We start from the raw sequence: 72,089 nt of genomic DNA, 5'->3' as shown, positions 1-72,089 counted from the left end.
GTGCAACTAGTAATTGGGCCTAGGCCAAATTTTACATATTGGGCTTGTGTTTCTCCATATTTTCCAAGGAATTGATTTAGCTAGGTCTCACCACCATTTGGTGAACCTAACTAAACCAATTCCAAGATTTTTGGATTGGAGAACTTGTTGGAAACAAGCCTAGGCCACCCATGCTTCTCCTTTGGCCGAATTAGTAGCTTGCCTTGCACACTTGGGAAGCTTGTGCTACAAGCTTCTAACTTAAAAGCTTGCTCCACAAGCCTCCCAAACCATGGTGGACGGTCAAGTTAACCTAACCATGGTTCTCTTGAACCATAGTTAGCCTAACTTGCTCCACAAGTTTCCATACGTTATATAAATCTTTCCCTAACCTTTGTATTCACTTTTGACATATATGAGATAGAATTTTCAGAATTTCTCTCTCTCTCTCAAGAGGCCCTAAACCGTGGAGAACACTCTCCTCTTAAGAATCTTCACAAAGGAATCCTTCCTTTGTGCCTTGGTTCCCTAATTCTTCTTCTTCTTCAAGAAGGAGACCGCGCTATTGTTGCTTCTTCTCCAAGTTTTTGAAGCTTGGAACCTTGCTTCCAAATCCATTTTCAACCTTAAGAGAAGATGTGGACATGAGAATGGCACTTGGAAGAGTTCAACAATCACTCCTACAAGTGATTTCCATCAACTAAACTTTCAAGGATCCCTTGATCCTTAAAGTTTTAAGAATAACAACAAATACAATAATTCAACATTTAAAATATCACATATCATATTATTAAATAATAAGGCATATAAAGCATGTAGTGTTACACGGCTGGAAATGATTAGATCCAAGTAGGGCTTGGTATGTTATGGAGAAGTCTAGACTCCTTAGTTTGGCAAAATCACCAAGTGGACATTACATTTATCGTGGTGTGGTATTGTGGTGTGTAGAGTCTGTGCATTCATTCTTTGTTTACAAGGTAGTGTGAATCTATGTTGGAGGGTCTCTATGGTCATCTATTAGACCTTAGGGTGTTATAGTAGTGAGCCTTTAACAAGGATGTGAGCAAATCATGACTGACTATAACGCTTTGACTGGATCCTATTAGATATCCTTTAGTTGAGAGTGCATTAATTGAAAGGGTCACCTAGTGTGTGGTGATTTTATTTCATGGCTCCTAAGCTACCTTGAGTTTGTGACAATGAGGATATTAGTATCATATGCATGTAAAGTTAAGTACATTCTTTTGCACAAGTCTTTATATTATAATAGGGATTGATTGGATTACATGAATGGTTGATGTTGATGTTGAATGAAAGTAAAGTGATTGATGTTATTGAGATGAATGTTTCCTTGGATGTTGAATATGAATATAAGTACATGTATGAAGCTTAATTATGATTTATGTCTTGTTTAGTGCTATCTTTATACCTCATATGTCTTATACATGAATGAGATATATTTTCACTCCTTTACATTAGTGTTTGTTTATTGTTTTTGTTTGGGTCGATCACTATTGCAAGAGTATAATAGGTATATGAGTCCAAGCATGAGGGAGTGGATGCTTAAAGTTTCAGTGACTATTTTGGGTCCTTGCTTTGATAATGTGACATTAAGGCATTAAGACTTTATTTTTATATGTTTTTATTAGTTATAAAGAGTTTATTTTACCTTATGGTGTTTTATGATTTTATGTTGGAAGTTTGGTATAAAAGGCATTTTGTGTCTTGTTTTTAGATTTATACTAAAAATTAACTTTTATTTAAGGAGTTTTCATTTGGCGAACTTGTGAACCCTTTTACTATGGATTTATACCTACATGTTTTAAAACATCTTTTTTTATTATTTATCTGTTATTTATTTTAAAAACCTTTATTTATAATTTTTTGGGTTAGGAGAGTTTCATATCATCACTATTTCTAATTATATACATATCCTTGTTGAAGGACAAATCAAACCCATTATCACATAATTGACTTATGCTAAGCAGATTATATGTTTGAGTCCATCAATGAAAAACACATTATCAATTGATAGGGAAAATGGTATATCTATCTTAGCTATACTTCTCATTTTGCCTTTTTGATTTTTGATGAAAATGACCTAATCACCACTTTTTGGTCTCAAGCTTTGAAACATAGACTTTTCTCTCATTACGTCATGTGCATCCATTGTCTAGGTATCATGACTGGACTTTTCTTATTATCAAAGATATATGCAACAAGAATTATTTTTTTTAGATACCCAAATGGACTTGGGTCCTTTTACATTAGCTTTAGAAACATTAGGAAGTCTTTTTTTAGATAGGGGACAGCACTTGGACGTAACATGTCCAATTTTCCACAAAAGTAGCATACAAACACAAAAACATCATGAATGTACTTCTTGCCTTTGTATCCGTGACCAGATTTATCATGGATGCACCTTTTATACCTAAAATATTATCAATTTTTCAAATCCCTAGATGAGCTTAGATAAGTTGATCTTAAGGGAATCCACTTCTTTCATGAGTTTATCTATTTCATCTAGAGGTTCTTTTGAAACTACTTATTTATGAGAGTTTTCTAAAACTTTTTTTCTTCAAGTAAGTTTCCAGTCTCCCTTTTCAAATTTTCATTTTCTTTTGATAAGTTTGAAATTTGTTTCTATAAATTTTGTAATAAAAAAGGAGATTTTGGAGGAATCAACAAGAAGCTTATCAAATGCATTTTGAAAAAAGATGTTATTATGGTTTACCTTTTGCTTGTCTTCTTGTTCACTTCAGAACCAGACTTATTGTCTTTGGGGAAGGATTTTCACACTTTGCAAATGGACCAAGCTTCGTGTAGTAATTTAAGATATCGTCCTTAGGGATTTTGAGATATTATGTAATTTCCCTCCTAATTCAATTTGCATAAACAACCATATGCAATTATATTGAGTAGATAATGTAAATAAGATAACTTGCAAATGAGATATTTAACAAAATATTGATTCAAGAAGTGATTCCTATGTAAGAGAGAGATTGGGTTTAATGTACTTTCGTAACACTTATGTTTTCCAATGAATTTTCTATATGAATTGAAGTTTTCATATTCCCACATCCGTTTAGTCACTCAAACCAATTCCTCAAGCTTGAATCTCTAAGGATTAAACCTTGAAACATGATTCCTCAATGATCAAGATTAAGTCCTCGCATTAAGCATAAGGTTGTAAATGACTAACAAATCTAAGTATATTCATAGCACAAGTCATTGTTAAGTGAAATGATCCAGACCAAGTTTAGAAAATGTTTTCCAACAAGATTCAAAACTATAAATCAAAAGATGAGTGATCAAATCGATTTAAGCATTAAGATCGAAATCACAACATAAACATGGTAAACTAAATATGTGTGTGTGTGTGTGTGTGTGTGTGATTCAAAGGATTACACAAGTGTTGGTAATTACATTCAAACTCAATCCAAGAGAAATTAGCCACTCATGATGAAGGCTCTAGTTGATACAAAGATAAAGAATACAAACAGAAAGAAGAAGAAAATGGATATGGCAAAGACCCTTATTCCCATAGGATATCAATCTTCCAAAATCTCCTTCGAAGGTATTTTTCTTTATTTTGGATTTTCTCTCTCTTTCTCATGCTTCTCATCCTCTTCTTTACTCCTTTGTTTGCTATTTTTATGATCTTTAAAAGCAAGGAAAAGCTAAAAATCTTAACTCTACCGCTGCAACCATGGATCACAACTACAATTGTGAGGAGTCCTTCAAAGTAGAGAAAGGTCTTACAATTTGGGTGTTGGTTGAGTGCTACAACGCTGAGATCCCTTATTCTTGGCTTTCTCTAGCTTGTCACCGCTATAGTTGCAGACCAACACTATAGCCATTATTCTCCGACTTGATTATTCTTTCTCCATCATTCATAGTTGTAGCCATGAGTGAGCATCATGGTGTTGGATCTTTGACTTTGTTGCATTTTCTACACAAAAGAGAGAAAATTTAATTAAAACTTCACCACACATTATTTAACATTTTCCTTTACATTACTATAAAATTATAGGTGAATTGTAGTTAAATATACACAATAACTTTAGAAAAAGCGCTAAATATAAAATAAAATCACATGTTCCATGCACTCATTAGTCTCCATCTACCATGAGGCAAATGTTTTCTTCTTCATCTAATTTTTCTTTAGTAGACATTCAACTTGTCCTTGTGAACACTTAATGGACATAGACATTGGTCATAATGCGTTGGATGTTAGGAGCTGACACTGACTAGTCTATATTAATAAGTGTTTCACTTGCTCAATGTTTCACATTTGTAGAAGATGTGTATTAGAAAAACACTTTTACTTTTCGTTCCTTCTACATGGTTGGGCACATGATTCCTAAAATATTTTAGACAAATATTAGTCTATCAAGGTCATCACTTTGTTATTAGCAAAATTGGAGTATTAGATGTATATTATCATCTTTGGTTCAACGTGGTCTTTTTTCATATTATTGTTTGCACATCCTAACAAAAACATCAAAATCTTAAAGTTTTAAAAATTTAAAAGTCCAAATACACTTACTAAACATCAAAGTATTAAATCTTAATGTCTTAAAATTTTAAATGTCAAAATACACCAATCAAATATCAATTAATGTCTTAAAAACAAACATTATTAAGTCTATAATGTTAAACAGGTTTTTAACCCACAAGCACCACAAATTTACCCTACAAAGTTCACAAGCTTAATAGATTAGGCAAAAAAATTTGTTATAATCATACAAATTTATAAAAAGAAAAAGAAAAAAACATGGGCCCTATGAAGTCAAAAGACGATCATGAATCCTTTAAACTTAGAGTTTTAATACTAACAAAAATAACATTTTTTAACAAGAAAATGTCCTTAAAATCGTCCTTGAAAAATATCTTTGAAAAGCACTTATCAAATGAAGTATAAGACACGAATCGTCTATAAGATGTTGTAAATCAAATGAAGCATACATTCTTTCTCATATACATTAAATGCTTATTATTCATTGAGACTAATGACAAAGGCTTTTGAATGTTTCATTCCTCAACAAATCGAACTAGAAGATCATCTTGGAACTCAAAAATATATTAAAGAGAACAAAATCATACTTTTTGTCAGGACCAAAAACAAAGATCCCTAAAATCAAAGAGTAAAACAACTAAAGTCTCTACTGTTGTTGCACTGTGCTGACATTATCTCTACAAGCTCCATTTGGTATGAAATGATGATAAGTAGCCCCCTTGATCAAATAAGAAGTACCATTTGATGAAATATATAATTAATGCTCGCATTAAATGAGCCAAATGGTTACCTACCATAACAAGTTAAAATGATGAAGACAAATGAAGTAAACTTGTACGTTGGAGTCAAAGTGTTACAATGGTCATTTCTCCAAGCTATTATATAAAAAGATTCAAAGCTTAAGAAAGACAAAGATGCTAATTTTAAGTGATACATACATTTTTTACAACAACATACTCTTTGAAAATTTTTTCTTTCTTGTAAACACTTGGTACTCTATATTAGTTGTATAATGTCTAAGTGAGACGAACACAATACTTGTGTAACCTTCATAACCATTGTTATAAGGTTGAGTCTGGAGAGGTTTGTCTAAAAAAAAATATTTGTCTTGAGTCTGGCGAGGCTGATTGTAAAAGAGTACTTGGTTGTTAAGCTTAGAAAGGCTTATTGTTAAAAGAATACATAGGTAGTTGTTTGAAGAAACAAGTCAAAGAATATTTAGGGTTGAACCAAAAGTGGTTTTTTTGAAAAAATACTTGTATCTTTGGTTAAAGATAATGGAACTCAAATTAATTGGATTGAAAATTGGATGTAGTCTTGATAATTGAGACAAACTAGTATAAAAATACCCAGCGTTCCATCTAACTAGAGTTACTACTTTAATTATAAAAAAATAAAATTATTCATCATTAAAAACCAAATCTCCAACCACATAAGGGTAAAGTGTTCACATTCATAAACTTAATCCAAATAACATGTCAGTGGAATTACAAAAGAAATAAGACTAATGTAACACCCAAATCTTTATTATTATTATTTTTGTTAATGGCATTTTCGTAATTTTAATAAAGTTATAGGGATATTTTGGGTTTCGGAACGGGCCGTTCCAAAAGTGGAACGGGCCGTTCCAAATGTTGAAAATGTGAGGTTTTTGTAGTCCCAGAACGGGCCTGGAACGGGCCGTTCTGGTATGGAGAACGGGCCGTTCCGGATGGAGAACGAGTCGTTCTGCTGAGATTAAGAACGGGCCGTTCTGGTTTTAGAACGGGCCGTTCTGCTTTTTGGGAACGGGCCGTTCCGATTTTGGAACGGGCCGTTCCAGTTGAGAAATTTGCCCACGTTTGAAGGATCCGGAACGGGCCGTTCCGAATTCAATACGGGCCATTCCGGGTACACCAGTTTGCCTATAAATAGGGCAGGGGGGTGAAAATTTTTATACAGAGGAAGAAAGTGATAATCTTAGAGAGAGAAAGAGGAGAGAGAGAGAGAGAGAGAGAGAGAAAGAAAGAGAGAAAGAGAGGGAAGAAAGAGAGAATCCAGAGGAGGCCCTGCCCAAGTTCCAGCTCCTGCTTATCCAGGTAAAGGGGGGAGTGAGAACCTCGCTCAGGGGTGTGGGGATAATTGTTGGGTAGTTGTTTGTCGGATTGGCCCCCAATCCCTTGCCGTTGTTCTGTCTGATTTTCTATTTACTCTATTTTGTTCCTTGTTGAGGATGCCGTTGTTCTGTTTGATTTTCTATTTACTTTACTTTGTTGTTTGTTGAAGGTGCCGTTGTTCTGTTTGATTTTCTATTTACTCTACTCTGTTTTTGTTAAAGGTGCCGTTGTTCTGTCCGATTTTCTATTTATTATACTTTGTTCTTTGTTGAAAGTAATAAATGAGTATGAAATTAATGTTAATAATAAATGAGTTTTAATATGAACAAAAATGCTCTCTGTGAATACCTATGCGGACCTTATGAGGAGTATTGATGACATGACCATGTGAAATATGGACAAATGACATGAGACCTAAGAATGGACTATTGAGACAAACTATGATTATGATACTATGACAAATAATGATATGATGTACTAAATGAAATTATGTAATAAGTTAAATGTTGAGTCCATGAGATTATGAATGTATGACATGCATCATATGCATATATTACTCCAGGTGTGCCGCTGAGGCCGCATACCCACGACTAACAAGGTGTACCTTAGGGTCACCCACGATGTAACATGCTAACAAGGTGTACCTTAGGGTCACCAGTGATGTAACCAGGTGTACCTTAGGGTCACCAACGATGAATTGTGAATCTTCCGTATGGCGCCACATGCATGCATTTATGAGTTGAGTCCATGACATCATAAGCATGATAAATGAGTATATATATATGATATTGACTATTTATGTATTGTTTACATGTGACTTATATATGTTGTGTGTGTGTGTGCTATCTAGCAGTTATTTCTGCACCTGAAACTGAGTGAGATGTTTCTCACTCCCTTGTTGTTTTTGTATATGTTTTAAATTGTGTTGCAGATGATCAGCATCATGAGGATGTTGGTGATGAGGCTTAAAGGCTTCAATTGGGCATGCTCTGATAGGATGTGACATCGGGACATAGTTATTTTTAGTTTAATATGTTATTGTTTTTATAACTTTAGTTTCTCTTCTTTGTAATTTCTAACGAAGAGATAACGTAGATAAAGTTTATAATTCAAGGAAAATGTATGTTAAGAATTGTAATTTAAACGTTCTTGATAAAAGACCAGAATGAATATCCTTGTTATATTTTATTACATGATTTGGAAAATATAAATTGATTCCTAACTAGGAGGCACTGCCACCTTTACTGGAGTTAATTTATATTTCCTTTATTATTATTTGTATATATATGATTTCTTGTTTTACACTAAATTGTATTGAAAATCTTAAGTTCTTTTCTTTTATAATTTCTACACTGGAGTTATGATTTATGAGTTACGAATGTGAATCTTCTACCTTGTTATATTTGAAATATTTGTCAACTATGAAAGATTTTATTTACCCAAAAAGAAGAAAAGAAATATTTTATTGTTGTATTTGTTGTATATTAATAATGGGGTAGAGGGTGTCACATTTAGTGGTATCAGAGCCAGGTTGATCTAATCGACCGTGAGTTATGAGTTTACTATGCTTACTTGATTTATTATGTTTATTTGGTACATGAATGATGGACTAAACTGATTGTTAAACTTGTTATGCTAGTATGATGATTGATTATGTTTATTGATTGTATTATTTTCTTAGACTATGGCTGGTAGAAATGATCGTGCGATTGCCGATGCTCTTCAAGCATTAGCACAAGCTATGAATAATAACAATAGGACTGAAGTTACTCCTAACTGGTTGGAGCAATTTCAACGAAATCACCCACCTACCTTTAAAGGAGGATATGACCCAGATGCTGCTATGAATTGGCTACAGAAATAGAGAAAATTTTCAATGTTATGGATTGTCCCATCGCTCAGAAGGTGAAGTTGGCCACATTCATGTTGACTGCTGATGCTCACTTTTGGTGGGAATGAGCACTTCGGAGGATGATTGATGGAGGGGTGCACTTGAATTGGGACAACTTCAAGAAGGTCTTTCTTGAGAAGTATTTCCCGGATGATGTGAGAAGTCGGAAAGAAATGGAATTCCTTGAGCTGAATCAAGGGAACGACACAGTGGCTGTGTATGCTGCCAAATTTGATGCTTTGGTTCGTTATTGCACACACTACCATGGTGAGGGTGGTGAAAGAGCTAAATGCATAAAATTTGTAAATGGTCTGCGTCCTGAAGTGAAAACTGCAATTAACTATCAGGAGATATATCACTTTCCCACTCTGGTCAATAAGTGCAGCATTTATGATCATGACAACCGTGCTCGTGCTGCTTTTTATAAAGGAGTTGGAGGTCCTATCCGTGCTGTGAGTTCTAGTACTTCGGGAAGGAGTAAGCCTTACTTCGCTTCTAATAGATTTCAAGGGAGTAAAGCTGCTGCTAATAAAAGTAAGTTGTTTACTAGAGGATCCACTGTTAGTGCTACTGGAAGTGTTGGAGGGTCTGTGTCCACTCCTTCAGGAAGATGTGGGAAGTGTGGACGTGTTGGTCATAATCAGTCTGAGTGTCTTGACAAGGAGATTACCTGCTTCAATTGCAGTGGCAAGGGTCACATCAGCACCCAGTGTCCTGAACCACGAAGAACACGTGTTATTGGATCGGGTTCGCAAATTGAGCGTTCAAAGACTGTAGGGAGAGTATTTGCTCTTAGCGGTGCTGAAGCTTCTCGGTCAGAAAATTTGATACAAGGTACTTGTTTCATAGCTGAGACTCCTTTTGTTGTACTATTTGATTCTGGTGCAACTCATTCCTTTATTTCTGTCTCTTGTGTCCAAAAATTGAATTTGCCTGTGTCTTTGTTAGATTTTGATCTAGTTGTTGAAACCCCTACTAATGGTCCTGTGACTACATCCCTAGTGTGTTTGAAATGTCCTTTGACAGTTTCTGATAAGCAGTTTCTAGTTGACTTAATTTGTTTGCCTCATAGTCAATTAGATGTAATTCTTGGCATGGATTGGTTATCTTCTCACCATGTCCTTTTAAACTGCTTTGAGAAATCTATTTCCTTTGGTGAATGTAAGAGTACGAAATTTCTTAGTGCTGCTGACATTAAAACTTGTTTAAAAGACAATGAAAGAGTGTACATGATCTTAGCTTCTTTAACACTTGAGACTGATAGTAAGCTAGACGAGATTCCCTTAGTGAGAGAATTTCCAGAAGTATTTCCTAAGGATGTGTCTAGTTTACCACCTGAGAGAGAGATTGAGTTTAGCATAGACTTAGTACCAGGTACCCCACCTATATCTATAGCACCCTATAGGATGTCCCCAACAGAGTTAGTTGAGCTTAAGAAACAAATAGAGGAATTACAAGGAAAACAATTCATTAGGCCTAGTGTTTCGCCTTGGGGAGCGCCTGTTTTATTGGTTAAGAAGAAAGATGGGAGCATGAGGTTGTGCGTAGACTATAGGCAACTGAATAAAGTGACCATTAAGAATAAGTATCCTTTGCCTAGGATAGATGACCTTATGGATCAACTAGTTGGAGCTTGTGTGTTCAGTAAGATAGATTTAAGGTCAGGATACCATCAGATTAGAGTGAGAGCTGAGGATGTTCCTAAGACTGCCTTTAGAACCCGCTATGGGCACTATGAGTATTTAGTTATGCCTTTTGGTGTGACTAATGCACCTGGTGTTTTTATGGACTACATGAATAGGATCTTTCACCCTTACTTGGATAGATTTGTAGTGGTCTTCATAGATGATATCCTAGTGTATTCCAAGACTAGGGAAGAGCATGTTGAGCACCTTAGGATCGTTCTTCAAACCCTTAAGGAGAAACAGTTGTATGCTAAATTGTCAAAATGTGAATTTTGGTTGGATAGTGTGAACTTTCTAGGACATGTGATATCCAAGGGTGGAATAGCTGTAGATCCTGCTAAGGTAGAAGCTGTGTTAGAGTGGAGAACACCTAAATCAGTATTAGAGATTAGGAGTTTCCTAGGACTAGCTGGTTATTACAGAAGGTTCATAGAGAATTTCTCTAGGCTAGCTCTTCCTTTGACTAAGCTGACGAAGAAAGACCAACCTTTTGTGTGGGATTCTAGGTGTCAGGAGAGTTTTCAAGAGCTTAAGAGGAGATTAACTAGTGCTCCTGTGTTAGTATTACCTGATCCTAGTAAGACTTTTGAGGTATTTTGTGATGCTTCTAAATTGGGTTTAGGAGGAGTACTTATGCAGGAGGGTAAGGTAGTAGCCTATGCTTCAAGACAACTTAAAATTCATGAGCAAAACTATCCTACCCATGACCTTGAGTTAGCTGCAATAGTTTTTGTGCTCAAGTTGTGGAGACATTACTTGTTTGGGTCAAGATTTGAGGTTTTTAGTGACCATAAAAGCCTTAAGTACTTGTTTGACCAAAAGGAATTGAATATGAGGCAGAGGAGATGGTTAGAGTTTCTTAAGGATTATGACTTTCAATTAAATTATCACCCTGGCAAGACTAATGTTGTAGCTGATGCTTTGAGTAGAAAATCTTTGAGAATGTCTTCCTTGATGATTAGGGAAATGCAAATGATTGAGGAGTTTAGGGATATGAGCTTAGGGTGTGAGTTGACCTGTAAGAGTATTAAGTTGGGAGCTTTAAGAGTGACTAATAGCTTGATAGATGAGATTAGAGAAGGTCAGAAGATGGATCCTTTCTTATTGAGTCGGGTAGAGAAGTTGAATCAAGGTGTGAAAAGTGAGTTTAGAATTGGAGTGGATGGAGTTTTGAGACTTAAGGATAGGTTGTGTATTCCTAATGTGTCAGAACTTAAGAGAGCAATCCTGGAAGAAGGTCATAAGAGTATCCTTAGTATCCATCCAGGAGCCACTAAGATGTACCAAGACCTTAAGAAGATGTTTTGGTGGCCTAAGATGAAGAGGGAAGTGGAGGAATTTGTGTATGCTTGCTTAGTATGTCAGAAAGCTAAGGTAGAACACCAAAAACCTTCAGGTTTGATGCAACCTCTAGATGTGCCTGTGTGGAAGTGGGATAGCATCTCTATGGATTTTGTAGTTGGGTTACCTAAGACTGTGAAGAACTTGGATGCTATATGGGTCATTGTGGATAGATTGACTAAGTCTGCCCATTTTATTCCCATTAATATTAGGTACTCTTTGGAGAGGTTAACCAAGTTGTACATCAGTGAGATCGTGAGGTTGCATGGAGTTCCTACTAGTATTGTGTCTGATAGAGATCCTAGGTTCACCTCTAGATTTTGGGAGAGTTTGCATAAGGCTTTAGGCACTAAGCTTAGATTGAGTTCAGCTTACCATCCCCAAACAGATGGCCAAACTGAGAGAACCATACAATCTTTGGAAGACTTGTTGAGGGCTTGCATCTTAGAACGTGGGGGTAGTTGGGATAGTTTCCTACCTTTGATAGAATTTACCTACAATAATAGCTACCATTCTAGTATTGGGATGGCACCATATGAGGCTCTGTATGGTAGGAGATGTAGAACACCTTTATGTTGGGTAGAACCTGGAGAGAATGTCATGTTAGGACCTGAGATAGTTCAACAAACTACTGAACAGGTTAAGATGATCCAAGAGAAGATGAGAGCAACTCAGAGTAGGCAAAAGAGTTATAATGATAAGAGGAGAAAAGACCTTAAGTTTAAAGAAGGTGATCATGTATTCCTTAAAGTCACTCCTTGGACAGGAGTAGGCAGAGCACTGAAATCCCGTAAGCTTACTCCACGTTTCATTGGTCCTTATCAAATTCTTAAAAGAATCGGTGAAGTGGCCTATCAAATTGTTTTGCCTCCATCTCTTTCAAATCTCCATAGTGTCTTTCATGTTTCCCAACTCAGAAAGTATGTCCATGATCCTTCCCATATCATTGAGTCTGACAACATTCAGTTGAAGGATAATCTTACTTATGAAACGGTTCCTCTAAGGATTGATGACACGAGAGTGAAACAACTAAGAGGAAAGGAAATCCCTTTGGTTAAGGTCGTTTGGGGAGGAAATATTGAAGAAAGTGCTACATGGGAATTAGAAAGCAAGATGCGAGAAGCTCATCCATTTGTTTTCAGGTAAATTTCGGGGACGAAATTTCTAAAAGGAGGGGAGAATTGTAACACCCAAATCTTTATTATTATTATTTTTGTTAATGGCATTTTCGTAATTTTAATAAAGTTATAGGGATATTTTGGGTTTCGGCACGGGCCGTTCCAAAAGTGGAACGGGCCGTTCCAAATGTTGAAAATGTGAGGTTTTTGTAGTCCCAGAACGGGCCTGGAACGGGCCGTTCTGGTATGGAGAACGGGCCGTTCCGGATGGAGAACGAGTCGTTCTGCTGAGATTAAGAACGGGCCGTTCTGGTTTTAGAACGGGCCGTTCTGGTTTTAGAACGGGCCGTTCTGCTTTTTGGGAACGGGCCGTTCCGATTTTGGAACGGGCCGTTCCAGTTGAGAAATTTGCCCACGTTTGAAGGATCCGGAACGGGCCGTTCCGAATTCAATACGGGCCGTTCCGGGTACACCAGTTTGCCTATAAATAGGGCAGGGGGGTGAAAAGTTTTATACAGAGGAAGAAAGTGATAATCTTAGAGAGAGAAAGAGGAGAGAGAGAGAGAGAGAGAGAGAAAGAAAGAAAGAGAGAAAGAGAGGGAAGAAAGAGAGAATCCAGAGGAGGCCCTGCCCAAGTTCCAGCTCCTGCTTATCCAGGTAAGGGGGGAGTGAGAACCTCGCTCAGGGGTGTGGGGATAATTGTTGGGTAGTTGTTTGTCGGATTGGCCCCCAATCCCTTGCCGTTGTTCTGTCTGATTTTCTATTTACTCTATTTTGTTCCTTGTTGAGGATGCCGTTGTTCTGTTTGATTTTCTATTTACTTTACTTTGTTGTTTGTTGAAGGTGCCGTTGTTCTGTTTGATTTTCTATTTACTCTACTCTGTTTTTGTTAAAGGTGTCGTTGTTCTGTCCGATTTTCTATTTATTATACTTTGTTCTTTGTTGAAAGTAATAAATGAGTATGAAATTAATGTTAATAATAAATGAGTTTTAATATGAACAAAAATGCTCTCTGTGAATACCTATGCGGACCTTATGAGGAGTATTGATGACATGACCATGTGAAATATGGACAAATGACATGAGACCTAAGAATGGACTATTGAGACAAACTATGATTATGATACTATGACAAATAATGATATGATGTACTAAATGAAATTATGTAATAAGTTAAATGTTGAGTCCATGAGATTATGAATGTATGACATGCATCATATGCATATATTACTCCAGGTGTGCCGCTGAGGCCGCATACCCACGACTAACAAGGTGTACCTTAGGGTCACCCACGATGTAACATGCTAACAAGGTGTACCTTAGGGTCACCAGTGATGTAACCAGGTGTACCTTAGGGTCACCAACGATGAATTGTGAATCTTCCGTATGGCGCCACATGCATGCATTTATGAGTTGAGTCCATGACATCATAAGCATGATAAATGAGTATATATATATGATATTGACTATTTATGTATTGTTTACATGTGACTTATATATGTTGTGTGTGTGTGTGCTATCTAGCAGTTATTTCTGCACCTGAAACTGAGTGAGATGTTTCTCACTCCCTTGTTGTTTTTGTATATGTTTTAAATTGTGTTGCAGATGATCAGCATCATGAGGATGTTGGTGATGAGGCTTAAAGGCTTCAATTGGGCATGCTCTGATAGGTTGTGACATCGGGACATAGTTATTTTTAGTTTAATATGTTATTGTTTTTATAACTTTAGTTTCTCTTCTTTGTAATTTCTAACGAAGAGATAACGTAGATAAAGTTTATAATTCAAGGAAAATGTATGTTAAGAATTGTAATTTGAACGTTCTTGATAAAAGACCAGAATGAATATCCTTGTTATATTTTATTACATGATTTGGAAAATATAAATTGATTCCTAACTAGGAGGCACTGCCACCTTTACTGGAGTTAATTTATATTTCCTTTATTATTATTTGTATATATATGATTTCTTGTTTTACACTAAATTGTATTGAAAATCTTAACTTCTTTTCTTTTATAATTTCTACACTAGAGTTATGATTTATGAGTTACGAATGTGAATCTTCTACCTTGTTATATTTGAAATATTTGTCAACTATGAAAGATTTTATTTACCCAAAAAGAAGAAAAGAAATATTTTATTGTTGTATTTGTTGTATATTAATAATGGGGTAGAGGGTGTCACAACTAAGGTTTTCAAAATAATTTAATAAAAATAACATCCTAATCTAATCTTATCTACACCTCGATGTCACATAGCCTATCTTGTTTTGAAGTTTCAAAATGTGAAAATTATTTATAACATTTTCAGAACTAGATAATCGATTATTTTGTTCTTCATGATTTCTAGAAATCAACCAAGAACAGATTAATCGATTATTTTGCAGGATAATCGATTATTCCAGAGAGTGATTCCTAGGATAATCGATTATTTCACAAATAATCGATTATTACAGCAAGGCATCATTTTCACTTGTTGCTGGAATAATCGATTATATTTAATGATAATCGATTATTTTGAGTAGGTTTTCAAAAACTCTGTTTTATGTCTCAAAATAACTTCTCAAGTTTCTAACTCATCATCATACTCACTCTTAGTCAGATCAGATAAAGATTAACGCATGCACAAAACACACACATCCAAAATAAGCTCAACAAAACAATACAACTTATGAGCTACTCCTATTACACATCATAATAGCCATATTTTCTTCTTGACTTTATTTTTGACTTGTTGATGTCCTTGGTCAGCTTTGATTCTCAGAATCCATACTTTGTTATCATCAAAACCTTCATTCTCCAGGTTTGAGTTGATTCACCACTCCATGAATCTCAACAAGTTATACTTTTTTCACAGCCCCTCCCTCCTATTTATAGGCATTCAGGGGTACCCGGAATGGCCTATTCTGAATCCGGAACGGACCGTTCTGGAGCCATTCGTTATATGCAAAATTTACAACCGGAACGACCCATTCTCAAAATGGGAACGACCCATTTTAAAAATCTGAACGGCTCATTCTCAAAAGCAGAACGGCCCGTTCTAGGGTTGATTTAAACACACATTGACCATAATTAGAACGACTCGTTTCCAACTAAGGTTTTTAGGCATTTTAAGAATCTTGGAAAGGCTCATTTCACTTTGGGAACGACTCATTCTGGAATAACCAAAATTGGCCTCTTTACTACTTTGGAACGGGCCGTTCCACATTTGGAACGACCCATTCTGGTCCTTCAAAAATAGTTTACTTTCATCGTTTGAAATGGCATGTTCCACTTTTTGGAACGGCCCGTTCTGGTCCTCCAAAACACAAAAAATAATATTTATTATTTAATTATAAACCCCTTTAATAATCTATAGAAATAAATAATAATCAATTATTAAAATCTCTAAAATGTACTATAAAAACCCTTTTATTAATTAATAACTATAAGAAAATAATTTTCATAAATATAAAAATAATAATTAACTATTGTATAAAATTTGGGATGTTACAATTCTCCCATATTTTTAGAAATTTCGTCCCCGAAATTTTCCTGAATGGGTAAGCTCCCCGCATCTTGCTTTCTAATTCCCATGTAACCTCACTACCTTATTGATGTACAACTCTATCAATCTCTCCAAGAAATGTCTAATGTTAATAAGTACAAGGTATGAAAACTTGGTAAGCCTATCCATTAACCAAATAAGATCAAATTTCTTAAGTATATCAGACATAACTACAACTAAGTTCATAGATACAGAATCTTACTTCCAAATTAGGACGTCTAAAGGTTGTAAAAAACTTAAAGACTTCTAGTGTTTCACCTTAGACTTTTGGCATACTATATATGAGTACACAAATTCCTCTACTTCTCTTTTAACCTTAGACCACCACGTTTTCGCTGTGTCACTCTGATACATTTTAGTAACTCCTAAATGAATGCTAAGAGTACTCTTATGTCCTTTCTCTAAGATCATCTTCCTTAATTCGGGTTTACTAGGCACATAGATTCTATCCTTGAACCCCAAAATACCATCAACTTCCACTTGTAAAGGGCTATTTATATCCCTACCAATCTTTTTTTCACTTGGATCACTAAGAAAGGATCTAACTCCTGGGTCCTCTAATCTCATCCATTAATCTATTAGTCCTTTCAACATCTTCAATTCAATGTTCCTAAGGGTGAGCTCACACATCACGCTTAAGTTTCTAATCTCCTCAATCAAATACAACCCTTACATCATCAAAAATGATAAATGAATGATCATCCTACTTAAGGCATTATCACCATATTAGCTTTAATTTTATAACCCTCTCCAAGGATTAGGCGCCTAAGTGTAAGTTCACTATGTACTCATACTCGGTCTTCAAATCTTACCATTTCATTAATACCCCAGGCAAACTCTTATTCACTACCTTGTCCTATAGCCTCATGCTTTGCCACCAAAATGAATCGACTAATTATGCTTATTCAATACCCTTCAATAATCGACTCGTTACTCGAGTCATACCTAGTCTTCCACTACTAGGAGTAATTTCACAAGTTAAACTTAAATTCCTAATTTGAGCCAAAAGATACATCTCTTTAACCATAAAGAAAGATAAATATAGAGGTTTCCTACTCAAAGCATCGACCACTACACTAGATTTACCCATATAACAACTAAGATTAAAATCCTAATCCTTAAAAATTTCCAACTATCTCTTCTGTCTCATATTCAACTCCCTCGGATCAAACAGATATTTAAGATCCTTATGATCACTAAATACCTCAAACTTAGAATTATACCAGTAATGTCTCCAAAATCTCAAGCGTAAATATTACAACCTCTAATTCAAGGTCATGGGTAAGGTAATTTCTCTCATGAATTTTCCATTACCTAGATGATTAAAAACATAAGTTACTACCTTTTTTTTCTTGCATCAATAATCCACCCAAACCTGTCTTTGAAGCATCACTATATACCACATAAGACTTACTAGAGTCCGGTAATATTAACACTAGTCAATTTTTTCTTAAGAGTTTGGAAACTACTCTCACACTTACTATTCCAAAAAGGCAATTATCTATTCCTGGTCAATCCAGTCAAAGGTAATGTTATCTTAGAAATTTCCTCAATAAATCTCCTATAATAAGAAGTTAATTCAAGAAAACATATCCACACTAACTGACTTTGGTATCTCCCATTTAAGCACAACTTCTACCATAGATAGATCTACATTATATCTTCACTAAAAGTTACAAGACCTAGAAAATTCACTTCATACAATAAAAATCCAAACTTAGATAACTTGGCGTAAAGCTGTCTTGGATATATCTTCACCCTTAACTCTAATATGATGATATCAAATCCTAAGGTCAATCTCACTAAACACACAACATTCATTAATTGATCCCTAAGGTTATCTATCCACATATCAACATACATGCATATCAAGTCATATTAGAATATAAAATGTAATTTATATGTTAAAAAGTATCTATTTATACAATTTTAAGTATGATTTATATATTCAAATATAATATATATATATATATATAATTTATTATAAATTATAAATCATATATAATTTAGTTACATATAGTTTATTATAAATTATAATTTATTTATAAATTTTATTATAATCATAAACATAATATTTATATATAATTTATTATAAAGTTTAGTTACATATAATAAATATTAAATTTGTACATTGTGCATGCTAAAATATTAATTATATATAGAATAAGAAATGAAAAATATTTTTTAAAATCAATTGCGCCTCAATTTACACCATAATTTTCTTAGAACATTATATTATTCATATAATAAATTTTTACAACATTTTTTAAAATATTATTTCTCTCGATCTCTCTATGTAACAAGTACTCATCTGTATTTTTCTCTCCCTCTTTCTGTATTAAAAGTATTATATAAAAATGTTTTCTCTCAAAATTTTCCTTGGTTCTACGTACCTCAATTGAAGAAATTGTTAGAGGCGTGTTGTGTTGGCTGATGCAACTTGCAAGGTATGGTTCAAGGTTTGAAGTTATCCCCAAAAAAATAAATAATAATGGATATTCCATACTTATATGAGGCTGGTTCTATCTTTGCTTGACAAAATACTTATATATATATATATATATATATATATATATATATATATTTATTTATTTATTTAGGGAGATTATACTGAATATTTAATTGTTGTAAAATGACTACAAAAATGTCAGCTTGAGATACATGTGTATGAACTGTTTATAAAGATTTTTTCTAGAAGATTTATAAAGATTTATTCACCTTTAATTTTGCAAAAGTCTCTTAAAATATGAGAATTCTTCATTTTGACATTAACTCAAACACATTTCTCTCAAAAAAAAAAAAAACAATCAAACATATCAAACTATGTAACAGGTAAATAATTTATAATCTACTTTTTTTAATTACTTTTATTTTATTTTTTACAAGGAAAAAGAGCCATAAACATATAACTTGTTGAACCCTTCTTAAAAATGCTGTATATATAGAATTTTTTAAGCAAATAATATTATTTTAAAAAAAATTAGCAACTGTGCAAATTTATTTCTCCAACTAGCATCATTTACTGTTCACGTTTGGAAAGGACCGTTCTGGATTAAAAAATAACATATGAAAAATGGATCAGAACGGACTGTTCCAAAATCAAAATTAGCACATAAAAAATGGAACCAGGCCGTTCTACAAGCAAAACGAGCCGTTCTGACCTACAAATAATTTTTTTTTCGATTTTCACATATCAAATACCAAAACTCAGAAACTAACATCAAATAATTAAATTTATTGAATATTAACATTATAAATATATCTAAATAAATTTATTAAAATTCAATACAACAACAAAAATCAATGGTGGCAAAAACTGATTATGTTGTTCTCTAATGTCCATCGCTGTTTTAATCCTGCTGGACTTTGGTCGACCCTTGAAAGTTCTCTTGAGTTCTGGATTTGGCCACAAAGCTAAAAGAAACGTAACATTCGAAAAAAGTTTGACCCGCTGGGAGATTTATAGTAAGGCTAAATGAAATGTGGTATGATTGCGGCAAGTTCCAGAAAGGTATATGAAGGACAGTTTGGAGAGCTCCGACATGAAGATTATTGACCTACTTATATTGGTCCAACTTTGTGGCCAAATCCAGAACTCAAGAGAACTTTCAAGGGTTGGCCAAAGTCCAGCAGGATTAAAACAGAGATGGACATTAAAGAACAACATAATCGTGTAAAAAATTGTTCCTATTGTCACACCCCTGGTTACACTAGGAAGACATATCCAAATATTGGTCATGAATTCAATTTCCGCCACCATTGATCTTTATTGTTGTAATGAATTTTAATAAATTTATTTAGCTATATTTATAATGTTAATATTCAATAAATTTAATCACTTGATGGTATTCTCTGAGTTTTGATATTTGATAAGTGAAAATCAAACTAAAAAAATTTTATTTGTAGGCCAGAACGGCTCGTTTTGGATGCAGAACGGCCCATTCTGGATGTAGAATGGTCCGTTCTGGTTCTACTTTTTATGTTCTAATTTTGATTTTGGAACAACCTTCTAATCCATTTTTCATGTATTATTTTTTAATCCAGAACGGTATGTTCTAAACATGAACAATAAATGATGCTAGTTGAGAAAATAAATTTGCACAATTACTATTTAGGTAAAAAAAATTTAAAATAGTATTATTTGTGTAAAAAATTCGTATATATAAGCTCCTTTTTTTTTTTAATAGAATATAAGCTCCTTTTTAAAAACGTGAGATGATGCTGCCGGGTCCAATAAAAATTTAAATGCAGTGCAGCTCCTTAAATTAATTAGTTGAAAACGTGCACGCAGAATATTATTAACAATAAAGAAATAATCATGGGAAACAAATATATAATAGTTAATTAGAATTTTTTTGAGTAAGAGATGTTTATAGTTTAAATATGACATTTAATCTCCTTTTTATTTTAAATGTGTGACATTACACTTCAAGTTAATTAATTAATTCCTTTCCATGTCAAGAAATAGACATGACTTTTTGTTTTTTCAATTAGTGTAAAAATACAATAAAGTAAAAAAAATTACCATATATAAAGCACAATTTAAAATACTAAGTTATAAATATATCATAATATATTGGACTCATTTAATATTTTATATATATATATATATATATATATATATATATATATATATATATATATATATATATATATATATATATATATATATATATATATATATCGTTTTAATGCTAAGGCTAATTAAAAAGAGAATGGCCACGTGAGAATTGGGTGAGGCACAAAGATAAAAAAAAAAAAAAAAAAAGACAAAGCAAATGTTAAAGAATGAGGGAGAATATAATAACTAAAATTAAATTAAAAAATGTCGATACATAATAAAATATGAGTTCTATCATATTCCTTCCACATAAAAAAATAAATTGTGAATAATGAAATAGGTCCACCATTTTTAATACACTATCTTAATGAATTTTAAAAAAAGAATCATTTAAAATTCCCCTCGATTCCATTCCAATTTCCATCTATCATCTTACCGTGAATCCGAACATACCTTGAATTGTCCAAATTCACTTAATCCTTTCAAGCTGGTAAATCAAGCCATACGTGATGTGACTTTGAATACTTTTTAAATACGATAATATCACAACAATTTGAACTTTCATATTAAATTAAATGAAATTTATTGTTACCAAATTTCTAATTATTTAATTGAAAAGAATCACTTTTATTAGTTTCTTTAAATAATGCTTAAATTTATTCAATCAATGTTTAAAATAATAAGATCTTTGTATTTTTTTCTCTATTATTTAGATTAATGTTCGTCATTTTCAAAAAGTAAAAATTTTAAACATCAATACTTTTATATTTAATCTTTTATTATTAAAATAAATTTTATCAATTGAATTAATTCTCTTAAAAAATTCAATTTAGTTAGTTACATTTTATACAAATAACCATATAAAGCACCAAAAACATACTAGTATGCTTTATTAATTATTGACTTATTAGTCGGTTATTGGTTTTATTATTATGTATTCGAATAATTTATAATTTAAAATAATACTCCTACAACTCAAAACTGCCATAAAAGTAAGAAACTTTTTGCTAACAACTCAAGCTTTATAATAGGTGTTGTACTCATATACATTTTCTCAAATTTTTTTAAAAAATAATTAATTGACTATACAGCAATGCAAGAGCTGGAACTTGTGTGCTTTTGAGTGGCATGACATTTACGTAAGACTATAACAACCCAATTACTTTCTGTATGTACGCCCATGATTTAAAGGGACAACTGATTATTTTCTTTAGAAGTTTATATTTTTTGGCTAACCATATTCTCATGAAAGTTTAATTAATAATTATATATTAATGAATAAATATGAAGGTACGTAAAGTCTCTATATATTCCCATATTGCTTCTGAACGAAGTCGAAATGATGTGGTTTGTCATGGACGATAATATTGATAAGTCAATGGCGTATTGGCATGGCAATGCAATTATGGGTCATAGTCGACTCATGCATGGCGTTTTATGCATGTCCATGTTTCCCATAACCCCATTAAACACAAGCTTACATCATCATCCTTTGTATATATATACATCACATGCATATGTATAACTTGCCAATTAATAATAATAATAATAATCATATAGACCTTGATGTGCTAAGAGTCTTAACTTAGATATGGGTTCTCTATTTTTAATTTTCCTTCTTCTTCTTCTTCTTCATCTTACCGACGGTGTCCTTGTTCGAGGAAGCATGAACACAGAAACAAGCTTCGATCAAAACTATGAGGTTACATGGGGTGGTGATCATGTTTTGTCCTTAAATCAAGGGAAAGAAATTCAGCTCACAATGGATAATTCTTCAGGTTTGTAGCATTTCCTCTTCTTTTATATCATGTGCAACTACTTTTTATTTGTAATTTTTCTCAATTAATTTTACTTTATAACGTAGATTTCTTCCCCCAAATCACACATATTTTTGTCTTTAATTACTATTCCATTATGTTTGGATTGGTACTAGAGGGTGAATTGTAAAGATTATAGAGATACAAAGTATATTTGAATATAAATTAGAAACACCTTTTAGAGTTTTTTTTTTTTTTTTTTTTACTGAGAATAAAGAGTATATTTTATAAAAAAAGATTAAAAAAAAACCTTTTAAATTTATCTCCACACAAACTCATAATAGAGTGTGAGGTTGTTTCATTATTTAGTTTATACATTTAATAATATGAAAGAAAAGAGATTATAATCTTTTAATATTACCTAATCCCAATTTGGGTGCACTTTCTTCTCTACGAATATTATTAGGTGCACTTTATGGAAAAAATTAATTTTTATATTATAATTAAAATTATTATTTCATCATCATAAATTTTATGTTATTTTTTAATATCTAAAAATAATATATTTAGAATAAAAATAATATGTTATTTTTCATTTTGTTTGATATTTGTTTTCTAAACAAGATGATACTGGTATAATTTTTATTAATTATTATACTACTCAACAACTTTATACCATATGTAAATTTCATCGATCCAACCATTAAATTATAATTTCATATTATTTTGTATATTTATATTAAATTTTGTTAAAATTAAATATTAATTTAAATATAATTAAATTATTCATATATTTTTTTTATATTTTTAAAATACATATTTATGTCAATTTTAATTTATATAAATGAAATTTTAAATTATCTTAAATTAATATAAAATTTTGTATATATAATTTAGAAATAAGAATCTTTCAATATTAAAAATTATTAATCGATATAATAATTGATAAAAAAAATTATATATATATATATATATATATATATATATATAATGTTTACTCTTTTCCTTTATAAAGAATTACATTTTTATTTCATTTCATTCTAGCTTGTTCATCTCATTCTATTCAAAAAAAAAAAAAATTTGTTACGGCTACATATATGAGGCAAGTATTTTTATAAACGTTTTTTGAATCTTGGACTTGTCCCTATTTTAGTAAGTCCAAGTAACCAAACTCACTTTATATATATATATATATATAAATTTTCTCTCACTTGATTAATTTAAGAATTATATTTTAACCCTCTCATCTCTCATAATAAATTCCCTCTCATTTGATATGCTCTATATATATATATATATATATATATATATATATATATATATATATATATATATATATATATATATATATATCACGTGTATGCATTTTACTTTGATGTTTATATTCGTCATTTGCACGTGTACACATGCACTTGCATAATTAATTTCAATCAATCAAATAAAAAATAAAGTTATTCAAAGTTTTCTCATGTGATCAATCTAATGAGAAGCAAATAATAAAAGAATGATGTTATTTCTTGAGAAAGTAATAGCTTCCTTCCAAAAGCATAAATAGTTAACACTTGTTAAACTTACCAACTAATACACTCGATCGGAAAAGGTTTCAGAGTCTTGCTTTTGGAGGATGTATCATTATTTTTCATAATATAAAAACAATGGTAGGGAAATAAAGCCGGTGGGATTTTTTGAACACGTTTGAAATAGGAAAAAAGTGTATGATAACTTTCCTTAAAGGTTATCAAAACATGTTTACATAAACTTCTATGTAAATATTTATAGATGAAGAAAAAAATTATTCAAACTTAGCCATGGCAAAGAGAAACCTTGAAGAGTATTTGATTACATATTGATATAGCGATGCAAAGTTTCATTTCTTTCTGCCTCACGGTTTCAGTCTAGCTAGTGATGACACTTTCATTAGAAGTCCAGAACATGAAAAATCATCATTTGCCGTTAAAATTAGGTATAATATTGAACTATGGCTTCGAAACAATTGAAGTGCATATGATATAGTTGTGTTATCAAGATCCAATCCACCATTATGAATTTGTCTAAACAAGAAATGATGGGTTCACTATCATAAATTATTGTTTTTATTTGCCGAATTACAATAATTATTTGTCTTTCAACACAAAAGTTTAGTTCTAATGTATAATGAATAAAATAATATATTTATAACAATATATAAAGGAAATACATTTTTTGATGTCTATTTTTTTAAAGACATTTATATTCTTATGTTATATTTTATTTTATTTTTCTATTATTTATATTTAAGGATAAAATAATATATATATATATATATAATAATAATAATTATTATTATTATTATTATTATTCTCTTTAAAAATTAATTATTCACTTTTTTAAAAAAATTACTAATTTATTTTTATTTTTTTTACGGAAGCACAAAGTGTCGTTTCTTCTAGTAGTGATAAAAAAAAGATGTTTGATTCACGTAAGAATTGAGTGAAAGAATTGTTATATAAAAAATCTTAAATATTAGATTCTATTATAATTAAATAGTTAAAATTAAATAAATAATAACTTATTTAAATGGTCATTGACTTTAAATAGTTTTTTTTTTGGGGCAGTGGACTTTAAATAGTTTTTAATTTTGACATTTTATTACATTGTATTTTTGAATTCATATTTTATTATACTGGATGATCAAATTTTACATCTCGTATTTTTATTTAAAAATATTGATTAGTTGAGAATTTAAAGTGAAATAATAACAATTATTTAAAATATCAATGGCCAAGATTATAATTAACTTTAAATTTTGTTATATATATATATATATATATATATATATATATATATATATATCAATCATTAGATCGCAATTATCATCGGTTGATTTTTTAATTTTATTCTTTAATTTTATTCTCACACGTTTGTGTAACCAAATCCTTAAAATTATCTATTTGATGTGTACCTATATGCTTATATATATGTTACGATTTTTTTGTCTTTAAAAATGAATTAATTTTTATTTTGATATACTTTGTACCTTTCTTCATTTTTTGACAGCACCTTTTTCATGTTATATTCCTAATTTTATTTTACTTTTTTACACCAATCCCTAATTTTATTAAAAGGTCTATTTTTAGCCCTTGATGTTAATTTTATTATTCCATTAAGTGATGTGACAAATAGATCATGAACTCATGGATAACTTGATAATATCAATGCATCACTTAATAGAGTAAAAGTAACACTACAATAAAATAGATTTTTAGTAATATTTAATATGATTTTTAATGGTAATAAAAATCATTATAAAATCTTTTACTGTTATTTCACATATTAGTCATTATATGTATTGTTGCTAAAATATTTACTAACAATTATTCTATATGTTGGTAAAGACCCTCATAATGATTGGAAAAAATATATAACTTTTTGTGTCATTTGTTACTGGCATTTAAAATTGCCGCTAAAAGTTTAAGAAAAGATTTATAATACTCTTTAATTATCTTATTTATAGTTGATGTAAGACTTGTAAGATGAGTACAAATACTCTTTAGTTACCTTATTTCTAATTGATGTAGGATTTAGAAGATAACGGTTATCTTCTAAGTATATATTCTTTAATTTTTTTAATTATCTTATCTTCTAAATACCAATTTAGAATAGTAAGTTATAGGCTTAACTCAACCTTATAAAACATACTTGTAAAGTGAGAGTTATCATTCACTTATATACTCTTTAATTATTTTATTTCTAGTCAACGTGAGACTCAAGTTTTTTCTAACAAATAATTGTCGCTAATAATAAATTTTGATGTGATGTAAATACATTTTTAATGATCATTATATAATAATCATTAATATTTTATTAAATAATAAAATAGAAGCAATTAATTTATTGTCATTAAATAATTGTCAGTAATACTAAATTTTGTTGAAGTGTAATAATAAGGACCAAAAACTTTACGGATCAAATGAAAACAGTTTTTTAGAAAGCTAATTAAATCAAAATGGTTAATTTTAAGGAAGAAAGTGTATTTAAAGATAAGTGAGTTGATTTATTATGACTATACACAGGATCTGGTTTTGGATCCAAGATGGCATATGGCTCTGGACTATTCAATATGATGATCAAAGTACCGGGTAGGAATTCTGCTGGAGTTGTCACAGCTTACTATGTGAGTCCAATTTCAATTTTGGTTTTTAATTCCTAATGAAAACATCTTAGTGGTTAATTATCTCATCAATTCGATCTCAAATACTTTCTTTAGTGATTACACTACTAACTGTAACACTCTATTATTTTAATATTATTATTGAGTCTTTTCGAAAATTTATTAAGTTTTAGGGGTATTTTTGTAAATATTAATGGCATTTTTGCAGTTTTATTAAAGTTTGAGGGGTAAATGGGTAACTTGGAACGGGTTGTTCCAAAGTTGGAACGGGCCGTTCCAAGCAATAAAAGGATACTGAAATTTTAAGTTGGGAACGGGCCCAGAATGGGCCGTTCCAGAAGGAGAACGGGCCGTTCCGGAGGGAGGACGGGCCGTTCCGGAGGGAGGACGGGCCGTTCCGGAAGGAGGACGGACCGTTCCGGAGGGAGAACGGGCCGTTCTGCTGAGAGTGAGAACGGGCCGTTCTGGTTTTAGAACGGGCCGTTCTGCTTTTTGGAAACGGGCCGTTCCAATTTTAGAACGGGCCGTTCCGGTTATTGTTTAAAGAGAGAAGTGGAGGTTCTGCCCTAATTCCGGTTATTGTTTAAGGAGAGAAGTGGAGGTTCTGCCCTAGTTCCAGTTACTGTTTAAGGAAAGAGAGGAGGAGGTTCTGCCCAAGTTCCTATCTTTTCAGGTACGGGGGAAAAGGGGATTATTTATATGTATAGTACATGAGGGAATTGGGTAGAGGAAGAATTCCTTAGGATTATGATTGATTTTACAATTATTTGATTTGGAGAATTATTGGTTCTATTAAAATTATCTGTGTTGAGGTTTATAAATATGCCTAAGTGTAGGAATGATGATCTGTGAAGAAGAATGAATTGTAAGGAAAATGCGGTGAGCTAGATTTTGGAATAATGAGGGGTTTTACTGTTTATATTAATTATTCTATTGATTATTATATTAATGAAAGTTATTGTTATATTACTTGTTAAGAATTAATGATATTGATGTGAATTGCTTGAGGGGTATGTAAACCCTATTTTATTGAGCTTATCTGTCATCTATGTGATATGGAATTGCGTACGTGATATGAATTTGAGTTATAAGATGAAATGATGTATGAATGTGATTTTGATTGTGATTGTGGTGCCTCACATCGATGACCTGGGATGGCACGACCCCTGGGTATGTGGTGCTACAGGGAGGGCGTGACCCTAGCATGGTGTGGGATGAGTAAGACAATTAACACACACCACTTATGTCGTTTATGGCAGCCCTGACATGGGGTTAATTGCAAGAGATTGTATTGATTGTAATGTGATTGTGTTTCCTCACACCAAATGACTAGGGATGACATGGCCCCTGGGTAAGTGATGCTACAGGGAGGGCATGACCCTGGTCTGGTGTGGGTTGAGTGAGGCAATTAACCTGTATCACTTGTGTCAGATATGGCGAGGTCTTGGCATAGTGTTAATTGTGAAATTGGCATGAATTATAGATGTTGAGATAATTGTTATATTGATGTGAATGAGGAAAGGTAAAAATGATAATGTTAATTATAAAATCTAAATGGATTGTGATGGATTGATAAATTATGATACATGCTCGTAAATATTTTATTAAATAAAGAAAATATGATGAGATTTTAACATGGTGTGTTTGGATGTACTTTGCATATAGATATCTTCTTTTCTTACCGTATAAATTGTGGATATTTTAGGTGGAGAGGATCCGACTGCAAGTGGCATATAGGATGCCAACAGTTTTATTTTGGGAAATGCTCTGATATTGTGACATCGGGGCAAAGGATTTTTAGAACGAAATATTCGTGTGAATTTGGTACTGTAATATTATTTTGAAAACAATTTGTAAAAACTCTTGTGTGTTATGTTTTATATTTCTGCTAATGTGGTTGTTCGAAGTTTCTCATGTGAACCCTTTTACTGTAATTGAAAGATTTATTACAATATATGTGTTGGGGTAGTAAGGGTGTCACACTAACAATTAAAATAAACACAAATAAAATGTTTTTTCAATATTCAAAACTTACAATACAATATATAGAAATAAATGACCACCATGAAAACCTTTGTCATAGTACCTAATTTTATTATGTATTAATTTGATGGCAGTTAACTTCACAAGGAAAAATGCATGACGAGTTAGACTTTGAATTCTTGGGCAATAGAAAAGGGAAGCCATATAGATTACAAACCAATGTATTTGTGGATGGCCAAGGAAACAGAGAGCAAAGACATCGCCTTTGGTTTGACCCTACTGCAGATTTTCACAATTACAAAATTCTTTGGAATCAACATCAAATCGTGTAAGATGCATCTTTATCTCTCTCGCTAGAGAATGTTTGTTCTCTGTTCGTATAATCTACTTTGGATTTTTAATAATCTTTCAATGTCGTAGGTTAGGTAGGACTTAAGAACTTTTTTATATTTTTTTTTATTTCAATAAAAGAACTTACTTAACTTGATTTTTTTTTTCTAATTTACTTTAATTTATGAGTTTCACAAGTTTGGTTGTTTCATTGGAGGAAAAAATGAAATAAAAAACTCTTAAATTCTACATAGCAGTTTAAGATTCATAAAAAGTACATTAAGAATTAAAAATAGGTTCTGTTATTGTAGATGCCTTTTCTCATAAAAGAACTAAAATCAGTTGTACATGCGAAAATCATGTAAGTGTACTTCGATGATAAGAAAAATAAAAATAAAAATAAAAATGGGTTCTTAAGAAACTATATAATGCTTCACAAAAAAAAAAAAGAAACTATATAAGAGCATTTTATTAGAAATGAGTTATTATAAAAAAGAATTGTCATATAGTGATACATGATATAATATTTATTACTAAAAATTACTTTGATCTATTTTATAGATTTAATATATGTTAATATATTATTAAAAAGTATAAATATATGTTATAATACTACATAATATATGTTATTAAATTTCATTCAAAATCAATATTAAAATTGTATGTCATCTTTTATATTTATATATATTTGATCTATAATAGTTTTTTTTTATGTTATTATATGTAATATTTTTTTAGTGAGTTTATTTTGTGAAAAAAGTGGTTAATTATTTTTTTTATCATATTTACATGTGTCTTTCTCTCACTTATGCATGTTTTATTTATTTTTATACACAAATCTTAAAAAAAAGAAAAGAAAAAAAAAAAAAAGAGTAGAAGAAGAAGAAGAAAAGTGGCATTGTCCTTAAATTTAAATTGGAAAACCCGATAACTAACCAAATATTTGGATTATTGGCAGATTTTACGTGGATAACATCCCCATTAGGGTTTACAAGAACAAAAGCAATATTGGTGTGGGATACCCTTCAAGGGCAATGCAAATAGAAGCAAGTTTATGGGATGCAGAGTGGGCAACTAATGGAGGCAAAACCAAAACTGATTGGAGCTATGCACCATTCAAAGCAAATTTCAAAGGTTTTGATGTTAGTGGCTGTTATGTTCCAAACTCATCAAATAATAGCCAACATTGTTCTTCTGATAACTACTGGTGGAATAGGGAGAAGTTTTGGCAATTGGACCCTGTACGAGAAAGACAATATGAACATGTCAAACACAAGTATATGACCTATGACTATTGTGCTGATAGGAATCGATATCCAGAAACTCCCTTGGAGTGCCTTTAATTATCCAAATACTGTAATTAACTCGTATATATATGCTTCAAAAAATGAACCATTTAGGGTTATTGTTATGGAAATGAATTGCCACATATCCATCTTTCAGCAACTCAGGTGGGAAAAAATTTGATAACATTTATATTTATCAATTATCGTTGAGTATCGATTGTTGTTCTTCTTTATCCAAATTTGATATGTGGAGCAATCATTTTTCTGTTAATATATCGCTCTTTTATAGTGTATTGCTTGATTAATCTGAAATTGTTTTAGATGAACATTTTTTTTTACGGCAGTAGGTCAAGATTGATGAGCTATTTATCTAATTGTTTTTCCTTATAAATCTTTTAAAACTAACTTTTAATTTCAATTATTGCTACAAATGTGCGTATTGTGTTTTGTTTTAATAGCAAAAAGTAAGTTTATTAGGACGGCCCAATTGACCCACTTAACCATGTATGGATCGTTTGGATTAACTAATTTTAAGAAATAAAAATATAAAAAAAAGTGAAAATTAGTTTAAATATAAACTAATTTGTACACGCTTTTATATGTATAAATTCTTTATAATGTGCAATTTTTTAAAAGTATTCTTTTTATTTTGGAATATTTATCCAAAAGTGATAAACCATTAGTGTCTAGATATGAGACATTAATGACACGTTGGGGACATGCATATGTATGGAGGCAGAAATTATTTCATTTTTCTTTTAAATTTTTTTTTTTTCTGGAAAATTTATCCAAAAGGGCTAAACTATTAGTGTCTAGATAAGACACGTTGACACATTGGGGACATCCATAAGTATGGAGGCTATGATATATATTGAGATCCATAAGTAGAGGTTGCATGCAAATAGATCATTAAAATAGTTTAATCTTCTATCAACATTCTTTTAAGATATGAGTTGTTAGTCATATATGAAGACTACGTAGTGGCAGATTTAGTAACTTATAGTCAGTGGAGACAGTTTATTTAAAAAGTAAAAAAAGTATTTATTATTATTATTATTATTTATACATATATAAATTAAAAAATAAATATTAAAACACTTAAATGAAAAGTGAATTAAAAAGAGGCTCAAAAGATAATAAATAAACTAGCAAATAAAAGCTAAAAATTAAAAACTGGAACAATAGAGACAAAGGGTTCAATATAAAAATTTAGAAAGAGAAAAGATCATAACTCAACACATTCATGTATTATCTTTAAAGTTGAGAGATGCAAATACATCCCTCTATATAGATTTTCCATTGACATTACGGATAATATGCTACAACTTAAAAGTGTTCATAAAACTATTTTGAAAACTAAGCAAAACTATTAAAAAATTGAACTAATTTTTTTTTTATAAAATTAAACTAAATTATATTTTAAGTTCAGCTTAAAAACCTAAATTACTATAAAATGTAGTTTAGTGCACTATAATTATCTATCTATCTATCTATATATATATATATATATATATATATATATATATATATATATAGTTTGCATAAATTTGCACAAATAAGGATTTTTATTATAAATAAAATTATATATTTTTAAGATTCTTTTAAATCTTGTTGTCCAATTATATACATTAATATAAATAATTAAAATATTATCTTTTTAATAATTATTTGATAAATTATATTTATGATAATTTTAATTGATTTAACATTATAAACAATATATTAAAATTAAACTTTCTTTTAAAATACACCAACTATAAATCAAATTATTTAGCATTTTAGAAAATTCTAGGGGTAATTTTAAATTGTTTATTGTTTTTATTGTCTCGTCTATGAATGATTCACTTTTATTGTCGTCTTTACTATTTTTAGTTAAATATAAAGAGAAAAATGATATATTTCTAGAAGTAACATATTTTTTCCTCTAAATATTTCACATAATTACACATCTATATATAACTTAAACTCATAAAAAATATGATTAAGTTAAAAAAAATTCATTACTGGTTAATAGGACTATTCAAAAAAAAATTTGAGACTAAACTACTAGAAAATTAAATTGAACTATGTAACATCCCAAATTTTATTCAATGAAAAAGGGTTATTTTTATGTATTTTAAATATTTATGAAATTATTAAAGGGTTTAAAAATGTAATATCCCAAATTTTAATAAATAAAACAAGTTATTTTGATTTTAAATATTTATTGAGATTATTAGAAGGTTTGTCATATTTTTATTTAAGTATTTTACTATTTACGTATTTTACTATTCATGTATTTTACTATTCATGTATACGTTTTTCACTATTCATAAATACGTATTTACGTATTTGTAAATAGTATTTTACTGTGCATGTGCACAGTAACTGGCGGCTACAGAGGGGCTGCGGATCTGAAGTTTATAAATTTTAATAAATTTTATTATTTTAATGAATAGTGCATAGTGCATAGTAATTTATAATATTATTTTAATGAATAGTGCATAGTGCATAGTAATTTATAATATTATTTTAATGAATAGTGCATAGTGCATAGTATTTTCAAAATTTCTATAAATAGGGGCCTAAGGTTTTGAAAATTTAGAATTCTAGAGAGAAGGAAATTCTGGAGAAATAGAGAGAGAAAGTAAGAGAGAGAGAAGGAGAAAGAAAAGGAGGTTCTGCTCTAGTGCCTTGTTTAAGGAGAAAGAGGAAGAGATTCTGCCCTAATTCCGATTCCTTTTAAAGAAAGAAGAGAGGAGATTCTGCCCAAATTTCTGTAAACCCAGGTAAGGGGGGGAGTGGGAAACCTCGCTTGGGGGTGTGGGAATAATTGTTAAATAGTTTGTTTGTTGGATTGGCTCCCTATCCCTTACCTGTTGTTTATTTCTTTGAATATGTATTATTGATGTGTTTTGTTTTATATCTTATTTATTTACATATTAGAATCTGTTATTTGAATGGAAGGCTAAGCCTCCTAAGTATTTATAAATTTGTAATCTATTATTTAAATGGAAGGCTGAGCCTCCTTATTATCTTATATTACCTTTTAAGCTTCCTACTTTACTTAAAAGATCTTAATATATTATTATTGAAAAATATGATACCTAAGCAACCTCTGGACTGTTGGATTGTTGGATTGTTGGACTGTTGGACTGTTGGACTGTTTGGACTGTTGGACTGTTTGGACTGTTGGACTATTGGACTATTAAATTGGATTATTGAAATAATTCTTAATTATGAAATATGAATATGATATGTGTAACATGCTAAAGGTTGAGTCTGTGAATGTATGACATGCATCATATGCACATATTACTCCAGGTGTGCCGCTGAGGCCGCATACCCACGACTAACAAGGTGTACCTTTGGGTCACCCACGATATGCTAACGAGGTGTATGAACACCAATGATAGGTGTACCTTAGGGTCACCGACAATTGTATAGGTGTGCCTTCGGGTCACCAATGATGATATGTGAACTTCCGTATGGCGCCACATGCATACATTAGTGAGTCAAGTCAAGAAAATCATTATACATAAGCATATATGTGAGATTGATTATATATGTGAATTATATTGCGTGTGTGTGTGCTATTTAACTTTTATTTCTATATCTGCAACTGAGTGAGAAGTTTCTCACTCCCTTGTCATTTTTGTGTATATTTAAATTATGATGCAGATAATTAGCATGAGGCTAAGGATGTTGGTGGTAAAGCTTAGGCTTCTGTTTGGGTTTCGCTCTGATAAGATGTGACATCGGGATTAGCTAGACTTATTGTTAAATTATTATTATTTTTCTTTTGTAATTTTTATGTTATTTATGTTGAAAGTGTGTATTTTTGTCATATTATAATTTTACTAAAAGATTATAAGTTAATTCCTAACTAGGAGGCCCTGCCACCTTTACTGGGATTAATTTATAATCTTTGTTTTATAATAACTTCTTGAGTGTAATATTTATGTGTATGTATTATGAATGTGCATCTTCTACCTTATGATACTTATTGTTTTATATCATTCTATGAAAATCTTTTATAAATATAGTTTATGTTTATTAATGATATTGGGATAGAGGGTGTCACAGTTGGCTAACACTATCATGACTATCTTTCCTCTAATTACAAACTAACTTAACAATCTCAAACTCAACAATATCAACACAGGACGAACATCATCATCATAGTACACAACAAACAAGACATAGTCAGAGTACACAACAGAGTCATGATAAGCACATAACACACACGGTTGATAAAATCGACCATGCTCTGATACCACTAAATGTTGTTTGGTGTAGAAAATATTTTCGCTACAGTTTTGACAGTTTGAGTATCATATTGACATAATTAGATTTTTTTTTTTTTTTTTTTTTTTTTTTTTTTTTTTGCGGTCTTTATGAAGATTATGGCTTTGGATATTATTTTCTCAATGGAATTGGAAAAAGATAAAACAGAGGTTTGAAACTTTAGTTATGACTGCTTCGATGATCAGAAGTTTAGTTGTAAGCGCTGAATATACTTGAAGTGATTTTTGAATCTTTAGCTAAGGAGATGATCTTTTTGGAATCTTATGTCTTTCTAAGAGTTGTAGTTTAATCAATTAGTTTTCTTTGATGATAGGATAAGATCAAATGGAAGAATTGAACTCTCTATGTGTTGTTTTCTTTGATAGTTATTTAAAAAAAAGAAATTAGGCTGTATAATAATATTTTTGGGTTAGTAGGCAATGCAATGATAAGAATTGACTTTGTTAAGATATTTGGGATGTTATCATGTGGATTAAGAGGTTGTTTAAGGTTGTATGATGCTATGTGGTAAAGGTTGTTCATGTACATACTTATGAATGGTATATAAACAGGTTTAAAGTAGGTATTCTAATATGATTTAATATGCATGCATGTTGATTTGTGGATAGATGACCTTAGGGATCAATTGGTGAATGTCGTGTAGTTAGTGAAAGTGATTTTAGGGTGTGATATGATCATATTATAGTTGAAGATGAAGATATATCTAAGATGGGTATATGTTAAATTGTCTAAGTATTACTATTATATTTATTTTATTTTATTATATGAGGTAAGTTTTCTAGTTCCTGTAAATTCCAGTTGAGGTAAATATGGATCTGTTTAGGTAGAAGTTGTGTTTAAAATGAGGAAATATCTAAGCCAGTTAGGAAGGATAAGAGTTTTATTAGGTTAGCCTATTATTATTAAAGAATTATTAAAGGAATTTCTAGGATAGTATTGCCCTTAACTACATTCACTAGGAGGAAGTATTATCTTTATGTGGAATAGTAGGTTTGAGAGTAGTTTCAACTCTTATGGAAACATTGACTAGTGATAACGTTACCGGACTTTAGTGAGTTTTATGTGGTATAGAGTGATGTTTTGAAGACAAGTTTGATGAATTATTTCCATGACCTTGAGTTAGGGGTTGTAATGTTTACACTTGAGATTTTGGAGACATTACTGGTATAATACTAAGCTTGAGGTATTTAGTGATCATAAGAACCTTAAATATCTTTTGACCAAAGGGGTTGAATACGAGATAAAAGAAATAGTTGAAATTTCTTAAGGAGTAAAATTTTGATCTTATTATTTGGCTAAAGCCATTGTGGTGATTGATGTTTTGAGGAAATCTTTATCTTTCATTATGATTAGAGAGATGAATCTTTTTGGCTTAAATTAGAAATTTAAGTTTGGATTATAAGGTTACTTCTAGTATTGTGAGATTAAGTATGAATAGCGAATGGATTGTTGAAGAAAATTATAGGAGCATAATTAGTTGATTTATTTTGGTAACAAGTTATAAGGCTATAGGTTAAGGTGATGGATATGATTATGACTTGGGTGAAGATGAAATGGTGAAACTTGAGAACTGATATGGATACCGAGTGTACATTATGCTTAGGTACCTGATCTTTAGAATTGATCATAGAAGAGTTTGAATTGGTTGTAGATAGAGTAGTAAAATTAGTGATCTGATATGTGTATCTAATGCTTAGGTGTTGATGTTGTGGCAAATATCTGGATTACAATGATAACCAAATTATTATTTTGATGATTTAAGGATTGAATTTGATTGCAGAATTTAGAAACTTATGCTTGATGTGTAAGATTACCATAGTAGCATTGAATTATTTATGTTGGAAGTAACTAATAGATGAGATTAGAGGAACTAGGAGTTAGATCCTTTATTAGTGACCCAAATAAGCAAGAGATTAGAAAGGACACAGTTGGATGTTTAGTTATAAAACTTGAAAGGACATAAGAGTACTCTTAATATTTATTTAGGAGTTGCTAAAATGTATCAGAGTGGCGCAGCAGAAGCGTGATGGTCTAAGATGAAAGAGAAGTAGAGAAATTGAATCAAGGTGTGGAGAGTGAGTTTAAATTTGGAGTGGATGAAGTTTTGAGATTTAAGGATAAGTTGTGCATTTCTAGTATGTCAGAGCTTAAAGCAATCCTAGAAGGAGGTCATAAGAGTATCCTTAGATATCTTTTGAGTTGTACATCAATAAGGTAGTAAGGTTGCATAGGATTTAAAAAGCAAGATACGTGAAGTTTATTCATTCATATTTTCAAGCAAATTTCAGGGACGAAATTTCTAAAAGGAGGGGAGTAAATGTAACATCCCAAATTTTATTCAATGAAAAAGGGTTATTTTTATGTATTTTAAATATTTATGAAATTATTAAAGGGTTTAAAAATGTAATATCCCAAATTTTAATAAATAAAACAAGTTATTTTGATTTTAAATATTTATTGAGATTATTAGAAGGTTTGTCATATTTTTATTTAAGTATTTTACTATTTACGTATTTTACTATTCATGTATTTTACTATTCATGTATACGTTTTTCACTATTCATAAATACGTATTTACGTATTTGTAAATAGTATTTTACTGTGCATGTGCACAGTAACTGGCGGCTACAGAGGGGCTGCGGATCTGAAGTTTATAAATTTTAATAAATTTTATTATTTTAATGAATAGTGCATAGTGCATAGTAATTTATAATATTATTTTAATGAATAGTGCATAGTGCATAGTAATTTATAATATTATTTTAATGAATAGTGCATAGTGCATAGTATTTTCAAAATTTCTATAAATAGGGGCCTAAGGTTTTGAAAATTTAGAATTCTAGAGAGAAGGAAATTCTGGAGAAATAGAGAGAGAAAGTAAGAGAGAGAGAAGGAGAAAGAAAAGGAGGTTCTGCTCTAGTGCCTTGTTTAAGGAGAAAGAGGAAGAGATTCTGCCCTAATTCCGATTCCTTTTAAAGAAAGAAGAGAGGAGATTCTGCCCAAATTTCTGTAAACCCAGGTAAGGGGGGGAGTGGGAAACCTCGCTTGGGGGTGTGGGAATAATTGTTAAATAGTTTGTTTGTTGGATTGGCTCCCTATCCCTTACCTGTTGTTTATTTCTTTGAATATGTATTATTGATGTGTTTTGTTTTATATCTTATTTATTTACATATTAGAATCTGTTATTTGAATGGAAGGCTAAGCCTCCTAAGTATTTATAAATTTGTAATCTATTATTTAAATGGAAGGCTGAGCCTCCTTATTATCTTATATTACCTTTTAAGCTTCCTACTTTACTTAAAAGATCTTAATATATTATTATTGAAAAATATGATACCTAAGCAACCTCTGGACTGTTGGATTGTTGGATTGTTGGACTGTTGGACTGTTGGACTGTTTGGACTGTTGGACTGTTTGGACTGTTGGACTATTGGACTATTAAATTGGATTATTGAAATAATTCTTAATTATGAAATATGAATATGATATGTGTAACATGCTAAAGGTTGAGTCTGTGAATGTATGACATGCATCATATGCACATATTACTCCAGGTGTGCCGCTGAGGCCGCATACCCACGACTAACAAGGTGTACCTTTGGGTCACCCACGATATGCTAACGAGGTGTATGAACACCAATGATAGGTGTACCTTAGGGTCACCGACAATTGTATAGGTGTGCCTTCGGGTCACCAATGATGATATGTGAACTTCCGTATGGCGCCACATGCATACATTAGTGAGTCAAGTCAAGAAAATCATTATACATAAGCATATATGTGAGATTGATTATATATGTGAATTATATTGCGTGTGTGTGTGCTATTTAACTTTTATTTCTATATCTGCAACTGAGTGAGAAGTTTCTCACTCCCTTGTCATTTTTGTGTATATTTAAATTATGATGCAGATAATTAGCATGAGGCTAAGGATGTTGGTGGTAAAGCTTAGGCTTCTGTTTGGGTTTCGCTCTGATAAGATGTGACATCGGGATTAGCTAGACTTATTGTTAAATTATTATTATTTTTCTTTTGTAATTTTTATGTTATTTATGTTGAAAGTGTGTATTTTTGTCATATTATAATTTTACTAAAAGATTATAAGTTAATTCCTAACTAGGAGGCCCTGCCACCTTTACTGGGATTAATTTATAATCTTTGTTTTATAATAACTTCTTGAGTGTAATATTTATGTGTATGTATTATGAATGTGCATCTTCTACCTTATGATACTTATTGTTTTATATCATTCTATGAAAATCTTTTATAAATATAGTTTATGTTTATTAATGATATTGGGATAGAGGGTGTCACAAACTAGAATATAAAAAAAAAAAAACTTAACTATTTTTAATAAAATCTAAATTGAACTTAAGTTTGATTTTAAAAACTAAATGATTACCAATATCAGTTTTGTTTAGTTCAAATCCCATGAAAAATTTGATTTAAAATACAAAAATAGTTTAATTAAGCACAAAGTGTATTGCAAGTAAATGAAATTATCAACGACTAGTGATTACATAATTACTACATTATATGAGCTTGAATTATTTTTCTTTATTTTCTGATAAACAATTTTAATTGACTTACCACTTTAAATTTTTTAGTTTTTCCAAATTAAACAACATTTGACATTTTTTAGTTTATTAGTATAAATTTAAAAATAAGAGTTAATTTGAAATAACTTTTAGAAATATAGTTGACTAAAATTGAAAATAGTTTAACTTGATTTTTTTTAAACTATTTTATAGTTTAATTCAATTTAAATGAACTACTTTTATAATTCAATTTAATTAATATATAATTTAGTCTACTTCAACATTTTAAATACCCCTAATTAAAACATTAGAACGTGATTTGTTAAGTTCCAATTAACTGACTTAATAAACATCTCAACAAACCTCAATGAAATCCCGATAATAGTAACCCTTCATCTTGATATAGTACTAATTCATAGAAATGAAAAAAAAAAAAGAAAAGAAAAAAGACCAAATCAAATTTCTAGCATTATCCTACAAAACTCTTGCATTTGATCCGGAGGCAAATCCAAGCATATGTTAAGACCCCCTTGGTCTTGTGGCCCTGGCAACATCATGACCAAACCAGGCTTAACTGCAAGTGGGGTGGCACACTTTAGTCTACCCCATGCAAAAAGTTGCTCCTCTAACCCTAATCTCCACCATGCCACCAAGGAGAAACTATCTTCCATGCATGGTGCCCCTTTGTTCTCCTCTAACCAGTCCAAACCTGACTTAATGTACTCATCATCCAACCTTTCAATCCCTTCTTTCACTTTCCTTATGTGACAACCATCTTCTAGCTCCTTTAGCTCCCTCACTGTTGCTCTTGCAAAACCAGGCACCAATGCATTGCCTACAAATAGAGGTGATCATAATAATTGGTTATAAAAAAGTTAAGTATAACTATAAATATTAACTAGTTTATAATAATCCATTAAGTAAAATATGGTTATAAAAATTAATCATATATGATAGGTGATTATTATAATCAAACTATAATTGGTTTTGATTTGGAAGAAGCAGTTTTAATTTATTATATCCAAAATTAGTTATAACTAAAATTAATTTTAAAACAAATATTTTTTTAACCTTTAAAATCAATGTAAGAGAATTTTTTATTTTATGTAACTAAAATTTATAATCTTTTTAGGATAATTTCAATTTATAATAAATAAATGCCTTTTAATATATAAATCATATAATAATTGAAAACAGTAATAAAAAAATATTAGAATATAGAGTTATTTTTTGTTATTGATAATTTGTTTAAAAATTATTAAAATTTAATTTAAATGATATTTAAAAAAGATTAGATGTTAAAAACATCCTTAAAAATGTTGTTGTTAAAAAATGGATAAAATACTATAGTGAAATAATAATTCCTAAGAACACTCATTTTAAGTTATTCTAATTTTATATATATTGTCAAACTTTTAAAAGAAATTAGTGTCTGTATTTGAAGGAGAGGAACTCCTTAATAATGAAAAAAAATGTAAAAATGATTATTAAAACATAAAAGTAAATGTAAAAGTGTATTTAGTATATAATCAATTTTATTTATAACTAATTACATAACCAGTGTTAGATATATAACCGTTATATAATCAATTTTATCAAATGAAAATCGATTATCTTAATTATCAACTTTGAATCATTACTGTATATTATGTTCATGAACAAAAAAATATCCTTTATATAAAATCGGTTATGATTTGGAAATAAAAACCATTGGTTAATATCAAACCTGCAAAGCCATCTGGGAGTTGAGGAACAACCCTTTTCCTAACATCCACAGGAAACAGCATTGTGGAAACTCTATCATCTTCCATACATGTTGCAATGCTTCTTGCCTTCCATATCTTTGCAGCCACTACCTGAAAAGTTGTGGTGCCCCTCAAAGTGTTGTCCTTCATCAGAGCCTTGGTTTTTAAGCTAGCAATGTTTTGTGGCGACAAATAAAGCACTTGAATCTGATTTTCTGGCACGGTAACATTATTGGTGCCACTTTTGCCTCGGAGGGTGAACAAGTTGTGTGTGTGAGGGAATTTTGAATACTCAAAATGTGGATGTGATATCTTTGGAGGGTTTCGAGCTCTCAGAAGTGCCCTATCTGCATTAGGCACTATGATGAGGCTATCACCACGTGTTAGTGCAGCTAAATTTACCTCGAAATCTTTTATTGCTATACCGTCCAGTGTACAGTGATTGTAGTGAGAAGCAAGTGCCAAACTTCCGCAACCAAATTGAGTTAGCTGTCATAAATAACAAATAATTATGTAGTTATCTCAGAGGACTTCTTTTGTGTATCCTTTGAATAAAATTTAAAAGGTTTTTATAAACATCTTTTTCGTCACTATAATTATATAAAAGTTGGTTTTTAGTTTTTAATTTTTAAAATATCAAACTTAGAACAAGCTTTTACATCATATTTGCGAAGATAGAAAAAATATTTAACTAAAAGATAAAACTAGTTGTTAAAGTTTTAATTGATGGAACATCATGATAAGTCAATGATTCTTTATTTTTGTATTTAACTATGGAAGAGTATTAGTAACATTTCGTAACATTTTTATTTTATATTCTATAATTTTTTATTAGTTAAAATTTATTAAAAATCACAGCATCATAAATGAGATTGATTATAGAATGGGTAGATATATAAACAGACTCATTTAGGTTGATCAAGTTAATTTGAAACGATAATCACATAAACATGCAAGCTGTAGCAGCACACAACAAGATTTAAAATCCATTTCTGACATTGTTTTAAACAAACTTTTTTATTAGTTTAAAATTTGTTAAAAATAACAAAATTTTGTAAGCTTATATCTCTTATTTTATGAATCTCTTATAATTTTGTGATTTTACAATAAATTAAAACCAATAAGAAAAAATGAATTTAAAAGGATGTATTGTAGACTATGTGACTAATACTCCTAGTATTGTCCCAATTATTTGGAGAAAACCGTCACTTAGTAAAAGGAACTCACTTTCAATCTATATTAGCTATGTCATCACATGATAAGAAACTCACACGTTTGAGAGTAAAATGAGAAAATAAAAATCAACAGAAATACCAACAGATAAAATAATTAAGAGAACCAAAACAAAGTTATATATATCATTAATTAGTACTAAATTGTTATTTAAGAAACGTCAACTTTATATTTTGTGATCAGTGCAATCATGGAACAACAGAGTTTGAAAGAACTGAAGGTAGCATTAACCTGTAAGGATGCAAGGGGCTTTTGACTCAGGTCAGTTTCTTGATCACCCCCTTCATGCAAGAAAACAACCAATTCCCTCAACTCCTTATTAGGTGCAGAAATCACACCAAACTCACTCAATTTTGTGTCAGTTCTTGCAGCTGCAACCACAACACCAGCACCATTGCAGTCTATTTCGAACCGATGAGCGTCCTCCAAACACGGCACTAGCCTGCCAGCCATAAAGTCATACTGCACAAGCATTTTACTAAGTGCACTGTACAATTTCCCACAAATCTCATCAAAACTCATTTGGGTGTTTGGAGGGTCAAAAAATGAGGCAGAGTCTTGGTAAACTACAAGGGACAAGTCAATATTGGACAAGAACATTCGCTTTCGTGGTGTAGGTTGCTCAGGAGAAACTACAACTTTCTCCACTAGTTCAATCCTTCCCATTGTGCACAATTATTACACGACCAATTAATATTGTTGTCCCCTTACTATAATAACTTTGGTTAATAGTACGTGGGAATTTGGAAAAATATATATAAGGTGCTTTTGACAATGTCTTGAGCTGCAAATTTATTTAGTAAGTCAGTTTCGTAATGTTACTTTGAAGTTAGGCTTATTTCTCAATGTAACTGTATGAAAGGAGTTGTTTAATAATGCTTTGTTAGACAAATGTGTGTTTGATTATTTGTTCATAAATTTGCTGTATAACTGACAAGTGACAACTGTTATATTTTGATTAAATGAGGAATGTGGTAACAGTTTAGGTGTTATATTTTGGTATTGTTATGCTCATTCATTTTGAGGGGGTTAGCGTAAAAGGTCATTATTACTAAATTTTGAAACAACCCAATTAAACAAGGCTACGGTACAAAGGAACCCAAGTACCTGATCCATAATCATAGATGAACAAACTGTCACTATAACACAAATAACTTTTAGCAATATTTGAAAAATATTACTTAATTATGTATATATGTTACTAATTTGCTTTTACAACATATTATTAAATATTGTATATAGTCTATATTGTTAAAGATTTTTAATAACGTTTTTACACAATTAGACAATATTTTTCTAATGTTATTAAAGTAATATTTTTGTAAAATTTTAATGATGATACTAACTTTTTGTTAAGTTTATAAAATGACAATTAACTTTAATTTAGATATTACTATCAATTATTATATTTTTATGCCTCCTAAACTCCTAAGAGTTCTTTAAGAGAAGATTAAAGATATTCTTAGTTAGTCACCACCAATTATATATTAAATATCAAAGTTTGTTTATTTTAAGTATAACTATATGATTATATATACTCTTTATGAGTTATTCATTTATTCCATGTGAGACTTTAATTATGGGTAACAATTAGAGATGAGAGAAATATATTTTTTTACTCGATGTAAGAATTTGATTTTAGAAGTAATTATAATAACATTTTTCAAAAAAATATTGAAAAATAACCTATGTGACATTTTTTTACTCGATATGAGACTTTGATTTTGAAAAAAATTAAAAAAAATAATATTGAAATAAAAAGTGTTACTCTATCTATAATGACATTTTTCAAAAAAAAAAAAGTTACAAAATAACCTATTTATTCAATATATAGTAACATTTTAATAAATGTAAGAAAGAAAATGTTGCTAAAGAATTAAAATGTAGTAAATTTAAAGTTCTACGTCAAATCCCAACGATCTAGCCGTTAATTTAAAGTTCTTAATGCACAGATCAAATCTGTAAATTTTTAAAAGTTCTGAAAATCATTTGATACTGCATTTCATTAATTCAAATTGACGAATAACATGTTTTTATGATTATCCTTCAGTTTGAATTAATGAAACGAAGTATCAAATGATTTTAAATTTTTTTAAAATTTTCAGACTTAATTTATGTATTAAGAACTTTAAATTCAACAATTAAATCGTTGAGATTTGATGTAGAACATAAGTTATTAAACGGAGTAAGTCTAGGTAGACTTACTTATGAAGTAAAACGGATCCTTCGTCATATATATATATATATATATATATATATATATATATATATATATATATATATATATATATATATATATATATATATATATATATATATTGAGTGATTTGGATACATTAGGTTTGATTCACACATTTGAAGTTGGGGTTTGGTTTTGGTTGGAGATAGGGGTTTGTTGAAGATACCAAGGGAAGAAGAGTTTTCGAGGCCTCCTTTGAATGTGAGTGTTGACTCTGGGTAGGTGAGTTAAAGTAGCCTTAACTTTGAATGCAGGTAACAACAAAAAGTTGGTTACATGATTCTCTAATGGTACATAAACTTTTTTCTCATGTCATATGTCACATGCCACACATTTTAACTATAAAAGTTATGCATTTCAAACATGAAACAATGGACTCATGCTCGTGATCTTCAACATATCGTAACCACCACTTATACGCAAATAACCATAACTTATCATTTAAGTAATGACTTTATTGATTTGAAAAATAAAAATTCTTAAATCACATAATTTTTTATTTTAAAAAGTATTGAGTGTATATCATGTGTGTGTTACTATTATCAAAGTGTTTAGGATGATGATTTTTTGTTATAATTTTCAACAAAATAAACGTTTGTTTGTAAAATAAAATATATATCGAATATAACCACTTAAGTGACAAATGTAACCTTAACATTGAATATTGCAAGCAATAACTAAAGGTTGGTGACACAATTCTCTTATGATATACATGTTAACTTTCTTTCTTATGTCATGTCACACCTTTTTAATATGTGTGTGTGTAAATGGAGGAATTTTAAAATCGTTTTTGCAAGTGGAATCTTTTTTGTCCAGTAAAAATATTATTTTGAATTCTTAAGAACTATACAGGATTTGCTTAACCAAGAATTTTGAGTCTGAAAGTTCATCGTTTGCACAAAGAAAATGTTTCTTAAAGGAAAATTGTTTCTTAAGGTAATGAATTAAACAAGGGTATTTTTCGTCTGAAAATAGTTTTAGTGAAAAATAAAAAATGGACGAAATTTTCAATATGATGTAGTAGTTAAGCGAGATTGCATCTGAAACATAAATAAATAGTGCAAGGATTTTTTATACTGATTCCCTCAGACTGAGTTACGTCCAATCTCTTTCAATTGAAGGGTTCCACTAGATATTCATTAAAGTACAAGTATTATCACCACTTCTGGTTTGCCGAGTATTATCGACCCCTTCTGGCTCATCAACTTCACTCGTCAACGTTGTAGACACCCAATTTCGTCCGGGAGGCACAAAACAAGAAGATAGGACATCAGAGGGCCTAAAAGCCCAAATTTGCTATTTTCAGTGGCCCGGAACGGGCCGTTCCCAAGTCTGGAACGGGCCGTTCTCGAATTGGAACGGGCAGTTCCGAGGCTTCTAAAAGGCCTAAAATTGTAGATTGGAACGGGCCATTCTAAACCAGAACGGGCCGTTCCAACCTATCAAAAGGGGGCTTAACTTGAACCTTGGAACGGCCGTTCTGAAATCAATACGGGCCGTTCTGGTTACCCGGAACGGGCCGTTCTGATTTTAGAACGGGCCGTTCTAGGGTTCAAATTAACACACAACGGCCATATCCAGAACGGGCCGTTCCAATTTTGGAATGGGCCGTTCTGGACCCTTTCCGAAGTCTATAAATAGACAGTTAGGGCTCATTTTTCTGGACTCCAAAATTTCGTCCAAACTCCTTAGAGTACGAAATTTCTCTCTTTTTCTCTCTCTCCCTCTCTTGTATTTCTTGAGATTTTTGTTAGGCATTGTAGTGTGAAGGGTTGCCACAAAGCACCTAAAATCTTCCTTTGAAGATTTAATAGAGCTCATTCAAGAGGTATTTCAGTTAATCTCTTTCTCCTTTTTTATTTATTTCTTCTCTATAATTAATATTGTTATAATAAAAATAATCATGTAAACATTTTAGGGTTAATTGTATAATTTAAATTTCAAGCATGTAAATAATTATTAATAAAAGGGATTTAATATTTCTATTATTATTATTTATAATTCTAACTTCATCATAGGGTACCGATTAAGGGCGTTGTAGGAGTGCTTAATACATTCTCTACACGTAATCGACTCCCGAACCCAATTCTGGTTATCAAGGTCATTATTGGATTTTTAAAAAACATTTTCTTTTTCCAATGTTTTGAGTAAAATATTGGTGGCGACTCCATGAACTTATTTTCAAAACCATTAATTAAGGATTAGTCTGGTGTCCGGGCATTCCTTAATTGATGAGACTTTTAAAAGGATGTCTAAACCATTAGTCGCGAGATCGGAAATTTTCGGGTTGCGACAGATGGCGACTCTGCTGGGGACGTTTTAAGAGGGTCAGGCCCATTTAATTGATGAAGTTAATAAAATAAAAATAATAATTTAAATATTTTTCCCCTTTACTTTGTTTACTTTATTTGTTTGGCTTTAATATCTATTTGCTTATTTAAATTCTGCACTTTTTGAGATAAAAATTGTACACAAACTTTTACACACAACAGTTCCCCCTACACCCGGGGGCATGAGGGTAATAAACATAGGGATTGGTTGACGTACGACTGGCCCAAGTTTGGCCTTGGAGCCTGCGAGCCTTGTCAGAAATCACACCCAAGGTGATAACCGGTTACTCTAGCCCGAAATACTACGACAGACCTTAGAGTTTGCCAGGTGACGGCGACAGAGATACTGGGTCCCTATAATGGGGGCACCTTGGGGGCCTTAAGACCAGTGAGATTAGAACTTTCCTATACAATGCACTTTTCTTACAGGGACCACAGACCAAGGATTTAAACGTGACTGTTCGTGGGTGTACATTTGTTTGAGCATATGTGTGTTGCATTTGTTTGTGTTTATTTATTTCAAATAGAGAAGAATTATAAACAAATAGATATTAATAAAAAAAATATGATAAAAATTTAACCCCCTTCTATATACCCTAACTCTAAAGCATCATATAGGGTAGTCTATCTAAAAAAAACAAAAAAATATATAAAAAAAATCATGCATCATAACCCTTAGTATAAAAAAACATGATAAAATTTAGGTAAAAAAATAAATATCATGCATCTCCTAGGATAATGCATTAGCATACATTCATTAGAAATGAAGGCACATATAATAGTATGCAAAGAATGTTCTCTAAACAAAAATCAATGAGAATGATATCCGTCGAATTTCTCATATGTCTTTGCATCCTATTTTACGTTTCATATAGATAACATGCCTTCCTTGTAAATAATAAATAAGAATAAAAAGGAAAATCTAATTTGTGCGTGTTAGCCGGATAATGGAAATCACTGGTAATCAAGTGCAAACTCGATACATCAAATTGGAAGCACTTAAAAAACCAGTAATTGTGCAAGAAGGCTGGGGGGCATAACACACCCAAAGTGACGATTCAAACACCGAGAGTTCCCCATGCGGAAATGACAACTGTTGGGATATAAGGAATGATCAAGAATGAATGAATCCCTGCTTTTAGGGAATCACAACAAAACCCCAATTGAAGAATAAAGGCATTGCAGGACAAAACCCGCTAGGACGAAAACCTGTAACGGGCGTCCTAGGCAAAAATTAGGGTAAAGAAAAAGAATCAAAATCCCAATAGGATACGTCCTATGCAAAAGTTAGGGATACATAAAAAAAAGTAATGCCTGCTTGAGTTGAAAATCGAAAGGCGGCTTGAGTATTCCCTTTAGAAAGCAAGAATTCATAAAGGTTTCACTCCGAAGTTGAAACACCCACATTCAAGCAAGTGGGAATGCATTTCTAATATAGTTCAACCAATCGTCAACCATGCCTCTCTAGGGGGCAACCTCGGTTAATCTCTCTGTGTACGAATCACGAACTCGGGGCATGCCCAGGCCTTCGAGCTTTGTTAAAGGGGCACGTGTAAATTGAAAGTATTGTTTTAAATGCCATAACACTCTTTCGTTTCTCTTCTCCCTCTAAATATCCACTTTAGGCCTCATCCATCAACCCTTAACAAACAAAATGTATTTGCAACAAAGATGTTACTCAATAATAACATGGAAAGGATAACAAAGGAACAATCAGGAATTCAAACATGACTAGGGTTTGATAAAATAAAGAGACCCCATACCTCATGAGTACTGCAAAAAAAAAATGAAGGCCCGGCAGGAAACCCCCTAAGGGGGCTGCGCAAAAGTTAGGGCAAGATCTGCTAGGCAACCCACAAGTAAAAATGGGTAACCTAGGAAAAAGAAAAGATCAAAAGAAAAATGTCCACTAGGGAACACATCTCAAGTGACCTAGGCAAAATTTAGGACGTTAAAGCAGCAACCTGAGTAGAAAACTGAAAGGCAGCTCAGGGGAATCATTCAATCAAAGCGCAACCCCAAGTCATCACTCCACTTTCCAAAAAGGCTAAAACACAATGATAGCTTCCTTGCAGCAAATACATTTTGTTTAATAACCCTAAACACCAAAGCCTACCTTGGCCAGCCCTTCTTCTAAAAAACCCTTTTTGAAAAATCCCTACTAACAACCTTTTTGAAAAAAACAAAATAATAATAATAACATTCCTTCATTTATCTTGACCCTTATGTCATTAAAATAACACTGAAAAGATACACGAAAAATGCACAGTGAATACTCATAGAGGGAGGGCCGAGACGTCCCCGAACGGAGTTGGGAGACGCTTGACTACACATTGACTAGGTAATCAAGGAGCCACTGAAACCTTGAGTTCAAAAGAACATATCCTGGCGATAATCACAAATGACATGGATAAACAGGAATCGTCAACATTAACCTTAATGCGCACAGGTTAATTTCCCGACATAAAAAAAAATTGCATTTTTTAGGAACAAACACATGAGCATAAATTGCATCGCATGCATATGAGGTAGGGGCATATGGAAGGGCGTTACAAAAAAATAATAATAATAATAAATAATAAAATCATTCTTGTCTTGCATTTTCATTGCATCCATGCATCCATGCATTCTACTTGCTATGGGTCAAAAGGAGTCATCAGGACAAAGCACTCGTAAAAGCTAAATAGTCAAGCATGAGCCGAATGGTGTCCAATGGCAACCCTAAGTGATTCTATATGCCTACTAATCAACAGTGGAATAGAATGGAATCAACCAAATAAACAAGTCTGTAAGTAGAAAGAGGCCATCATGCCTCACTTCTTAACCAAATGAAGGATGATTCAAGAGAATGCCAAGATCATGAATGGTTTCCTTACCAAAAGCCAGGAGTGGCTTCCGAAATAATACTCATTAATAAAGATTCAACAAATAACATCATCATGGGATGAGATCCCTCCACCAATGATGACAATAAAAAGCAAAAGTAACAACATGAAAAAGGCAAGCTTCGTAAATGTTGAAAAAGCCGAAGCAATTTATAAAAATGGCAGAAAAAGGAAAGCTTCAAACATGAAAGAGTTGAAGCTAAAAAAAATGAAATTTAGAAAAAACCCTACCACAAACAAAGCCTGGAGAGGCATCACAATACTCACCTTGACAAGAACAACACCAAACTCTTACCAACCATCCCACAATAAAGGCGCCTGGAGAGGCATCACAATACTCACATGGCAGGGGCAACACTAGAATCCCTGTCATCCATCTATCTCTGCCCACCAACACAGGGGCACATCATACATCTCCTGCCCATCCATTTAGGGGCAGCCTTTCATTCCACAACACCCACAAGAAGACATCAAGTGCAAGATCGGAAAGGGTTGCTAGATCCCCAAAACTAGTACAAGATCGGTAAGGGTTGCTAGATCCCTAAAACTAGTACAAGATCAGTAAGGGTTGCTAGATCCCCAAAACTAGTACAAGATCAGAAAAGGTTGCTAGATCCTCAAAACTAGTACAAGATCGGTAAGGGTTGCTAGATCCCCAAAACTAGTACAAGATCAGAAAAGGTTGCTAGATCCTCAAAACTAGTACAAGATCGGTAAGGGTTGCTAGATCCCCAAAACTAGTACAAGATCGGTAAAGGTTGCTAGATCCACAAAACTAGCACAAGATCGGTAAGGGTTGCTAGATCCCTAAAACTAGTACAAGATCATAAAGGGTTGCTAGATCCCCAAAACTAGTACAAGATCAGTAAGGGTTGCTAGATCCCTAAAACTAGTACAAGATCGGTAAGGGTTGCTAGATCCCCAAAACTAGTACAAGATCGGTAAGGGTTGCTAGATCCCTAAAACTAGCAATGGGCCGGCCGAAGCCCTAAATATCAGTCCAGCCTGGAGAGGCTGAGCTCAGAACATACTCCCTCTTTAACAAGCTACAAATAAAGAAACACACTACCATGAGACATGCAGAAGCAGTAGGAAGCATCTACATCAATACCAGAAGCCTAGATGTTTCGGTTTACCATCCTTATCACCCGACGGAGCATATAAACCAACACTCAATTGCTTTTAGGGACAAGGATACTGGTAAACACCATCTACCCGAAGGAAATGGTGTGGGGCATCTACACTGCTGAAGTAAAGGAGAAGATTTGGATATAGCAAGCAACATAGGGAATTCACATGGATCTTGAAGCCTAGATGTTTCGGTTCACCATCCTTGGCACCTAATAGAGCATACAATCCAACACTCAGTTGCTCCATGGGGCAAGGATATAGGGAACACCGTCTACCCGAAGGAAACAACGTGAAGGTATCTATTGTCAAAATAAAAGTGAAGATCCGAATTTTCACCTCACTATCACAAGAGAAACAACAGAGCTTCTACTTGAAGACTGAAGATCAGGTGTACAGTTTGTCAACCTTGTTACCCAATAGAGTACGCACCTGCTTTAAAGGGTGAGGATACGAGCAGATACATCTATTCAAGGGAAGCAACATAGAAGCATCACACAAAGAGACAAAGAGAAGACCCGGATGAAATGTCTACGTCTTTACTTGCCTTTGGAAAAGCAACACAGTTATTCCAAAGGACAAGTAAAGAGGGGCAGCTGTAGACACCCAATTTCGTCCGGGAGGCATGTCGCCACCCGCCGAAACGGACCTTGGCATTCGCGACGATGGTCGAACTCTTTCTATAGTTTGAAAAGTGATGGATTGTTAGAACGACTTATTCTCAAACTGAGACCTCATCGAACTAACAATTTTATTAAATGATTCACCAATCCATGTTAATCCCAAGCGGGACCCTCCATGGATTAGTGGTTTTCGCAAAAAGAAGGGTTCTTGGAGTCGCCACCAATGTTTTACTCAAAACATTGGAAAAAGGGATAAGGCAATTGATTTTCGCAAATCAACCTTGGCCATTACAACCAGAGTTGGGTAAGGGAGTCGGTTACGTGCGGGGAAGGTGTTAGCACCCCACAACGCCCCTTTCGGGTTCCCTATGACGGATTATTTCATAAATAACAGTGTAAAATTACTAAATTACCCCTATTTATTATAAACGGCTATGAATAAGATATCTACATGATGAATAAATTAAACATGCGATGCAACAATCAGAAAGCAGTAAAAGGAAGGATTTTGAAGAAGAAACCTTTGAAGCGTGCTTTTATATATTCAAATGTTAGGAGGCTTTTTGGCGCTCCCTCCTACTACACGCTCGCTCGCTCCTTCCCTAAAAATTAATCTTTACTATGGAAATCAAAAAGATTTCCCTTCGACTAGTTCGAATTCTCAAGCTAAATGCTCAGAACTCAAGAACTTCGTCGGATCGGCTCTCGGAGAGAATTCTAGGGCAGAACACTGCTCAAAAACCCCAAAATACTCAACAAGAGGGTCCAGAAGTCTGGAAAAAGTGTCAAAATGTGTGGAATGACGTCCAAATGACGTCCTATATATAGGGGTGAGGCGCAGTACGGCCTCTGACATCAATACGGCCCGTACTGAAGTTTTGAACTACAGTACGGCCGTATTGAATTCAGTACGACCGTACTGAAGTTTCAAAAACTTCAGTACGGCCGTATTGGTTTCAGTACGGCCGTACTGAAGTTCAAAAACTTCAGTATGGCCGTATTGTAGTTCAAATTGTTCAGTACGGCCGTACTGAACTTCTAGGAGGCCGTATTGGGCTTCATTCCTTCCACAACCTTATTTTAAGCTACTCTAAGACTTCTAAACCTACGAATAATCATCCTAGGGTCTTCCAGGGTCTTCCAGGAGTCCTTCCGGCTGACTTTCCTTTGGTCTTCGAGAGTCTTCGAGTCTTATTTCTGACCCGGACAATTTTAGGGGTCTACAGCTGCCCCCCCTTTACTTAGTCAAACAGCTTTTTAGTGTACCGTTTGACAAGTAAAGGAGTTGACCCAATTGTCCGGGGAATAAGCCATCCTTCCGACTTGTAGTGTCTTCCGGTGGAAAATTGTTGAGTAGCCTCTCCAGGTTGAGTATTAGTCGTCGCCTCTCCAGGCTCGTTGCATACCTCGGTGTTTCTGACAACCTTGGTAGCTGAGTACCGCCTCTCCCGGCTCAACTTCACTCGACGCCCGAGCTGGAAGTTGCCTACCTCCGTGTTTCTGACGACGGGGTAGTGTGAGTATTAGTCGTCGCCTCTCCAGGCTCGTTGCATACCTCGGTGTTTCTGACAACCTCGGTAGCATGAGTTTGCCCTCTCCAGGGTCAGCTTCACTCGACGCCCGAGCCGGAAGCTGCGTACCTCCGTGCTTCTGGTCACTTTGGTAACGTGAGTTTGCCCTCTCCAGGGTCAACTTCACTCGACGCCCGAGCTGGAAGTTGTATACCTCCGTGTTTCTGACGACGGGGTATTGTGAGTATTAGTCGTCGCCTCTCCAGGCTCGTTGCATACCTCGGTGTTTCTGACAACCTCGGTAGCATGAGTTTGCCCTCTCCAGGGTCAGCTTCACTCGACGCCCGAGCCGGAAGCTGCGTACCTCCGTGATTCTGGTCACTTTGGTAGCGTGAGTTTGCCCTCTCCAGGGATTTGCGATGATTTTGTCTCCACAGTCCACGATGCTGCTTCGACGATTGTTTTTGATTTTGATGCCGCTGAGGGCTGGATAACGCAGGGATCCGTCTAGGGGATGTGCAATTATTTCATAAGTTCTTGTGTCCCAACTTTCCATTGCGTAGTTGGTACCCACTGGGGAATTTCTGATTCCTTGGGGATGCAGACACAAAGATGCTCTTTCTGATGTGAGCGGTGCCTTATGATTGGCTGACGTCCTTTCGACGTTGGTGGAGTATCCCGGTTATCCTTATTCGGGTGACTCTTTTGATTTTTTGATTTTGTTGCCTCTGTGTAGGCTGTTATCCGCTGGGGGATTCTATCGTTTTGATCTTGATTGGCCTCTTCTGTTAGGCGGATCATCTTGACGTTCGGTATGTGGTTGAATACCAAATTCCGCTTGGGGAATGATTATTGATCTTTTTTGGATTTTCCTTTTTTTGGAGGAGTGCCTCTGAGTAGGCGAATTATCTTGATGTTTGGTGTTCGGCTGAGTGCCGGATTCCGCTTGGGGAATGGTTATTGATCTTTTTTTTTATTTTCTCTTTTTGAAGGAGTGCCTCTGAGTAGGCGAATTATCTTGATGTTCGGTGTTCGGCTGAGTGCCGGATTCCGCTTGGGGAATGGTTATTGATCTTTTCGATTTTTCTCTTTTTGAAGGGGTGCCTCTGAGTAGGCGAATGGGGATTGAAGATCTTATGTATCCCAGAGTATTATTTAGAAAGCCTCTTCAGGCTTAGCTTCACTCGTCGCTCGAGTTGGAAAGCTATCTTCCACTGAGGAAGTCAAAGTCCTTTGACTCGGATATTCTGTTCAGATGATCATGCTTCCATTGGGGAATCTTGCTGATCTTGTTTTGATAGCTCTTACTGGGGATTCGGCCCAAGAGTGCAAGCTGAGATGTCTCTGGGGAGTATTATTTCGGCAAGCCTCTCCAGGCTCAATTATTCTGTACAATTGGGGAGTATTATTTCGGCAAGCCTCTCCAGGCTCAGTTATTCTGTACGATTGGGGAGTATTATTTCGGCAAGCCTCTCCAGGCTCAGTTATTCTGTATGATGAGGGAGTATTATTTCTGCAAGCCTCTCCAGGCTCAGTTATTCTGTACAATTTGTTGAGTATTATTTCGGCAAGCCTCTCCAGGCTCAATTATTCTGTACGAGTATTATTTTGGCAAGCTTCTCCAGGCTCAGTTATTCTGTATGATGCGGTTGATTTTTGTCGATTTTCGGCTTTTTCTGTTATTGATTGCCTTTTTTGTCGATTTTTGGCTTTTTCTGCTATTGATTGCCTTTTCTGTCGATTTTGGCTTTTTCTGTATTTTTGCCTTTTTTTGTTGATTTTCGGCTTTTTCTGTACAGAAATTAAAATGCTAAAGAATTTGGATTCAAAAGTGAAAAATTTCATTTATTAAGTAAAATGAAATTTGTACAATGGAAATGAAGAAAGTGGGACACAGCCCAATCAAACAAATACACAAAAAGCAAGAAAAATAGCCGGTCTTTACTCCTCTTCCGGCGGGTCCTGTGGAGGGTCTGGGAAGCGGCGATGCAGCCAGACTGACAGGCTGTCAAAATCCTGTCTGAGGGCGTCGATACTGTGCTGGGCAGTATCGAATCGAGCGTCGATGCTCTGCTGCAAGGCGTCAAAGCGAGCATCGAAGTAGGCCCTGTCCTGCTGCGAGGTGCTGGCCTCTGGCTGCGGGTCCACATCACCCGGGAGCTCGATATCTGCGAAGAGCTCGCTGAAGGTGTCTTGGGTGGTCGCCCGTACGTATTGCCTCCCTGCCCTGGCGATGATCTTCATGTTGATCAGGGTGGCAGCATTGATGGGCTTGGGCGCCAACTCCCCCGCGTCTACGCCATCGGGGCACCCCCAAGTCTCGGCGAGTTGTGAAAGGAGCGTGGAGACCATAATGTATCCTCGCCGAGCTTCACTTCCCTCTCTTGCCCCCAGATTCTTTATGTGCTCGAGGAAGAAGAATCTGGGGTTGGCCTTCTGTCCAGTGGCCATGCAATACAGAGCCAGCAGATCCTGCCGCGTCACTGACTCTGGACTCTTCGGCCTGGCGTGAATGGAGCCGGTGATCAGTTTGTGGCAGATTCGGAGTACGGTCGGGAGCCGAGTACCCTTCACCCCAGCATGGTAATCCGTCTGACCCGTAATCTCTCTCCACATCTCAGTCTGGGTCGGACTATCAGGGTACTCGCAGACGGCGTCCCGATACTCCAGCTGATCGGCTCGTGGAAAGAAGCTGGCTTGGACGTTGAACTCGTCCAACGATAAGGATCGGTATCCTCCATTCATCCAGAAGTCCACCGAGTAGACCGTCTCTCCAAAGCTGTTCGTCGACTCTGTGACGCCGACGGTAGCCAAAAATTCCTTCGTCGCAGTCGGGAAGATCTTAGGATGGGGGTTAAGGAGGAACCCCCATCCTATGGCGGCGATGTAGCCCCGAACCTCGTCTTCCCACTCCATTGCTTGGAGGATGCTGAAATCGAGCACCCTTGATGGCATGAAGACAAACGACTCAAGAAGTTCCAGCCTCTCTAGATGCCGCGCGGTCATTTCGCGTTGAGCGGGAACCCTCTGCCTTTTTCTCGATGACTCGGCCATTTCTCGGAATTTGGGAAGATCTCAGACTCACTCACAGACAAGATATGCAGAGGAATGAAGAATGCTGTGCAGAAATGAGAGGGGAAATGGGCTATTTATAGAAAAGTTTACGTCAGTACGGCCCGTATTGAATTCAATACGGCCGTACTGACAGTGCCGTTATTGTACAAAATTGGAGACCAATACGGGCCGTATTGGATTCAATACGCCCGTATTGGTGTGACCGTTGGGGTCAATACGGGCGTATTCAGTTCAGTACGCCCGTATTGAACTGAAGGGTTGCCCGTAATCCTAGTTTCAATACGGGCGTATTGAACGGAATACGGGCGTATTGAGTTTTTTTTTTTTTTGATATAAACAGAGAATAAGTGATCTTCCAGTACACCTATCATCTGTATGCATGTATGCGGTATGATGCACCTAATTCTATTTGATTCATTTTTCAAAAGAATTAACCGATGCGTTTCTCTGTTTGGATTTTTGCCATTCCTCTAGACGGGCTGTGCGTTGCCGATTTCTGTAACCGAGGAATGATGCGTGTTATATTGAGATGGGCGTCATCAACCCAGTGATCCTCCCCTTCCTTTAGAAGACGTGTCAACCCTCCTATTGACTACTATATCTCCATGTTTCCACTAGATTATCCTAAAATCGTTTGGGACAAGAGAGAAAAGAAAGGAAAGATATTTTTGTTCTGAAGTTTGTGTTTTAGAGGGGATTTATTTTTCAAAAATGGTTTTTGTAAGAATGGTTGGCCAAGGTAGGCTTATGTGTTTAGGCTTGTTTGATTAAACACTTATGAAGTTAAGAAAGTCTTGTTATTTGACGTTGTGATTTGACAACTTAGATAGCTTTCCTTGAACCTTTCTTTTTGGATTTGGTTCATGGTACCATCATGGATTTATTTTCGCTTTTTGATTGTCCTCATTTTTGCCTAAAACACCCTTTTGTGGTGTCTTAGCGGACCTTTGTTTTTGTTTATTTTTGCAACCCTAACTTTTGCCTAGGTTACCCTTTCGTGGGATTCCTAGCGGGTCTTTTGCTCTTATTTTTGCGCAGCCCCCTTTTTGGGTTTCCTGCCGAGCTTCTTTTATTTTAAAGGATTTCTTTTTATCCATGATGCCACTTGTCGAGGCCAAGGGAAGGTGCTCCAAGTTGTCACACACACTTCCACATAAAAATGATGCGGGTTTATTATTATTAAGATGATTTTAACCTCATTCATGTTTATTCAAACAGGGTTAAAAATAATGCGGTTTAGAAATTTATTATAAGCAAGAAGAGAAGCAATAAGAAATAATAAAGAATGATTTTATTATAATCATAGTGGAAACATGTGCCCTATCGAGGCTCGGGGGTCGGGCTGTCCCCGAGGAGTAATCTCTAATAGTCATCAGGTCTATACATCCCTATTGGAAGGAGAAGAGCACTTGATGACGACGACCGGCCTTGACGCTTGTGAACCGGCCTTCCTAAAGATCTGGCTTAAAGAACGTCGAGAAGGATCTTGGTTCCTCTTCGTCCTTTGATCTTTATTAGGGTTGTATCCTAACCCTTGTTTCCCGGGATTATCCTTGATAATGGGTAGCTCGGGAATTCCTTGGGAATCCTTGCCAAGTCCTTGTCCTGGCAAGTATCCATTCTTGGTGAGCATGGAGGCTACCTTCTTCATTTCTCGGGGAAACGTTTCAACATTGGCAATTTCCAATGCTTGGAAGGCGGTTTCTAGAGCTTCCTCCGCTGCATCCACGTAAGGTATGGTGGATGGCTTGCTGATGAGTATATCGTCTTCAGCTTGTACAGTCACCAGCTTGTCACCCACTATGAATTTGACTTTCTGGTGGAGCGTAGAGGGAACAGCTTTCGCATCATGAATCCAAGGTCGGCCGAGGAGACAGCTGTATGCGGGAGTAATGTCCGTCACTTGAAATTCGACGTTGAAGATGGTGGGTCCAATTTGGATTGGAAGATTGATTTCTCCCACCACTTCTCTTTTAGAACCGTCGAAAGCTCGAACGATCATGTTGCTCGGGCGCATTTGGACTCCCTTGATTGCCATTTGATCGAATGTTCTTTTTGGCATCACATTCAAGGAAGATCCGTTATCCACCAAGACTTTAGCGATGTGATACTCCTTGCACTTTACAGAGATGTGCAAGGGCTTGTTGTGATTCGGTCCCTCAGCGGGGATCTCTTCATCGGTGAAAGAGAGGTGATCACTAGCCGTGATGTGACTAACAATCCCCTCAAACTTGTCTTGGGAGATAGTGTGCGACACGTGTGCCTCGTTCAAGACTTTCAACAGAGCTTGCCGATGCGGTTCGGAGCATAGGATCAACGACAACAGAGTAATCTTTGCTGGCGTCTTATGAAGTTGATCCATGATGGAGTACTCGCTCTGTCGGATATATTTTAACAGCTCATCAGTCTCCTCCTCGGATTCTTTATTTTCCTCGGTTTTTTCTTTTTCTTTTTCTTTTCCTTTATTCTTGGGAGCTTTATCATGAAGATCTTCGGGAGTGTAGATCCTGCCACTCCTAGTCATGCCCCCAAGTCCAGCGATGTTAGAGATATCGCTGTCGGCAGAAGAATGGATGTCGTATATCCATGGCACAGCCTTATTCGATTCGTAGGGAAAAGGTCTTGGAGCAGTGATCCTTAACGGTGTCGGACCTTCCCCTTTATTCGTCTTGATTACCAACAACGGAGTTGATGTGCGTTCGCTTGGCGCGGTTGTTGGCTTACACTTAATAACAAATGGCGTGCGATCCATTCTGAACATACGCATCGATTTAATCCTTTCTTTTTATTTATGTTTATTAATGAATTACTAGGAGGGATGTATGAAATGCAAACCTAGATCCCTCCATGATCTTTGATAAGAATGCATGATATGAGATGATGACGTTGAATATGCATGCATTGTGTTTATTGAACTAAGCATTATCATGTTTTCGGGATGTCCCTAAGATGATGCATGATATTGCTTGGTTTGGATAAATAACCCTTTTTTTCTTTTTTTGGGTATTTTGTTTTTTGTATTATTATTATTTTTTTTGGGTGAAAAGGGAATCTACCTATATGAATGTGATGAAGGTAGATGTTAACACCATGTAACGGAAGATTCTTATTCCTATTTATTCTTATTTTAAAAAGGAATGTTGTATTTTTAAAGAATGCAATGTATGCTCAAACAATGTCACATAAACAATGCACAAACAATTCACTCATCCACGAACAGTCACGAGCGAATCACGAGGTAGGGGTATCCTGCAGAAAAGTGCATATTCAAGGAGGTTCTAGCTGTTCTCACCGGTCTGAGGCCCCCAAGGTGCCCCCATTATAGGGATCCAATCCCTCTCGTCGTAAGTCGATGGAAAGTTCCAACGCACTGTCGGACTTGAGTTCATGGTTATCACCTTGAGTGATGCTTTCCGACAACGGTCTACGGGCACCTATAGACCCATTCGACAATCGGCCGTACTAACATCCACTCCCTATGGCTTTCCACTCATGCCCCCGGGTATAGAGGGAACTGTTGTGTGCAAAGGTTTGTGTGCAGTTTATATTTCAAACAATTGCGGAAATTTAAACATACAACAGTTATTAAAGCCAAATAGATAAAACATGCTATCATACAAGTGAGGGGTAATGAAGTAATTTTAAACTATTATTTTAAAAAAACAATCCATCACTAAATGGGACTGACTCTCGAGGCTTCCCCAGTGGAGTCGCCATCTGTCGCCACCCGCCGAAACGGACCTTGGCATTCGCGACGATGGTCGGACTCTTTCTATAGTTTGAAAAGTGATGGATTGTTAGAACGACTTATTCTCAAACTGAGACCTCATCGAACTAACAATTTTATTAAATGATTCACCAATCCATGTTAATCCCAAGCGGGACCCTCCATGGATTAGTGGTTTTCGCAAAAAGAAGGGTTCTTGCAGTCGCCACCAATGTTTTACTCAAAACATTGGAAAAAGGGATAAGGCAATTGATTTTCGCAAATCAACCTTGGCCATTACAACCAGAGTTGGGTAAGGGAGTCGGTTACGTGCGGGGAAGGTGTTAGCACCCCACAACGCCCCTTTCGGGTTCCCTATGACGGATTATTTCATAAATAACAGTGTAAAATTACTAAATTACCCCTATTTATTATAAACGGCTATGAATAAGATATCTACATGATGAATAAATTAAACATGCGATGCAACAATCAGAAAGCAGTAAAAGGAAGGATTTTGAAGAAGAAACCTTTGAAGCGTGCTTTTATATATTCAAATGTTAGGAGGCTTTTTGGCGCTCCCTCCTACTACACGCTCGCTCGCTCCTTCCCTAAAAATTAATCTTTACTATGGAAATCAAAAAGATTTCCCTTCAACTAGTTCGAATTCTCAAGCTAAATGCTCAGAACTCAAGAACTTCGTCGGATCGGCTCTCGGAGAGAATTCTAGGGCAGAACACTGCTCAAAAACCCCAAAATACTCAGCAAGAGGGTCTAGAAGTCTGGAAAAAGTGTCAAAATGTGTGGAATGACGTCCAAATGACGTCCTATATATAGGGGTGAGGCGCAGTACGGCCTCTGACATCAATACGGCCCGTACTGAAGTTTTGAACTACAGTACGGCCGTATTGAATTCAGTACGACCGTACTGAAGTTTCAAAAACTTCAGTACGGCCGTATTGGTTTCAGTACGGCCGTACTGAAGTTCAAAAACTTCAGTATGGCCGTATTGGTTTCAGTACGGCCGTATTGTAGTTCAAATTGTTCAGTACGGCCGTACTGAACTTCTAGGAGGCCGTATTGGGCTTCATTCCTTCCACAACCTTATTTTAAGCTACTCTAAGACTTCTAAACCTACGAATAATCATCCTAGGGTCTTCCAGGGTCTTCCAGGAGTCCTTCCGGCTGACTTTCCTTTGGTCTTCGAGAGTCTTCGAGTCTTATTTCTGACCCGGACAATTTTAGGGGTCTACAAGGCACAAAACAACAAGATAGGACATCAGAGGGCCTAAAAGCCCAAATTTGCTATTTTTAGTGGCCCGGAACGGGCCGTTCTCGAATTGGAACGGGCCGTTCCGAGGCTTCTAAAAGGCCTAAAATTGTAGATTGGAACGGGTCGTTCTAAACCAGAACGGACCGTTCCAACCTATCAAAAGGGGGCTTAATTTGAACCTCGGAACGGCTGTTCTGAAATCAATACGGGTCGTTCTGGTTACCCGGAACGGGAAGTTCTGATTTCAGAACGGGCCGTTCTAGGGTTCAAATTAACACACAACGGCCATATCCAGAACGGGCTGTTCCGATTTTGGAACGGGCCGTTCTGGACCCTTTCCGAAGTCTATAAATAGACAGTTGGGGCTCATTTTTCTAGATTCCAAAATTTCGTCCAGACTCCTTAGAGCACGAAATTTCTCTCTTTTTCTCTCTCTCCCTCTCTTGTATTTCTTGAGATTTTTGTGAGGCATTGTAGTGTGAAGGGTTGCCACAAAGCACCTAAAGTCTTCCTTTGGAGATTCAATAGAGCTCATTCAAGAGGTATTTTAGTTAATCTCTTTCTCCTTTTTTATTTATTTCTTCTCTATAATTAATATTGTTATAATAAAAATAATCATGTAGACATTTTAGGGTTAATTGTATAATTTAAATTTCAAGCATGTAAATAATTATTAATAAAAGGGATTTAATATTTCTATTATTATTATTTATAATTCTAACTTCATCATAGGGTACCAATTAAGGGCGTTGTAGGGGTGCTTAATACTTTCTCTACACGTAATCGACCCCCGAACCCAATTCTGGTTATCAAGGCCATTATTGGATTTTTAAAAAACCTTTTCTTTTTCCAATGTTTTGAGTAAAACATTGGTGGCGACTCCATGAACTTATTTTCAAAACCATTAATTAAGGATTAGTCTGGTGTCCGGGCATTCCTTAATTGATGAGACTTTTAAAAGGATGTCTAAACCATTAGTCGCGAGATCAGAAATTTTCGGGTTGTGACAAACGTTAGTATTCTTTGATCAGCCTCTTCAAGCTCGTAGTGAGTATTTTCGACCACTCCTAGTCTCGAGTATTCTCAACCACTCCTGGTTGGCTATTAGTACTAGTATTCTTTGTTCAGCCTCTTCGGGCTCTCAATGAGTATTCTATACCACTCCTGGTCCCAAGTATTATCAACCACTCCTGGTTGGCTAGCTTCACTCACTAACTCTAGTATTCTTTGTTCAGCCTCTTCAGGCTCTCAATGAGTATTCTCGACCACTCTTGGTCCCAAGTATTATTAACCACTCCTGGTTGGTTATTAGCATTAGTATTCTTTGTTCAGCCTCTTCAAGCTCTCAGTGAGTATTCTCGACCACTCATGGCTCGCTAACTTCACCCATTAGCACTAGTATTCTTTAATTAGCCACTTCTGGCTCTCAGTGAGTATTGTCGAGCAACTCCTGGCCCGCTAACTTCACCATTAGTGCTAGTATTCTTTAATCATCCACTTCTGGTTCGTAGTGAGTATTCATTAACAAGCATCTCCAAGCTTTTACAAGTATTCTTTTCCTAGCCTTTTTAGGCTTTACAAATGATAGATAAATGATTTGGTTTGAGTGTTTGGTTTACTCTCATAAAGAGGATACAAATGTTTGCTACACTCACTAAGGTGCATATTCCTAAGTTACACTTAGAACTCCTTAGTCTACAGAGATAAATATACTATGGTACATTTGACTCTATAAGCTCTATCTCTGGTTTCATTGCTTCATGGGCTTGATATCACTCTTCGCCAACGCCAACCTTTCTAGGTTTTAAGTTATGACATATATATAGTCTTGTAAAATTTGCCCGTTGCAAGTGTCCGTTAAAGCAGGATGTAGTCGTTCATGACTAGCTCGATCTTCTCATTTAATGCATTAGATCTTGCATTAAATGTTGCTTCTTGTTTATAGACATTGCATGAAGTCTTCTACGTTTGTTAGCAGCAGTGTCTGACTTTAGTTGAGGCCTAGGAACTTTTTATGCTTTTCCGGTCGCGTAGCTGTAGAGCATTGTCTTTTTCTGAAAAAGTGATGTACTTTTTCTGACACATGCATGCTTTTACTTTTGACTTGCTTTTCTTCTTCTTTGTCTTTTCCTTTAATCACGCGATCATGTTGAGAGCTTTCGTATAATCGTAGACGATGCCTGATTTGTCCCTTGAGACTTGATTCTTCAAATACTTGTATGACAGTCTTCATCTGCGTCTGTTAGTCCATGTGCATCTCAAGTCTAGATCTTCGTCTAAGCATTAGTCATTAATGCTTTGACTTTCTTTGGTCTGGTCAACATAGTAGATGAACAGACTTTGTTTCCATCTGGAATATTTTTCAGTCTGTGCTGTCCTTCGTCTGATATGTTGACTTTCTTATGATCTTTGACCAGCCTTCGTCTGAGTTCTCATGTTGCACTCTAGGTTGTCCTTGACACACCTTTGTCTGACATTTGATTCATTTTCGTCTGGCGCACATTCCATATTCCATCTATCATTTGACTTGCTTTGTTTGATCCTCGTTGTATTCTTTGCTTTGACTAATCTTTGTCTGGTACTTGAAACTTTTGTTTGTTGTCTATATCGTCTGAAGCTTGTTAATTTGCCTTTTGTGCTAGTCTTGGCTTGTTTTGGCCTTTTCGTCTGATGCTTGAAGCTTTTACCCTTTATCTTGGTTCTGGTGTAGGAAGTGGCACATGCTCTATTCTTCAACTTGCCTATACTTATGTTTTTCTGAAATACTAACACACTTGTTAGAAATAACAACATGTATTATATTTGTCTCGTTCAAAATCTTGCTGAAAATTGCTTCGTCTGGCTTAACACATTTAACTATAAAAGTTAAGTTTTTCAGGCATGAAACAAATGAACTCATGCTCACATGTGATCTTCAACAGGTCGCAACCACTTGAATTAGAGGTAACCATTAGTTGAACACAGATAACCACAACATATCATTGATGTAACCACTTTTATTTATTTGAAAAATATAAAATCTTAAACCACATAATTGTTTATATTAAAAAAAATACATCATGTGTGTGTTACAATTATAAAAGTGTTTATGATGATTTTTGTTATACTTTCAAACAAAATAAAACTTTTGTAAAATAAAATATATATCGAATGTAATCACTTATTTGACAAATGTAACCCTAACTTTGAATGGAGGTAACAATGAAAGGTTAGTTACTTGATTCTGTTATGGTATATGTTGAATTTTTTTTCTCATATCATGTCTCATGGCACACCTTTTAGCTATAAAATTTAAGCTTTTCAGGCATGAAACAAATGAACTCATGCTCACATGTTGAACAGATTTAAGTTATTATTTTATTAAGGTTTAGGCACGTAAGTTTCTTTCATTTGTGGGTCATTTCTTTGTTATGGCACGTGACATTTGTTGCTTAAGTCATTTTTTATTTTTTATGCAAGTAGCATTTTCAGCTAGGACATCCTTGTTGATTCAATTAGCCATGAAAACAACAAAGCATAACCAAGGCTTTAATGGTGGTCACTCTAAAAATGTATTTAATTAATGTTATAAATTTGTTTGAATTAAACAATTGCTTATAATTTATTGTCATTTGATAATTGTAATACTTTTTTTTTCAAATACGTATTAGGCATGTGTGTATGTCAAAGCATTTGCTTCAACTTAATCAATCTTTGACTGTTGCTCAAAGGACAAATAGAAACCACTCCATTTGGTTAGTCTTCAAAAATACTAGACAATTTTGAAATTTGTAGCCAACTATTGACTAAATTAGCTTGTAGGTGGTTTGTGACTCGTGGGTCATTTAAGGACAGAACAAAATATGTTGAATTTAGTCTTTTAGATGTTTTGCGCTAGGATTAGGCATAAGAGGTGAAAAAATGTTTTTTTACAGAGGAAGAAGAAGTTGAAACTTATGTTGGATCATTATTTGGAGATAGAGTTTTGACCATTAATGCAACTATTGATTATGTTGGATATATATTTTATTTTGTTTGAAATTACAACAAACTGTAACACCCAGTTTTTATTATTGATGGCATTTTCGTAATTATTGATGGCATTTTCGTAATTTTTAATAAAGGAATAAGGGTATTTCTGGGTGTCGGAACGGGCCGTTCCAAATGCAGAACGGGCCGTTCCAAAAGAGGGAATATGTTTTTTTAAAGTCCCAGAACGGGTCTGGAACGGACCGTTCTAGAAAGGAGAACGGGTCGTTCTGAAAGTAGAACGGGCCGTTCTGCTGGGTTTTGGAACAGGCCATTCTGGTTTCGGAACGGGCGGTTCCAGTTGAGAAATTTGCACAGATTCGAAGGATCCGGAACGGGCCGTTCCGAATTCAATACGGGTCGTTCCGGGTACTCCAGGTTGCCTATAAATAGGGCCAAGGGGGGTGAAAATTTTATACTGAGTAAGAAGTGAAAATTTTAGAGAGAGAAAGAGAAGAGAGAGAGAGAGAGAGAGAGAGAGAGAGAGAGAAAGAAAGAAAGAGAGGGAAAGAAAGAGGGAATCCAAAAGAGGAGGCTCTGCCCAAGTTTCAACTCCGCTTATCCAGGTAAGGGGGGAGTGAGAAACCTCGCTCGGGGGTGTGGGGATAATTGTTGGATAGTCTGTTTGTCGGATTGGCCCCCGATCCCTTGCCTGTGGTTCTGTTTGGTTTACTATATTCCTTGTTACTTTGTTCTTGTTACTTTGTTCTTGTTACTTTTACTTTGTTCTTGTTACTTTGTTCCTTGTTACTTTGTTCCTTGAAAGTAATAAATGAATATGGAATTAATGCTAAAAATTAAATAAGTTTTAATATGAAAAAGAATGTTCTCTGTGAATTCCTGTGCGGACCGTATGAGAAGTATTTATGACATGACCATGTGAAATATGGACAAATGACATGAGACCTAAGAATGGACTATTGAGACAAGTTATGATTATAAGAATATGGAAAATAATGACATGATATACTTGATGAAATTCTCTAATAAGTTAAATGTTGAGTCCATGAAATAATGAATGTATGACATGCATCATATGCATATATTAAACCAGGTGTGCCGCTGAGGCCGCATACCAACGATGCTAACCAGGTGTACCTTCGGGTCACCCACGATGTAACATGCTAGGTGTACCTTATGGTCACCCACGACGTAACATGCTAGGTGTACCTTATGGTCACCCACGACGTAACAAGCTAACAAGGTGTACCTTAGGGTCACCAGTGATGTAACTAGGTGTACCTTAGGGTCACCAACGATGAATTGTGAATCTTCTGTATGGCGCCACATGCATGCATTTATGAGTCGAGTCCATGACATCATAAGCATGATAAATGAGTATATATATGTGATATTGACTATTTATGTGTATTGTTTACATGTGACTTATATATGTTGTGTGTGTGTGTGCTATCTAGCAGTTATTTCTGCACCTGAAACTGAGTGAGATGTTTCTCACTCCCTCATTTTTTTTGTATATGTTTAAATTATGTTGCAGGTGAACAACATCATGAGGATGTTGGTGATGAGGCTTAAGGCTTCAGTTGGGCATGCTCTGATAGGATGTGACATCGGGGCTTAGCTAGCTTAGTCTAATATGTTATTATTTTAATAACTTCAATTTGTTTTCTTTTGTAATTTCTAGCAAAGAAATAACGTAAATAAAGTTGTAATCTTCTTTTGTAATTTTGAACGTCCTTGATAAATTCTTAACGTCCTTGATAAAAGATCAAAATATGCATCTTTGTCATATTATTTTATTATATGATTTGAAAGTTATAGATTAGTTCCTAACTAGGAGGCACTGCCACCTTTGCTGGAATTAATCTATATTTTCCTTTTATATGATCTCTTGAATTTTGATACTTACAAGATGATTTTCTATGATTTATGAGTTACGAATGTGAATCTTCTACCTTACAATATTTGAGATATTTGTTTTATCATGAAAGATGGTATCAAACTATGAAAGATTTTATTTACTCCAAAGAGAAAAAAAAAGAAATTGTTTAAATTTATTGTGTATTAATGTTGGGGTAGAGGGTGTCACATTTAGTGGTATTAGAGCAGGTCGATCTAATCGACCGTGAGTAATGAGTTTACTATGCTTATTTGGTTTACTATGCTTATCTGGTATATGAATGATGGACTGAATTGATTGTGAAACTTGTTGGTATGCTAGTATGATGATTGATTATGTTTATTAATTGTATTATTTTCTTAGACTATGGCTGGTAGAAATGATCGTGCGATTGCTGATGCTCTTCAAGCATTAGCACAAGCTATGAATAATAACAATAGGGCTGAGGTCGCTCCTAACTGGTTGGAACAATTTCAACGAAATCACCCACCTACCTTTAAAGGAGGATATGACCTAGATGCTGCTATGAATTGGTTAACAGAGATTGAGAAGATCTTCAATGTTATGGATTGTCCCCTCACTCAGAAGGTGAAGTTGGCCACCTTCATGTTGATTGCTGATGCTCACTTTTGGTGGGAAGGAGCACTTCGGAGGATGATTGATGGAGGAGTGCACTTGAATTGGGACAACTTCAAGAAAGCTTTTCTTGAAAAATATTTTCCGGATGATGTGAGGAGTCGGAAAGAAATGGAATTCCTTGAGCTGAATCAAGGGAACGACACTGTGGTAGAGTATGCTGCCAAATTTGATGCTTTGGTTCGTTATTGTACACACTACCATGGTAAGGGTGGTGAAAGAGCTAAATGCATAAAATTTGTAAATGGTCTGCGTCCTGAAGTAAAAACTACAATTAATTATCAGGAGATATATCATTTTCCCACTCTGGTCAATAAGTGCAGTATTTATGATCGTGATAACCGTGCACGTGCTGCTTTTATAAAGGAGTTGGAGGTCCTATCCGTGCTGTGAGTTCTAGTACTTTAGGTAGGAGTAAGCCTTACTCCGCTCCTACTAGATTTCAAGGGAATAAAGCTGCTGCTAATAAAAGCAAGTCATTTACTAGAGGATCCACTGTTAGTGCTACTGGAAGTGTTGGAGAGCCTGTGTCCACTCCTTCAGGAAGATGTGGGAAGTGTGGACGTATTGGTCATAATCAGTCTGAGTGCCGTGACAAGGAGGTTACCTGTTTCAATTGTAGTGGTAAGGGTCACATCAGTACCTAATGTCCTGAACCACGAAGAACACGTGTTATTGGATCGGGTTCGCAAATTGAGCGTCCAAAGACTATAGGGAGAGTATTTGCTCTTAGTTGTGCTGAAGCTTCTTAGTCAGAAAATTTGATACAAGGTACTTGTTTCATAGCTGAGACTCCTTTTGTTGTACTATTTGATTCTGGTGCAACTCATTCCTTTATTTCTGTCTCTTGTATCCAAAAATTGAATTTGCCTGTGTCTTTGTTAGATTTTGATTTAGTTGTTGAAACCCCTACTAATGGTCCAGTAACTACATCCCTAGTGTGTTTGAAATGTCCTTTGACAGTTTCTGATAAGAAATTTCTAGTTGACTTAATTTGTTTGCCTCTTAGTCAATTAGATGTAATTCTTGGCATGGATTGGTTATCTTCTCACCATGTTCTTTTAAACTGCTTTGAGAAATCTATTTCCTTTGGTGAATGTAAGAGTACGGAATTTCTTAGTGCTGCCGACATTAAAATTTGTTTAAAAGACAATGAAAGAGTGTACATGATCTTAGCTTCTTTAAAAATTGAGACTGATAGTAAGCTAGATGAGATTCCTTTAGTGAGAGAATTTCCAGAAGTATTTCCTAAGGATGTGTCTAGTTTACCACCTGAGAGAGAGATTGAGTTTAGCATAGACTTAGTACCAGGTACCTCACCCATATCTATAGCACCCTATAGGATGTCCCCTACGGAGTTAGTTGAGCTTAAGAAACAAATAGAGGAACTGCAAGGAAAATAATTCATTAGGCCTAGTGTCTCGCCTTGGGGAGCGCCTGTTTTGTTGGTTAAAAAGAAATATGGGAGCATGAGGTTGTGCGTAGACTATAGGCAACTGAATAAAGTGACCATTAAGAATAAGTATCCTTTGCCTAGGATAGATGACCTTATGGATCAACTAGTTGGAGCTTGTGTGTTCAGTAAGATAGATTTAAGGTCAGGATACCATCAGATTAGAGTGAGAGTTGAGGATGTTCCTAAGACTGCCTTTAGGACCCGCTATGGACACTATGAATATTTAGTTATGCCTTTTGGTGTGACTAATGCACCTGGTGTTTTTATGGACTACATGAATATGATCTTTCACCCTTACTTGGATAGATTTGTAGTGGTCTTCATAGATGATATCCTAGTGTATTCCAAGACTAGGGAGGAGCATGTTGAGCACCTTAGGATCGTTCTTCAAACCCTTAAGGAGAAGTAGTTGTATGCTAAATTTTCAAAATGTGAATTTTGGTTGGATAGTGTGAACTTTCTAGGACATGTGATATCCAAGGGTTGGATAGCTGTAGATCCTGCTAAGGTAGAAGTTGTGTTAGAGTGGAGTACACCTAAATCAGTATTTGAGATCAGGAATTTCTTAGGACTAGCCGGTTATTACAGAAGGTTCATAGAGAATTTCTCTAGGCTAGCTCTTCCTTTGACTAAGCTGATGAAGAAGGACCAACCTTTTGTGTGGGATTCTAGGTGTGAGGAAAGTTTTCAAGAGCTTAAGAGGAGATTAACTAGTGCCCCTGTGTTAGTGTTACCTGATCCTAGCAAGACTTTTAAGGTATTTTGTGATGCTTCTAAATTGGGTTTAGGAGGAGTGCTTATGCAGGAGGGTAAGGTAGTAGCCTATGCTTCTAGACAACTTAAAATTCATGAGCAAAACTATCCTACCCATGACCTTGAGTTAGCTGCAGTCGTATTTGTTCTTAAGTTGTGGAGACATTACTTGTTTGGGTCTAGGTTCGAGGTTTTTAGTGACCATAAAAGCCTTAAGTACTTGTTTGATCAAAAGGAATTGAATATGAGACAGAGGAGATGGTTAGAGTTCCTTAAAGATTATGACTTTCAATTGAACTATCACCCTGGCAAGGCTAATGTTATAGCTGACGCTTTGAGTAGAAAATCTTTGAAAGTGTCTTCTTTGATGATTAGGGAATTGCATATGATTGAGGAGTTTAGGGATATGAGCTTAGGATGTGAGTTGACCTCTAAGAGTATTAAGTTGGGAGCTTTGAGAGTGACTAATAACTTGATAGATGAGATTAGAGAAGGTCAGAAGGTAGATCCTTTCTTAATGAGTCAAGTAGAGAAGTTGAATCAAGGTGTGGAGAGTGAGTTTAGAATTGGAGTGGATGGAGTTTTGAGATTTAAGGATAGGTTATGCATTCCTAGTGTGCCAGAGCTTAAGAGAGTAATCCTAGAAGAAGGTCATAAGAGTATTCTTAGTATCCATCCAGGAGCCACTAAGATGTACCAAGACCTTAAGAAGATGTTTTGGTGGCCTAAGATGAAGAGGGAAGTGGAGGAATTTGTGTATGCTTGCTTAATATGTCAGAAAGCTAAGGTAGAACACCAAAAACCTTCAGGTCTGATGCAACCTTTAGATGTGCCTGTGTGGAAATGGGATAGCATCTCTATGGATTTTGTAGTTCGGTTACCTAAGACTGTGAAGAACTTGGATGCTATATGGGTCATTGTGGATAGATTGACTAAGTCTGTCCATTTTATCCCCATTAATATTAGGTACTCTTTGGAGAGGTTAACCAAGTTGTACCTCAGTGAGATCGTGAGATTGCATGGAGTTCCTACTAGTATTGTGTCTGATAGAGATCCTAGGTTCACCTCTAGATTTTGGGAGAGTTTGCATAAGGCTTTAGGCACTAAGCTTAGATTGAGTTCAACCTACCATCCCCAAACAGATGGCCAAACTGAGAGGACCATACAATCTTTGGAAGACTTGTTGAGGGCTTGCATCTTAGAACATGGGGGTAGTTGGGACAGTTTCCTACCTTTGATAGAGTTTACCTACAATAATAGTTACCATTCTAGTATTGGGATGGCACCCTATGAGGCTTTGTATGGTAGAAGATGTAGAACACCTTTATGTTGGGTAGAACCTAGAGAGAATGCCATGTTTGGACCTGAGATAGTTCAACAAACTACTTAACAGTTTAAGATGATTCAAGAGAGGATGAAAGCAACCCAGAGTAGGCAAAAGAGTTATAATGACAAGAGGAGAAAAGATCTTGAGTTTAAAGAAGGTGATCATGTATTTCTTAAAGTCACTCCTGGGACAGGAGTAGGTTGAGCACTGAAATCCCGTAAGCTTACTCCACGTTTCATCGGTCCTTATCAAATTCTTAAAAGGATCGGTGAAGTAGCCTATCAAATTTCCTTGCCTCCATCTCTTTCAAATCTCCATAGTGTCTTTCATGTTTCCCAACTCAGAAAGTATGTCCATGATCCTTCCCATATCATTGAGTCTAACAACATTCAGTTGAAGGATAATCTTACCTATGAAACGGTTCCTTTAAGGATTGATGACACGAGGGTGAAACAACTGAGAGGAAAGGAAATCCCTTTGGTTAAGGTCGTTTGGGGAGGAAATTTTGAAGAAAGTGCTACATGGGAATTAGAAACCAAGATGCGAGAAGCCTATCCATTTCTATTTTCAGGTAAATTTCGGGGACGAAATTTCAAAAAGGAGGGGAGAATTGTAACACCCAGTTTTTATTATTGATGACATTTTCGTAATTATTGATGGAATTTTCGTAATTTTTAATAAAGGAATAAGAGTATTTCTAGGTGTCAAAACGGGCCGTTCCAAATGCATAACGGGCCGTTCCAAAAGAGGGAATATGTTTTTTTTAAAGTCCCAGAACGGGTCTGGAACGGACCATTCTGGAAGGGAGAACGGGTCATTCTGAAAACAGAACGGGCCGTTCTGCTGGGTTTTGGAACATGCCGTTCTGGTTTCGGAACGGGCCGTTCCAGATGAGAAATTTGCACAGATTCGAAGGATCTGGAACGGGCCGTTCCGAATTCAATACGGGCCGTTCCGGGTACTCCAGGTTGCCTATAAATAGGGCCAAGGGGGGGGTGAAAATTTTATACTGAGTAAGAAGTGAAAATTTTAGAGAGAGAAAGAGAAGAGAGAGAAAGAGAGAGAGAGAGAGAGAGAGAGAGAGAGAAAGAAAGAAAGAGAGAGATAAAGAAAGAAAGAGAGGGAAATAAAGAGGGAATCCAGAAGAGGAGGCTCTGCCCAAGTTTCAACTCCGCTTATCCAGGTAAGGGGGGAGTGAGAAACCTCGCTCGGGGGTGTGGAGATAATTTTTGGA

General features: G+C 34.4%; 2 protein-coding genes and 2 long non-coding RNA genes across 4 annotated transcripts; 3 read left to right on the top strand and 1 right to left on the bottom strand.

Moving 5' to 3' along the window:
* Positions 1 to 22,252: 22,252 nt before the first annotated feature.
* LOC109808988 (xyloglucan endotransglucosylase/hydrolase protein 2) lies at positions 22,253 to 30,536 on the top strand. The gene is made up of 4 exons (XM_020372193.3): positions 22,253 to 22,513; positions 26,545 to 26,645; positions 28,760 to 28,953; positions 29,914 to 30,536. The coding sequence occupies exons 1-4, from the start codon at positions 22,327 to 22,329 to the stop codon at positions 30,296 to 30,298; spliced, it is 867 nt and encodes a 288-aa protein (XP_020227782.2). The 5' UTR covers positions 22,253 to 22,326; the 3' UTR covers positions 30,299 to 30,536.
* Positions 30,537 to 31,861: 1,325 nt separating this feature from the next.
* Positions 31,862 to 34,239, top strand: LOC145956837 (uncharacterized). Its single transcript, XR_014433127.1, has 2 exons — positions 31,862 to 33,009; positions 33,902 to 34,239. It is a non-coding gene; the product is annotated as an uncharacterized LOC145956837 (long non-coding RNA).
* A 422-nt stretch (positions 34,240 to 34,661) lies between these two features.
* Positions 34,662 to 38,777, top strand: LOC145956838 (uncharacterized). Its single transcript, XR_014433128.1, has 2 exons — positions 34,662 to 37,547; positions 38,440 to 38,777. It is a non-coding gene; the product is annotated as an uncharacterized LOC145956838 (long non-coding RNA).
* A 744-nt stretch (positions 38,778 to 39,521) lies between these two features.
* LOC109806912 (acyltransferase GLAUCE) lies at positions 39,522 to 42,710 on the bottom strand. The gene is made up of 3 exons (XM_020369444.3): positions 42,276 to 42,710; positions 40,793 to 41,300; positions 39,522 to 39,901 (listed from the first exon to the last, which is right to left on the bottom strand). Exons 1-3 carry the CDS (start codon positions 42,708 to 42,710, stop codon positions 39,522 to 39,524), a joined length of 1,323 nt encoding a protein of 440 aa, XP_020225033.2.
* Between the last annotated feature and the right edge of the window lie 29,379 nt (positions 42,711 to 72,089).

This window comes from Cajanus cajan, chromosome 4, assembly GCF_000230855.2.
Source record: "Cajanus cajan strain Asha chromosome 4, NIPB_CcT2T_4, whole genome shotgun sequence".
Lineage (NCBI taxonomy): Eukaryota > Viridiplantae > Streptophyta > Magnoliopsida > Fabales > Fabaceae > Cajanus > Cajanus cajan.
This window is presented reverse-complemented; position numbering and strand designations above follow the sequence as displayed.

Excerpts from the sequence above, each read along its gene's own strand:
- LOC109806912 (XM_020369444.3), bottom strand. The coding sequence starts at position 42,710 with ATGGGAAGGATTGAACTAGTGGAGAAAGTTGTAGTTTCTCCTGAGCAA. Across the intron at positions 41,301-42,275 it reads AGCCCCTTGCATCCTTACAG|CTAACTCAATTTGGTTGCGG; the intron begins GTTAATGCTACC and ends TATTTATGACAG. Across the intron at positions 39,902-40,792 it reads ACTCCCAGATGGCTTTGCAG|GCAATGCATTGGTGCCTGGT; the intron begins GTTTGATATTAA and ends CTCTATTTGTAG.
- LOC109808988 (XM_020372193.3), top strand. The coding sequence starts at position 22,327 with ATGGGTTCTCTATTTTTAATTTTCCTTCTTCTTCTTCTTCTTCATCTT. Across the intron at positions 26,646-28,759 it reads GAGTTGTCACAGCTTACTAT|TTAACTTCACAAGGAAAAAT; the intron begins GTGAGTCCAATT and ends ATTTGATGGCAG. Across the intron at positions 28,954-29,913 it reads TGGAATCAACATCAAATCGT|ATTTTACGTGGATAACATCC; the intron begins GTAAGATGCATC and ends GATTATTGGCAG.